This window comes from Odontesthes bonariensis, chromosome 16 (genome assembly GCF_027942865.1).
Source record: "Odontesthes bonariensis isolate fOdoBon6 chromosome 16, fOdoBon6.hap1, whole genome shotgun sequence".
Classification (NCBI taxonomy): domain Eukaryota; kingdom Metazoa; phylum Chordata; class Actinopteri; order Atheriniformes; family Atherinopsidae; genus Odontesthes; species Odontesthes bonariensis.
The window spans coordinates 2,655,530-2,706,336 of NC_134521.1; the positions used below are offsets into that span (position 1 = coordinate 2,655,530).

General features: G+C 36.1%; 1 protein-coding gene across 1 annotated transcript; it reads right to left on the reverse strand.

The window, feature by feature from the left end:
- Nucleotides 1–17,406: 17,406 nt before the first annotated feature.
- On the reverse strand, nucleotides 17,407–29,689 carry LOC142401623 (dual specificity protein kinase CLK1-like). Its single transcript, XM_075487092.1, has 12 exons — nucleotides 29,633–29,689; nucleotides 29,144–29,238; nucleotides 26,294–26,450; nucleotides 24,602–24,668; nucleotides 24,299–24,412; nucleotides 23,936–24,102; nucleotides 21,230–21,324; nucleotides 20,980–21,109; nucleotides 20,558–20,640; nucleotides 20,385–20,464; nucleotides 18,955–19,045; nucleotides 17,407–18,874 (listed from the first exon to the last, which is right to left on the reverse strand). Exons 1-12 carry the CDS (start codon nucleotides 29,667–29,669, stop codon nucleotides 18,719–18,721), a joined length of 1,272 nt encoding a protein of 423 aa, XP_075343207.1. The 5' UTR covers nucleotides 29,670–29,689; the 3' UTR covers nucleotides 17,407–18,718.
- Nucleotides 29,690–50,807: the final 21,118 nt, after the last annotated feature.

Here is a 50,807-nt window from a genome sequence, read left to right on the forward strand (position 1 = left end):
GTTATTAAACCTACTCTGGCATCGTGCTTCGGTAACTCTTTACCTAATGATGGGATCCAAAGGCTTTCCAACAGCAATATATTTACTGTAGGATCCAAAGGCTTTCCAGCAGCAATATATTTACTGTAGGATCCAAAGGCTTTCCAACAGCAATATATTTACTGTAGGATCCAAAGGCTTTCCAACAGCAATATATTTACTGTAGGATCCAAAGATAGTGGTGCATTGATAACGGTTAACCTAAAGTTAGAAATTCAAAGGCTGTGTTCGAAACCGCATACTTCTCCTAATACTCATACTAACTTTAACTTATTTTAAGTTCCCGGATGCATACTAGATTCTCTGAAATGTTGGGTATGCATCATGAGGTTACTACTCATACTCAAACTACCCAAGATGCAACGTAACGTGACGTTGCCGATCGTCATTTCCTGTCAAAACGGCAGTTTCAAGCTAGCTACAACGAGGGTAGGTTCACTTCCTGTTTTCAAAACAAAAGCACCAATTGTATGGTAATGGCTCTCCCTATGATAAAAGGCAACGGGTATTTTATTTTGTGAAAATAACCGGAAGTGCGTTGCTCACTGCGGCTAGCTTTAGTAGCGCCGAATTCGTGGGAACAAAATTGTAAACAGCCGGTATTTTGTCAGATTTTCAACACGTTGGGGATCTAAACGACTACTTTCTCGCCTGAAAATGTTTCAAATGTTGCTAAAGTTTACAGAGTTTAGAGCTTAAGAGAAATCAGCTTCAGGCCGGCTGATTTCGGCTCGGGCAGGAGCAAAATGCATCGTGGGTAAACGCTCTGCATACTGTCTGATCGATGAGTGTGCAGTTTGCAAGTATGTAGTATGCAGTATGTAGTATGTAGTATGCAGTATGTAGTATGTAGTATGCAGTATGTAGTATGGAAGTATGTAGTATGTAGTATGTAGTATGGAAGTATGTAGTATGTAGTATGGCAGTATGTAGTATGGTAGTATGCAGTATGTAGTATGGAAGTATGTAGTATGGTAGTATGCAGTATGTAGTATGGAAGTATGTAGTATGCAGTATGCAGTATGCAGTATGTAGTATGTAGTATGCAGTATGTAGTATGCAGTATGCAGTATGTAGTATGCAGTATGTAGTATGCAGTATTTAGTATGGTAGTATGCAGTATGTAGTATGGAAGTATGTAGTATGTAGTATGGAAGTATGTAGTATGGAAGTATGTAGTATGAAGTATGTAGTATGGAAGTATGGAAGTACGTAGTATGCAGTATGTAGTATGCAGTATGTAGTATGTAGTATGGAAGTATGGAAGTACATAGCATGCAGTATGTAGTACGCAGTATGTTGTATGTAGTATGTAAGTATGTAGTATGCAGTATGTAGTATGGAATTATGTAGTATGCAGTATGTAGTATGCAGTATTTAGTATGGTAGTATACAGTATGTAGTATGGAAGTATGTAGTATGCAGTATGTAGTATGGAAGTATGTAGTATGGAAGTACGTAGTATGCAGTATGTAGTATGTAAGTATGTAGTATATAGTATGCAGTATGTAGTATGGAATTATGTAGTATGGAAGTATGCAGTATGTAGTGTGTAAGTATGCAATATGTAGTATGCAGTATGTAGTATGGAAGTATGTAGTATGTAGTATGGAAGTATGTAGTATGGAGTATGCAGTATGGAAGTATGTAGTATGGAAGTATGTAGTATGTAAGTATGTAGTATGTAGTATGGAAGTATGTAGTATGCAGTATGGAAGTATGTAGTATGTAGTATGCAGTATGCAGTAAGTAGTATGGAAGTATGTAGTATGTAGTTTGTAAGTATGTAGTATGGAGTATGGAAGTATGTAGTATGTAGTATGTGGTATGGAAGTATGTAGTATGTAAGTATGTAGGATGCAGTATGGAAGTATGTAGTATGTAGTATGGAAGTATGTAGTATGGAAGTATGTAGTATGGAAGTATGCAGTATGGAAGTATGTAGTATGGAAGTATGTAGTATGTAAGTATGTAGTATGTAAGTATGTAGTATGTAGTATGGAAGTATGTAGTATGTAGTATGGAAGTATGTAGTATGGAAGTATGTAGTATGTAGTATGGAAGTATGTAGTATGGAAGTATGTAGTATGGAAGTATGCAGTATGTAAGTATGTAGTATGCAGTATGGAAGTATGTAGTATGCAGTATGGAAGTATGTAGTATGTAGTATGTAGTATGGAAGTATGTAGTATGGAGTATGCAGTATGGAAGTATGTAGTATGTAGTATGCAGTAAGTAGTATGGAAGTATGTAGTATGAAGTATGTAAGTATGTAGTATGTAGTATGGAAGTATGTAGTATGTAAGTATGTAGTATGCAGTATGGAAGTATGTAGTATGCAGTATGGAAGTATGTAGTATGTAGTATGGAAGTATGTAGTATGGAGTATGCAGTATGGAAGTATGTAGTATGTAGTATGCAGTAAGTAGTATGGAAGTATGTAGTATGTAGTATGTAAGTATGTAGTATGTAGTATGGAAGTATGCAGTATGTAAGTATGTGGTATGCAGTATGGAAGTATGCACTATGTAGTATGTAGTATGTAGTATGCAGTATTTAGTATGGTAGTATGCAGTATGTAGTATGGTAGTATGCAGTATGTAGTATGTAGTATGCAGTATGTAGTATGCAGTATGTAGTATGCAGTATGTAGTATGGAAGTATGTAGTATGTAGTATGGCAGTATGTAGTATGGTAGTATGCAGTATGTAGTATGGAAGTATGTAGTATGGTAGTATGCAGTATGTAGTATGGAAGTATGTAGTATGCAGTATGCAGTATGCAGTATGTAGTATGTAGTATGCAGTATGTAGTATGCAGTATGCAGTATGTAGTATGCAGTATGTAGTATGCAGTATTTAGTATGGTAGTATGCAGTATGTAGTATGGAAGTATGTAGTATGTAGTATGGAAGTATGTAGTATGTAGTATGTAGTATGGAAGTATGGAAGTACATAGTATGCAGTATGGTAGTACGCAGTATGTTGTATGTAGTATGTAAGTATGTAGTATGCAGTATGTAGTATGGAATTATGTAGTATGCAGTATGTAGTATGCAGTATTTAGTATGGTAGTATACAGTATGTAGTATGGAAGTATGTAGTATGCAGTATGTAGTATGGAAGTATGTAGTATGGAAGTGCGTAGTATGCAGTATGTAGTATGTAAGTATGTAGTATATAGTATGCAGTATGTAGTATGGAATTATGTAGTATGGAAGTATGCAGTATGTAGTGTGTAAGTATGCAATATGTAGTATGCAGTATGTAGTATGGAAGTATGTAGTATGTAGTATGGAAGTATGTAGTATGGAGTATGCAGTATGGAAGTATGTAGTATGGAAGTATGTAGTATGTAAGTATGTAGTATGTAGTATGGAAGTATGTAGTATGCAGTATGGAAGTATGTAGTATGTAGTATGCAGTATGCAGTAAGTAGTATGGAAGTATGTAGTATGTAGTTTGTAAGTATGTAGTATGGAGTATGGAAGTATGTAGTATGTAGTATGTGGTATGGAAGTATGTAGTATGTAAGTATGTAGGATGCAGTATGGAAGTATGTAGTATGTAGTATGGAAGTATGTAGTATGGAAGTATGTAGTATGGAAGTATGCAGTATGGAAGTATGTAGTATGGAAGTATGTAGTATGGAAGTATGTAGTATGTAAGTATGTAGTATGTAGTATGGAAGTATGTAGTATGTAGTATGGAAGTATGTAGTATGGAAGTATGTAGTATGTAGTATGGAAGTATGTAGTATGGAAGTATGTAGTATGGAAGTATGCAGTATGTAAGTATGTAGTATGCAGTATGGAAGTATGTAGTATGCAGTATGGAAGTATGTAGTATGTAGTATGGAAGTATGGAAGTATGTAGTATGGAGTATGCAGTATGGAAGTATGTAGTATGTAGTATGCAGTAAGTAGTATGGAAGTATGTAGTATGTAGTATGTAAGTATGTAGTATGCAGTATGGAAGTATGTAGTATGCAGTATGGAAGTATGTAGTATGTAGTATGGAAGTATGTAGTATGGAGTATGCAGTATGGAAGTATGTAGTATGTAGTATGCAGTAAGTAGTATGGAAGTATGTAGTATGTAGTATGTAAGTATGTAGTATGTAGTATGGAAGTATGCAGTATGTAAGTATGTGGTATGCAGTATGGAAGTATGCACTATGTAGTATGTAGTATGTAGTATGGTAGTATGTAGTATGTAGTATGGAAGTATGTAGTATGTAGTATGGAAGTATGTAGTATGGAAGTATGTAGTATGTAGTATGGAAGTATGTAGTATGGAAGTATGTAGTATGGAAGTATGCAGTATGTAAGTATGTAGTATGCAGTATGGAAGTATGTAGTATGCAGTATGGAAGTATGTAGTATGTAGTATGGAAGTATGTAGTATGGAGTATGCAGTATGGAAGTATGTAGTATGTAGTATGCAGTAAGTAGTATGGAAGTATGTAGTATGTAGTATGTAAGTATGTAGTATGTAGTATGGAAGTATGTAGTATGTAAGTATGTAGTATGCAGTATGGAAGTATGTAGTATGCAGTATGGAAGTATGTATTATGTAGTATGGAAGTATGTAGTATGGAGTATGCAGTATGGAAGTATGTAGTATGTAGTATGCAGTAAGTAGTATGGAAGTATGTAGTATGTAGTATGTAAGTATGTAGTATGTAGTATGGAAGTATGCAGTATGTAAGTATGTGGTATGCAGTATGGAAGTATGCACTATGTAGTATGTAGTATGTAGTATGCAGTATTTAGTATGGTAGTATGCAGTATGTAGTATGGTAGTATGCAGTATGTAGTATGTAGTATGCAGTATGTAGTATGCAGTATGTAGTATGGAAGTATGTAGTATGTAGTATGGCAGTATGTAGTATGGTAGTATGCAGTATGTAGTATGGAAGTATGTAGTATGGTAGTATGCAGTATGTAGTATGGAAGTATGTAGTATGCAGTATGCAGTATGCAGTATGTAGTATGTAGTATGCAGTATGTAGTATGCAGTATGCAGTATGTAGTATGCAGTATGTAGTATGGTAGTATGCAGTATGTAGTATGGAAGTATGTAGTATGTAGTATGGAAGTATGTAGTATGGAAGTATGTAGTATGAAGTATGTAGTATGGAAGTATGGAAGTACGTAGTATGCAGTATGTAGTATGTAGTATGGAAGTATGGAAGTACATAGTATGCAGTATGTAGTACGCAGTATGTTGTATGTAGTATGTAAGTATGTAGTATGCAGTATGTAGTATGGAATTATGTAGTATGCAGTATGTAGTATGGTAGTATACAGTATGTAGTATGGAAGTATGTAGTATGCAGTATGTAGTATGGAAGTATGTAGTATGGAAGTACGTAGTATGCAGTATGTAGTATGTAAGTATGTAGTATATAGTATGCAGTATGTAGTATGGAATTATGTAGTATGGAAGTATGCAGTATGTAGTGTGTAAGTATGCAATATGTAGTATGCAGTATGTAGTATGGAAGTATGTAGTATGTAGTATGGAAGTATGTAGTATGGAGTATGCAGTATGGAAGTATGTAGTATGGAAGTATATAGTATGTAAGTATGTAGTATGTAGTATGGAAGTATGTAGTATGCAGTATGGAAGTATGTAGTATGTAGTATGCAGTATGCAGTAAGTAGTATGGAAGTATGTAGTATGTAGTTTGTAAGTATGTAGTATGGAGTATGGAAGTATGTAGTATGTAGTATGTGGTATGGAAGTATGTAGTATGTAAGTATGTAGGATGCAGTATGGAAGTATGTAGTATGTAGTATGGAAGTATGTAGTATGGAAGTATGTAGTATGGAAGTATGCAGTATGGAAGTATGTAGTATGGAAGTATGTAGTATGTAAGTATGTAGTATGTAAGTATGTAGTATGTAGTATGGAAGTATGTAGTATGTAGTATGGAAGTATGTAGTATGGAAGTATGTAGTATGTAGTATGGAAGTATGTAGTATGGAAGTATGTAGTATGGAAGTATGCAGTATGTAAGTATGTAGTATGCAGTATGGAAGTATGTAGTATGCAGTATGGAAGTATGTAGTATGTAGTATGGAAGTATGGAGTATGGAGTATGCAGTATGGAAGTATGTAGTATGTAGTATGCAGTAAGTAGTATGGAAGTATGTAGTATGTAGTATGTAAGTATGTAGTATGTAGTATGGAAGTATGTAGTATGTAAGTATGTAGTATGCAGTATGGAAGTATGTAGTATGCAGTATGGAAGTATGTAGTATGTAGTATGGAAGTATGTAGTATGGAGTATGCAGTATGGAAGTATGTAGTATGTAGTATGCAGTAAGTAGTATGGAAGTATGTAGTATGTAGTATGTAAGTATGTAGTATGTAGTATGGAAGTATGCAGTATGTAAGTATGTGGTATGCAGTATGGAAGTATGCACTATGTAGTATGTAGTATGCAGTATTTAGTATGGTAGTATGCAGTATGTAGTATGGAAGTATGTAGTATGTAGTATGTAGTATGGAAGTACATAGTATGCAGTATGTAGTATGGAAGTATGTAGTTTGAAGTATGTAGTATGGAAGTATGGAAGTACGTAGTATGTAGTATGCAGTATGTAGTATGTAAGTATGTAGTATGTAGTATGCAGTATGTAGTATGGAAGTATGTAGTATGTAGTATGCAGTATGTAAGTATGTAGTATGTAGTATGGAAGTATGTAATATGGAAGTATGTAGTATGTAATATGGAAGTATGTAGTATGTAGTATGTAGTATGGAAGTATGCAGTATGGAAGTATGTAATATGGAAGTATGCAGTATGGAAGTATGTAGTATGTAAGTATGCAGTATGTAGTATGGAAGTATGGAAGTATGTAGTATAGAAGTATGTAGTATGTAGTATGCACTATGTAGTATGGACGTATGTAGTATCGAAGTATGCAGTATGTAAGTATGTAGTATGGAAGTATGTAAGTACGTAGTATACAGTACGTAGTATGTAGTATGTAGTATGTAGTATGCAGTATGTAGTATGGTAGTATGGAAGTATGTAGTATGTAGTATGTAGTATGTAGTATGTAGTATGGAAGTATGTAGTATGGAAGTATGTAATATGCAGTATGTACATATGTAGTATGTAAGTATGCAGTATTTAGTATGGTAGTATGGAAGTATGTAGTATGGAAGTATGCAGTATGGAAGTATGTAGTATGGAAGTATGTAGTATGGAAGTATGCAGTATGTAGTATGGAAGTATGGAAGTATGTAGTATAGAAGTATGTAGTATGTAGTATGCACTATGTAGTATGGACGTATGTAGAATGGAAGTATGCAGTATGGAAGTATGTAGTATGGAAGTATGTAGTATGGAAGTATGCAGTATGTAGTATGGAAGTATGGAAGTATGTAGTATAGAAGTATGTAGTATGTAGTATGCACTATGTAGTATGGACGTATGTAGAATGGAAGTATGCAGTATGTAAGTATGTAGTATGGAAGTATGGAAGTACGTAGTATACAGTACGTAGAATGTAGTATGTAGTATGCAGTATGTAGTATGGTAGTATGGAAGTATGTAGTATGTAGTATGGAAGTATGTAGTATGGAAGTATGTAATATGCAGTATGTACATATGTAGTATGCAGTATGTAAGTATGCAGTATTTAGTATGGTAGTATGGAAGTATGTAGTATGGAAGTATGCAGTATGCAGTACGTAGTATGTAGTATGCAGTATGTAGTATGTAAGTATGCAGTATTTAGTATGGTAGTATGGGAGTATGTAGTATGTAGTATGGAAGTATGTAGTATGGAAGTATGTAGTATGTAGTATGTAGTATGCAGTATGTAGTATGTAGTATGCAGTATGTAGTATGTAGTATGCAGTATGCAGTATGTAGTATGCAGTATGTAGTATGTCGTATGCAGTATGCAGTATGTAGTATGTAGTATGCAGTATGTAGTATGTAGTATGCAGTATGCAGTATGTAGTATGTAATATGTAGTATGTAGCATGTAGTATGTAGTATGCAGTATGCAGTATGTAGTATTTAGTATGCAGTATGTAGTATGTAATATGCAGTGTGCAGTATGTAGTATGCAGTATGCAGTATGTAGTATGTAATATGCAGTATGTAGTATGTAGTATGTAATATGCAGTATGCAGTATGTAGTATGGAAGTATGTAGTATGTAGTATGTAGTATGTAGTATGCAGTATGTAGTTTGCAGTATGTAGTATGTAGTATGGAAGTATGCAGTATGTAGTATGGAAGTATGTAGTATGTAGTATCTAATATGCAGTATGCAGTATGCAGTATGCAGTATGTAGTATGTAGTATGGATGTATGCAGTATGTAGTATGGAAGTATGTAGTATGTAGTATGCAGTATGCAGTATGCAGTATGTAGTATGCAGTATGTAGTATGGAAGTATGCAGTATGCAGTATGTAGTATGTAGTATGTAATATGTAGTATGCAGTATTACATTATGCAGTATGTAGTATGTAATATGCAGTATGCAGTATGTAGTATGTAGTATGTAGTATGTAGTATGCAGTATGCAGTATGCAGTATGTAGTATGTAATATGCAGTATGCAGTATGTAGTATGTAGTATGTAGTATGTAGTATGCAGTATGCAGTATGTAATATGTAGTATGCAGTATGCAGTATGTAGTATGTAATATGCAGTATGCAGTATGTAGTATGTAGTATGTAGTATGTAGTATGCAGTATGCAGTATGTAGTATGGAAGTATGTAGTATGGAAATATGTAGTATGCAGTATGCAGTATGCAGTGTGTAGTATGTAATATGCAGTATGCAGTATGTAGTATGCAGTATGTAATATGCAGTATGCAGTATGCAGTATGCAGTATGTAGTATGTAATATGCAGTATGCAGTATGTAGTATGCAGTATGTAGTATGTAATATGCAGTATGCAGTATGTAGTATGTAGTATGTAATATACAGTATGCAGTATGGAAGTATGTAGTATGTAGTATGTAGTATGCAGTATGCAGTATGCAGTATATAGTATGTAATATGCAGTATGCAGTATGTAGTATGCAGTATGTAATATGCAGTATGCAGTATGTAGTATGTAGTATGTAATATACAGTATGCAGTATGCAGTATGTAGTATGGAAGTATGTAGTATGGAAATATGTAGTATGCAGTATGCAGTATGCAGTATGTAGTATGTAATATGCAGTATGCAGTATGTAGTATGCAGTATGTAATATGCAGTATGCAGTATGCAGTATGTAGTATGTAATATGCAGTATGCAGTATGTAGTATGCAGTATGTAGTATGTAATATGCAGTATGCAGTATGTAGTATGTAGTATGTAATATACAGTATGCAGTATGGAAGTATGTAGTATGTAGTATGTAGTATGCAGTATGCAGTATGCAGTATGTAGTATGTAATATGCAGTATGCAGTATGTCGTATGTAATATGCAGTATGTAGTATGGAAGTATGCAGTATGTAGTATGGAAGTATGTAGTATGTAGTATGTAGTAGGCGGTTTCGAACACAGCCACAGTGTTAAACTTTTCTCTAAAACAGTAAAACAGCATGAGGTAAAGGTTGTGGAACAGTATGGAACCTATGACACTGAACCCAGATTATGTGCCCCGGGTCCCATTTATGTCATCTCGGTAATTTAAAGTGATGGCTCTCAGATAAGAGACGGTCTACCTGTTTATCTGAGTGGCCGTAATGGAGCACATAATATTTCATACCTGAATAACTATTTGGTCATGGAAACTTCCTTGGCTGCTCGAATCTTGTTGATCATCGTCCACTTTATGTGTCATCTGTCTGCATCAACAAAGCAGTTACACTAGATGATATCATAGATTTCTATGAGGAGTTGGCAAATATTTGCTTTGAACTGATAGGCTTTAAGTGTTGGCTCTTTGGTTCAGACATACAGTGTTTTAGCCATTACAGTTTCCACCTCCAAGGCCAACAATTTTCACAAAAATGAGCCTGATTCATATTAATATTAATATTAATTTAGTGCAGCAGTTTTTCTGCTGTTCTGTTCATGATCTTTACAATAAGCAACCATCGGTTCTCACCTTTGCCTTTCCTCTATGCAGTTTACATTTATGTTAGTGTACAGTTTTTTACAGTCAACCTACTACCAAGAAATAAAACAATAAACTTACTAATAAATAATGCAATAACCTGAAACTTTGCAAAAGAGCTGCCAATTAAACTCAACACAACTTTGCTTTATTTTTCTGATAAAGTCTTAAATATGTTGGAACATTTTTAAATTGAAATAAAAGCTCAACATTGTTATTATTATTACCATTCTTATTATTTCTTGCCTCACCACTAGATGTCACCTCATGTCTGCTTCTCTCTGGACACCTGCCATCATTACCATACATTACACGCCCGATTTCCTTTGTTGTTTTTACCACATACACCAAATTTTAGAATTTCCTGTTTTGGACTTCTTCTTCTTCTTCTTCTTTCGGCCTCTTGGTCGCCACAGAGCGTCAATTTCGCATCATCCATTTGGCACACGTTTTACGCTGGATGCCCTTCCTGACCAGAGGTGTCAAGGAACGAAGTACAAATACTTCGTGACTGTACTTAAAGCCATTATGTGTAATATTTCACGTTGTCTATTAACAAATTTGAGTCTTATCATTCACAAGTATTACCTCAATCGTTATTAATTACCTCCATCACAAAAGTGCAGTGTTCTTAAATTCTTTATATTCAGCAAACGAATGTACATAAGAGTGTTACACTCCAATGAATGTCTCCATGTTGCTCCGCTATTTTAAAACTACGGGATTTGTAGAAGGACATGTCCTGATGACATGTCCTTCTACAAATCCCGTAGTTTTAAAATGGCGGAGCAACATGGAGACATTCATTGTCCATGAAATATTACACATTATAGCTTTAAGTACACTTTTTAGGTATCTGTACTTTACTCCATTACTTATTCTTCTGCCTACTTCTGACTTCTACTCATTACATTTTCACACGAGTATCTGTACTTTCTATTCCTTACATTTTTTTTTTTGATGGGACGAACATGAATACCTCACGACCTACCACTTGAATACTACCTCACGTGTAATTGCAAACCAATAAAGTTTGAGAAAGAACATGCTCCTTGAGTGACTTTGTCTTTGACAGTAATGGTTTTATGATTGTTGTCTTGGGCCACATGTAGAACTAACCAGATTTCAAATTAAGCTTGCAATTCATATAGTGGCATCTACCTTTTTGTGTGTGTGTTTTTTTGTTTTTAATTTAAAGGTTACTTTATACTTTTAAACTTTAAGTAGGTTTTGGAGGACATACTTTTTCACTTTTACTTGAGTAAAGAGGTCAAGGTGATACTTCAACTTTTACCAGAGTGTTTTTAAACTGCAGTATCTATACTTCTACTTAAGTAACAAATGTGCGTACTTTTGACACCACTGTTCCTGACACAACCCTCACCATTTATCCGGGCTTGGGACCAGCACTAAAAAAAAAAAATACACTGGGCTCGTGCTTACCAGTGGCTGGGCGCTCACACTTACATTTTGTGTCACCAATTAACCTAACGTGTACATTTTTTTCTGGGGGTGGGAGGAAGCCGGAGAGAACCCACGCATACACAGGGAGAACATGCAGCCCTCACTGCTAACTGTGACTACTTGACTATAAATCTCCATTTTTGGTGTCTACAGCTACACAGTGCCTATTTTTTATTTTATTTTAATTTAATTTATTTATTTATTTTTATTATTTTATTTATTTTTTTATTTTTATTATTTTATTTATTTATTTATTTTTATTTGTTTAATTTTTAATGATTTTATTGCCTTCTTGTGATTTTATGCAGCTGTGAAGCACTTTGAATTACCTTGTGTACGAATTGTGATCTACAAATTGGGGCTGTGACTCGATTAAAATTTTTAATCGCGTTAACTACAGGCTTTGAAATTAATTAATCAAAATTAATCGCATTTTAATCGCATATACTTTATCCTTTAGAAAATTAACATTTAACAATATTTCAACAAACACAGAACATATCCCTATTTGAAATCTGAATGCAGCATGAAAACACAGTATATAGAATCTTGGATGTTAAGCTGCGTTGGGCCCCCGTTAGCTTCCACGCTAGCTGCTACATGTTTAGCGTTGAGGTGATATTTGAGGCTTGATACGCTGCGGTGATACGCGAATTCCTTGTTGCATAATCTGCACACAACCACGCTCTTGTCGACGCTTCCATCCGTCTGTATTTAAAAAAAAAAAGAAATTATAGTGTGCGATTAAAATGCGTTATTTTTTTTAACGCGCTAATATGTGTGTAGTTAATTAATCGAAATTAACGCGCTAAAGTCCCAGCCCTACTATAAATAAAATTGCCTTGCCTATTTATAGAGAAAAATCTTGTAGCTTTTATATAAATTGTAGCTTGCGAGGAAAACTAGACCAAAGTCAAACCTGAACAATGTGGGATAAACTGGGTAATGAATCACTTACATGTTGATTATGACTACTTGACTATAAATCTAGATTTGGTACCTCCATTTTTATTTTTATTTTTTTTAAACACATTTTATTGTTGTACAAAATACAAAAAACAACCCCCCCCCCCCCCATCCCAACCCCCCAGACAGCGCATACAATGCAGTTATATACTTATATATACAGAAAGAAAGGTCATAGTGACTAATACAGTGATAATGACTCCTATCAACAAAAGTCCAAAAAGAGATATACATATACATACATAAAATAATAATAGTAATAATAATAAAAAATAAATAAAGAATAAAATAAAAAGACACCAGTCATCCACAGCCCACTATCTCCATTTCTCACACTTTTAGGGTTACAGGGGGAAAACACTGTCTGCCCATCAATAACAGATTTTTCAGATCCACAGGTAAATAATCTAAGAAGGGAGTCCAAACTTTTAAAAATAATTCGTCCTTACCCTTCACAACAGCTTGTAACCTTTCATGAGGGAGGATATTAAAGATCTCCCTGTACCAAAGGGTAACACTAGGTGGAAGAGTTTTGATCCAGTTTTGCAGTGTACACTTTCCAGCAGCTAAAAGTAGTTTTCCAAGTAGCTTATAATGTAATGTAGAGAGATGTAAGTCTCTAGAGGGAAAACCCCAGGGTCTTTCTCAATTTTTGTTTTAAATATTGCACTAATCACTTTTGAAATAAGCGACCAAAATCTGGAAATATGTTTACATTTCCAAAAATAATGGAAATTTGTCCCTCTTTCTAAGTTGCATTTGGTACACTGAGGAGACATGGAGTGATCGATCTTATTTAAAATAACAGGCACCTCCATTTTTGGTGTCTACAGCTACACAGTGCCTATTTTTATTTTTATTTTATTTTATTTTTATTTATTTATTTATTTGATTTTTGATTTTTTTTTAATGATTTTATTGCCTTCTTGTGATTTTATGTAGCTGTGAAGCACTTTGAATTACCTTGTGTACGAATTGTGCTCTATAAATAAAATTGCCTTGCCTTGCCTATTTATAGAGAAAAATCTTGTAGCTTTTATATAAATTGTAGCTTGCAAGGAAAACTAGACCAAAGTCAAACCTGAACAATGTGGGATAAACTGGGTAATGAATCACTTACAAGGCTGCTTCACTCTGAAATACTCAACACTGAAGAAAAAGTCCAACACTCATTATTACGGCTCACCTTACAAAGTCTTTCTGATGTCATTCAAATCTCAATTAAATAACCTTTTTTGTTTTCTCCTATGCTAACCCTAACCTACACAGCAGTCTCTGTGACAACAATGACAAAAAAGTTTGATTGTATTCTAAAATGGCATTTGAGAGTTTTCCATTGATTGGAGTCAACCAGCCAGGGAAGCCTGGGCTTTTTGGGCCCTGTGTGTTGTGGGGAAGGTCTTCATGTATTGGCCTTGCTTCCCGTGGATGCTATCAGATCCCATCAAATTAGTATCTGGAGAGTTTAGAAGCCAGGGGAACACCTCGAGCTCTTTTTTTTTTTGGTTTGGTGCTGTCCCTCTGCAGAAAGCTGCTCGTTATTGTAATCACAGCTGTGGGGGGTGATTGGTTAGGACAGGGGTTCCCAAACTTTTCCATGCCACGGCCCCCCAAACAGTACACTGGAAAAAATCTAAATCTTACCAAGTATATTTGTCTCATTGAGTATCTCATTACACTTAATATAAGACACAACTGCCTAACAAGCACCATTTCAGCCAGATATAGGGACTTGTTTTAATACAATACATCTGGAATATCTTGTTAAGTGAAAAAGTCTTGAAAACAAATTGTTTTGAGTCATATTTCACATGAAACAAGCTTTTTTTTTTACATTTGAAGAGGTTTTTAAGCTAATTTCAAGATCACTTTTAACTCAAAAGTCCTAAATATCACATCTTATTTCAAGAAATCTTGAGAAGCCGATTTTCACTAGTTCCATTGGCAGATTTTTTTGCTTATTTCAAGCAAAAACGTCTTTTATTTGTTGTTTTTTTACCTATTTTTGGAGGGGCATTTTTTCCAGTGTATTAGCTTCTGGCTCCCTTTGCAAACCACAGACAATGCTACAAAATATGTAAAGAAACATCAACTTTTAGGACGTATTTTCTTTCTTTTCTTCACGGACAGCAGCTCGCTGTCTGAATGCAGCCTGACTAAATGCTCTTCTTTACGTCTGAAGAAGTCTGCCGGATGTTTTTGTATCAGGTGACGCTGAAGTTTCGAAGGTTTTGAACACTCATGTGAGAGGGTCTCCAGACAGAGGACGCATTTCGGGCAATCGTGGCCATTTTTCTGTACGGCTGTAAAGCCAAACTTAATGTATGCTGCCTCATACTTTCTGATTTTAGTCGGACAGTTCTTTCGGTCTCTTCCAAGTCAAAAATCCGTCCATTTTGGCTAAGCTAGCTACATGCTAGCTTGAGGAGCAGAGCAGCTTGAGAACAGGCGCAAACCGCCAGGTCTACGATGTTTTGACTGGCAGCCAATCAGAAAGACAAGCATGGCAAATAACATTTCCATATGATATATTATTATAAATTGTATTTTACAATACTGATTAAAAAAATGTGACAATTTTTTATAATGTTTAAAAAAAATTGAATTCTATTTTTGCATTTTTTTCTTATCTTCACTCCAATTTTCTGAGGCCCCCCTAGCGCCCCCTGGCGGCCCCCACTTTGAAAACCACTGGGTTAGGATACAGGTTTTTCCAGCAGAACATTGCAATGGATTAAGATGTGAAGTGTTGCTCCCTCTACCTGTCAGTGGTTATAATGTTGTGGCTGATTGCTGTAAATGACGGTTTATAATTTATCGTACGATTTCCAGGCTTTAAGTCAAACATTGACATCATTTCACGGGAGGGAAAAATTATTTTATCAAAGAACAAGTTGAATCGGCAACACAAACAGAAGTCGTGATTCATTATATAAAACACAATTAAGACACTCAAATATAATAAATGTACAAAGAAAAGTATTATCGATAAAAACCTTAAATTCTATAAAAGAGATGGATGTAGCAAACATGGTGTCACCCAATGCAAAGCATTTAAGCATTTTTACCGTCATCATAACGGTGTTTTTTAAGACAAAAGTAACCATGTGTCTGATCTAATTTAAAAAAAAAAAATACATCATATAATCATTACCTAAGTTCATTTTCTTTTCCTGGAGAAAGTCAAGCGACTTTATTATATTGCCATTACATGTGGGTGTTCAATTTTTAAAGCGTATGCATGTGATCAAACATGGCAACTTGCACCATAAAGGGTTATGGACAGGTGGTGGGAAATATTCTTAAAGGACTTAAGAAGGACTTATGGAGCACTGAAACCGCAGCTGTTCATTAAATATTCTGCAATTGCCTCAGATACTTTGTCTATTGCAATGTTATTACGCTGCTACTCCAAGGTTATGTCATAAATTATTCATTAGAGATAATATAGAATGTGACCGTATTCAAAGTTGAGTCCTGAAAAATGAAAAAAAAAAAAAGAAGAATTTGTCCACATGGATTACAGTTAATATGACTGGATGAAAATAATCAAATGTCGCAAAAAAAAGTTGCGGCCGCAAGGAAATGTGGGACAGAATTATCTTATTTCCCCTTGGAATAAAGAGTATTTTTTCATTTAATTCAATTTAATTTAATTTAATCTCCTTCCTTTCATTCTTCCTATGCTAAAGGAGAAAAATAAGGAGGCATTTAGGGAGCATTTAGTCCCAATAGCTCTTATCATGGCTGCCAATTAGGTGCTTCTGGGTCATTCCACTTACTTAGAATATTCGATTGACGCCATATCTGGATAAAAAGGTGGAGCAAGAGAGAGATACACAAAACCTGATTGGTCAAAGCATCTGTTTAGAGGCCTACTATCTATCTAATTTTGGAGTTACTGTGATGAAAGCAAATCTAACTAATTACTTTATGTCTTGAGGGAAAAATTCCCCGACTTAATATTTCAGAAGAGGCGTTGACATGTTTTGATTTCAGAGTCTGTTGGACACAGAGATGTTTTGGAGATAGTTCCTGGTGACCATCGTCCATACTTCAAGGCAGCGGCGTCAATTCAGCCAAAGCTAAGGTAGCTAAAAGCTAAAGCTAAGGTACGGCGAGGTCATTAATAGTCACATGACTACAGTATCAATCAATAAATATACAATAATCACCACAAAAGTCTGCTATGCAGCTTATCTGAGTGCAAATGCAGTCTCACTCACACCCCGCTAACATAACAATGGACTCGTCTCTGTCTCCCTGTTAGCATTAGCTTTAGCATTAGCCTCGTTAACAGCCTGAATCCCGCCTTCACTACCTGGTCCAACATTGGACCCTTTTTTTTTGGTGATAAATAAATCTAAAGTTTTCTGTTTCCTTTTCTTATTTTACATTAATTAGCAAACAACAAATCCCGCTAATAACATCAGCTTTGACCTCCAGGCTCCGTCATCTCGTGGGAGGAGGGGGGGGGGCTGGGAGATACCACATTTCAAAAGGGGAAACAAGTGTCGGGGAAGATGATACTTAGATAAATTGATTGTGTTGTTATGTGTATTAAATAATAGAATAATCAATACAAATTGACACAGAGTAATTCCATAACTTAATTTAAAAAAAAAGAAAAGAAAAAACATGGTGTGGCAGCTGCCATACCCAATTGACGCCCATGCTTCAAGGCACTTAAAGTGTCACATTTTGTGACTATGTCCTCTTTTCAGAGATGAGACCAAGTCACACATGTGCAAGTCCCAAGTAATTTTTTCTTGGGCAAGTCAAGTCAAGTCAAAGTCAAGTAATAATAATAATAATAATACATTTAATTTTAAAAAAAAAGCGCCTTTCTCAACACTCAAGGACACTTTACAACACATTAAAAACACAATAAATAAAAATAACACAAGTTAAAAAAGAGGCTAGAGGGAGACTGCAGCTTGAAACAGATGGGTTTTGGGTTTTGATTTGAAGAGGGGTAAAGAGTCAATGTTAAGGATGTCTGGTGGGAGTGAGTTCCAGAGTTGGGGAGTCACCCAACTCTGGAATAAGTCACTTTATTATTACAATTTTACCTGCAGAATCTGATCTTAATAAAGTGAAAACACAAAGATATAAGTAACTGTCAGTAAACATCATTGGCCAATGAGTCCAACCTGTCCACCCCGTATCATATCAAGCTAACGTTAGCTAACTACCGACTAGGCTAACAGGATAATATTAGCTAATTTGACGAGCACTCACTCGTCAGAATGGATCTTTAAATGACGAACAAAGTTGGAAGTTATGTTAGATCAGGGATGGGCAACTGGCGGCCCTCGTCCTCACTCAGTACGGCCCGCAAATAGATCAATAATAATTTAATAATTTTTAAAAAACAAAAAAAACCTTGTAATTATACGGTTGACCGATAGAGGGCGCGCCATACGCAAACAGTAGCGGGGCCCGGGCCGCTTTCTGCAACAGCGAATAGGAAAGTCAAGAGCCATGGCCACTAGCAGTGGCAAAAAGAGAAAACTTGACCGAGTAAATCGCATTTTTCAGCCAAAATGGGAAGAAGAGTACCTCTTCAGTTTTGTTCTTTGTTATGAAGGAGTTAAAATTCCTTTTTGGACTTTTTTTAAGCAAATGTTTTGTCTTAGTTGCTTATTAAGGACGTGTTAAAATGCATTTATATGCAGAAAATAGTTGTATGTTGGTGCAATAAACACACAGATATAAATTCATATAAAATGTGTTCTTATTGAGAATCATTTGTAGCGTCTTTCATATCCAATTATTCGAAGTGCGTGTTCATGTTGGCCCTCTTTATCATGGAAGTTGCCCATCCCTGTGCTAGATGCTTAACACTCAAGTCATTCAAGTCATCGTGTCTCAAGTCAAGTGCCGAGTCTTTAACTTCCAAGTCCGAGTCGAGTCACAAGTCATCAAAACAGTGACTCGAGTCCCCATCTCTGCCTTATATGGAGCCTTAGAATTCTTACTGTACGATTACCATGTGTCAGACATGATGAGACGTCTGCAAAATCATTTCAAACAAACAGGAATGTTCTCTGAAATTATTAGCCAAACAAAGCAATCCAACGCAGAACAAAAGGTCTGAACAGTTAAGCGATCATCAAGCTGAGGTAGATGCCACGAGTGCGTTTGTGTGCGTGTGCTAGCTGCACGGCGGCTGCTTCTGGGCCTTCAGCGGGCTGAAGAACGGGTGCCACAGCGCCTCCTCCAGAGTGATCCGTCTGCAGACATCGTACTCCAACATGCAGCTGAGCAGGTCGAACAGCTGCCGCTCCTCCTCGCTCTTCGTCTGCATGTGCTGCTGAAAGAGAAGCAGTTACTGTGGCTTCCTGCTGCTTTGGGATGCAGCTGGCCGCTTCATGTCAGCACTTTGCGTACCTTGAGAGGTTTGCAGTGTTTTCTGATGTAGTTGTCAGAGGAGCTCTGCTCGTCCCAGTTCAGGCGGTCATGGCGCACATAATCCTGCTTCCTACACACAGTAAGGCAAGGCAAGTTCATCTGTACGGCACAATTCAACTACAGGGCGATTCAAAGTGCTTTACAGAGACATTAAAACAGTAGAAATAAAAAGCACGATTTAATTTTTAAACAAAAAACAAAGAAATAAGCAAAAAAATCTGCCAATGGAATTAATGAAAATCGGTTTCTTGAAATAAAATTTGATATTTAGGACTTTTGAGTTAAAAGTGATCTTGAAATTAGCTTAAAAACCTCTTCAAATGTAAAAAAAAAAAAGCTTGTTTCATGTGAAATGTGACTCAAAACAAGATGTTTTCAAGACTTTTTCATTTAACAAGATATTCCAGATGTATTGTATTAAAACAAGTCCCTATATCTGGCTGAAATGGTGCTTGTTAGGCAGTTGTGTCTTATATTAAGTGTAATGAGATACTCAATGAGACAAATATACTTGGTAAGACTTTGATTTTTTCCAGTGTACTCTGGACCTCTCTGAGAGACAATACACAAATGTAGCGACAAAATATTCTAGAGCATCTGCAGCCTGTGTGCGAGTAAGTATTTAAGTATTTGTGAAAGACTTGCTCCTCCATTTTCCTCTGTTGACCTGTTTGCTGATTTCTGCCTCTGTACAGACTCATATCAGCACAACATGTAGCCTCAACTGCTATTCTCAGTGTGTTATCCCGTAAACGCAACAGCAGAAAATCTCCTGCTGCGAAGCATATGTTTTGAACAGAAACTGTGGAAAACGTCCACACCAAACTGTCCGCAGACTGTCCTGAAAATCTCCAGTGTTCATGTGTGAAAAAAACAACTCATAAGATTTACTTAAAAAACCCTTTGTAAGTATTTGCACTCAAATGATTTCAGTAATATTTAATGCTGCAATATCAAGTAAATTTTACTTACCATAAAACATAACAGTTTTGAAGATATTAAGTAACATTTACTTAATTACATCTAAGTTTAAGTTATATTTATTTAAACAAATTAAGTAAAGTCTACTTGTTTTTCATAGGCAGGAACATAATTTTACTCAAAATTTTAAGTAAATGTTATATATCTGTAGTATTTGCTGTTATGAAGTAACTTAGTAGATTTTAACGATACACTTTCAGAGTAAAGTTTATGTAGTATTTCTAGGTTTATGTACATACAACTATTAAACATTTAAATTGTATGAGGAAACCTAAGTAAAACTTACTCTTCCCCCATAATTCATGTATTACGTTAATAAAATGTTTAATTTTACTTAAGAAGCTCGAGTTCTTACTGAATCTTAAAAATACAAGGTAGAAATTATGTAATTTTTTATTATTTTATAATTATCACTTTTTTCAGTGTACCTGGTCTGCTTTAGCAGATGTAAAGGAATCGGTCCCAAGACTTTCTCCATCATGGCCAGGTGCTCTTTACAATCATGACTCTGAAATCACAACACAGATTATCGGGATATAATTAATTAACTACACTTTCTGTGTGTGTGCCTGAGAGAGTGAGAGTGTGTGTGTTTGTGTACCGGAAAGAGCATTCGTCCAAGGTAAAACTCTATGAGAACGCAGCCCAGACTCCAAACATCACACGCCTGGTTCCAGCCGAGATCTGAACACAAACACACATGATGGGCAAGGCAATTTTATTTATAGAGCACAATTCATACACAAGGCAATTCAAAGTGCTTCACAGCTACACAAAATCACAAGAAGGCAATAAAATCATTAAAAAGAAATAATTTTTTTTATTTATAATATAATAATAATAATAATAATAAGATATTCAATAATAATAATAATTAAAAAAAAAATAATAATAATAATACAATTTTAAAAATTAAAAAAAAACATTAAAAATAATCATTAATTAATTAATTAATTAATTAAAAAGTGAAGAATAGAAAAAAAATTGGGGATAATTTTCTGTGTGTGGGATATGTGAGCATACCTAAAATGATTTCTGGAGCTCTGTAGTGACGCGTCGACACTAAGGACTCATGGTGTTGGTGGTCAAATGTTGCAGTACCAAAATCCACCACTTTCACATCTGGACCCCTCGGCTTCCCCTTTTCACACATCTGACACACACACACACACACACACACACACACGCACACACACAACCAAAAACGTATCACACGCTTGGCAAACTTTAAAATGACACGACTGTTTTCTGTATTATCCGTGGACTCATTTACCGTCTCGTGGTTGTACTTCACGTCAGAGTCGGAGCAGACGAACAGGATGTTCTCCGGCTTAAGGTCCGTGTGCGTCAGCTTGTTACGATGCAGGACTGTAAAAACACAAACATTTCAAATGTTCTCCTTTCAGTGTTCAGTGGTTTTTTTGCCTTCCTCTTACCAAGTGAGCTAAGCAGGGTGGAGTTATCACACTGGAAAAAATCTAAATCTTACCAAGTATATTTGTCTCATTGAGTATCTCATTACACTTAATATGAGACACAACTGCCTAACAAGCACCATTTCAGCCAGATATAGGGACTTGTTTTAATACAATACATCTGGAATATCTTGTTAAATGAAAAAGTCTTCAAAACAAATTGTTTTGAGTCACATATCAAATGAAACAAACTTTTTTTTTCATTTGAAGAGGTTTTTAAGCTAATTTCAAGATCACTTTTAACTCAAAAGTCCTAAATATCACATCTTATTTCAAGAAATCTTGACAAGCCGATTTTCACTAGTTCCATTGGCAGATTTTTTTGCTCATTTCAAGCAAAAACGTCTTTTATTTGTTGTTTTTCTTACTTATTTTTGGAGGGACATTTTTTCCAGTGCAGTCTTCTTTCAATTGTCTTTCCTTTTTCAATCATGTCTTTACAGTTCTTAGCTGTCATTAGAGGCTAATGCTTGTAACTGTGGCTCATTAGGATGAGGATTTACCAGTATTTACATGTGTTGGGTTCTTCCACTGCACTTCTACATACCTATTGAAACCGCATTTAATAACAAATAGAAACACGGAACTCCAAATTTCATACTCTTGGCTTAAAACCAAAATGGAAGAAAACCCAGAGTCAAATTTTCTTCTTGGAACCTTAACTCATTGGCTGCCAGCCATTTTCATTTCAGAGCCACCCATACTGCCAAGTGTTTTACAGTATTTTGACTGATTTTCCAAGACCCACAGAAAAGTGTGTCTTATGACTATGTACACACTGAAATTACCAAAAGAAAGAGTAGACTCTCTTCTTTCATCAGGAAAAAAAGTTTGTTTCTACCATTTTCAGTCCTTTAGTAATAGACAGTAGAACATAGGTTGGTTTCACCAAAAACAGCTGTTTGACCAAAAAAACGAAAAAAACAAGCTCTTTTTTTTTTGTGCATAGTGGCACTGCTGCCACCTAGCGGGTAATTTTGCCAGTATATTCTCTGGTTAGTGTTTACAAGCCTAAGATTTAGTGACAAACTCCGCTAGATTGTCCCCCAGCCCGCTCCGTTAAAAACGCAATTGACGTCTATAGACGTCTTTGGCAGTGAACGTTTTTTTTAAATTGACGTCTATAGTCTTTGGCAGTCAGCGGTTTTTTTAAATTGACGTCTATAGACGTCAATGGCACCGAAAGAGTTAAGTAAGGATTATCAACCCACACTTCGGCCTTTTAAAGCAGGTAGAAAGGTGGCTTACCAAGTTAATTAAAATCTCCTGAAATTCTTGATCTTATGAAAAAAACTGTACAAGGTTCTGTTTCACAGATACAGCTTGAAACAAAAACTGAATCCAACGACAGACGAGTTCAGATTGTTGACTGACCAAAGGTCGATACAGAAATGATCTTTCAGACGTACATTTCGTCAGTGGGAACTCAATCCAGGATTCTTGTCTTTGTCTTTGGTCACAGTTGATATTGGTGAGGTAAAACACAATATCAATGTTCATCAAAGTAATAAATGTGTGAATTAATTCGCTGTTCATCTGTGGAGCCATTCAGATTTTTCAGGTCTTACTCTTTCTTGTGTTTCAGAGCCATCCTCTTTTCTTTCTGATTCCACCCCTTCAAGTCTCATAGTCTGTAAATTCCAATTGAAATAAAATGTATCTGCAGCCTGTAAAGCCTTAAATGGGTCAGCTGGAATGTTTCCCCGAGAAGATTATAATAATACAGGTGGGGAGAAAGATGGTTTATGTTGGAGTCAGCTGATGGAAAAGCAACATTTGGATGTGGACAGTTGTTCTACCACATTACATTGGTTGTGGTTCTGGGTTAAATAAATCTTTTTGAACATTGACTAAACCCAAAGAGGTTTTTTGAAAATGAGAATATAGCACCTTTTGTTTGAAAATATATATATATATATATGTTTATTTACTACATTCAAAGCACTCGCTTTCTTCCCCTGTACTTAGTTGTTTAGTTTGAATCTAAGGTTGACCATTGCCTGCATCTGTTGCACGATCCCTTTGCCTCCCTTATAAGTTCCCTCAGAAAAATTTGTCATGACAGTATTGACAGATGGTTTAATTCAATAAAACTATATTTTTTTCACTTGCTTATTTTTACATTTCTCCTGCAAAAGAGGGGGGTTAAATTAAATATATATATATTAATTAAATATTAAAATAAATATATATTATGAATATATATATATATATATATATACATATATATATATTTAATTAAATATTAAAATAAATATATATTATCAATATATATATAGCTAAATTTAAAGCTGTTAAATTAAATATATATATATATATTTAATTTATTTATTACATTTTATTTATTTTATTTTCATAGCATAGGGATTTTGTATGTTCTGTCTGCCAAAAGCACCTCTTTAAGATACAAAATAATCAAATAAAAAAATTGACCAACGGCTCCCACTACTGTCAGTGCTGGGGTCAGAGGTCACAGACTTCACAGAAGCACAGACGTAACTTACAGGAGACGGCTCTGAAAATCTCAAAGGCCATGTATCTGATCTGCTCCACGCTGAATGGGAGGAAGTTGTTCTGTCGGAGGAAATCGAAGGTACTGAGGCCCAGCAGCTCGAACACGATACAGATGTGCCCCTCGTGCTTGAACCAGTCCAGCATCCTCACGCAAGCACTGGCATGAGCGAGGAAAGGATCCATTATCGGAGAATGTAGGATTTTGATGATTGAAAGAGAAATCCTGCTATTATCACAGACTTTATCACAGACTAGTTTAAAAATAAATTACACCAGGCATGAAGTTGAATGCTTTCAGGGAACAATGTTATACTTCAGGATGTACTTCAGGAATCTGAAGCAGCTGCACTCACAATGTATTGTCATCATCCAGGCTGTTGATCTCCTCCAGCACGGCGATCTCAGATCTGGCTACTTCACAGAAACTCTCAAACTTCCTCACAATCTTCACAGCTACGTGCTCATCTCTGAACACACAAATGCACACAAACAGATGAAAGAAACAGATGAATATTGCCACAAATATGATTTCACCCACATTATTTTACACACAGATTAAAAGGTGGAAACTAAAGGTTTAGAAATGGGACAGTTTTAGAGAATTTCAGCACGCCTGATAATTAGAAACTGATTAGTAAGTAAGCATGCATGCTTACTTGTGTCTATCAATACACTCAACCACTCTTCCAAAGGCTCCTTCTCCTAGTGTAGAGACCACCTCATCTAGGAAACAGAGACACATTTATTTGCATTGGCCGATGGATATTAAATTGTGAAACTGTAGGTGTAAAAATATAACTGTTAAAGCCAGCTGTTTTTTTTAGATTTTTTCTTTGCATCCAGCCAAATTGTCTTGACAGCATGATTACATAATGTAGCAATTTAAGGTGGAAAAGGATAACAAATATTTCACTCCTCAAGCTCTAACTGGCGGCTCGCACTCGCATACTAGCTTATAACAATATGGTAACAATAACAATAAATTTTTTCAAATAACACACAGCGAATACTGCACAGTATTAAGTATTTGTATTAAATTTGCATTTTTGTAGTATTAAGTATTTTTATTAATTATTAATTAAGGCTTAATGGTGTTTCCTAAAGGGGGCACACTGTTAAACCTGGCAACGCAGCCCGCTTAAAGCACAGAGCACGCTAGCTCCTTTAGCCAGCGCGAGATGCAGGCACAATGGATCGGTTTTTAATTAAAAAGGGCAAAAACCAGCACAAAAACCATGCTCATCCTGAATGTCTCACTATGATTACAACAACAAACTACAAATACAACATGAGGAAAGTCGAGGACATGCACGCCAGCTTCCACTCATCCCAGTATTAAGGTACATGTGGTCTGAATTGAAAATGTATTGGCTGTGTTGTTTCTTTTTTTGTGGGATGTTTTATATGTAGAAATGCATATTTGCAAACTTAGTATGTTGTGGTAAAAGTGGCTCTAACCTTGATTTTGCTGCCAATGTGGCTCTTGTGAAATAAAAAGTGAGTATCACTGCTGTATCACATCATTGAAGAATTATCTTATGGAGAAAAGTGGAGGCTAAGTCTGTCATTAAGAGTCATACTCACAGTAGTACAGACTACTGGGACATCAGAGACAGTGGGATGAAACAATATCTACATATCTCATAAAAGAGCATACAGGACCTAAAAATACTCTCCAATTTATAGGCGAATATTTAACTGGACCCTAACCCTAACCCCAAGTGTATATTGTAATCAACCAGGATCTGTCGAGCGTTGTTAACAGAACGCAACGCATTTCAGGAAACATTAAAGAGGCACATCATCATCTTCAAATGCCACTTACAACTGAAAATGAGGAAAAAGAAGAAATTGTTTTCATGAACAAGCTTTCCTGCCATACTTTTGTACTCTACGACAAGTCTTTCTTCCGTTTTAACCAGCTTTGTTTCTGTCAGCTTGATTCAATTCAATTCAATTCATTTTTATTTATATAGCGCCAAATACAACAAATGTCATCTCAAGGCACTTAGATAATAAAGTCCAATACAAGCCAATTGGAATTCAATTAATTGTAATCATAATTATTAATAAAATAATCCAATTCGTTCATATAGAGCCAATTCAAAAACAATTTCCTAGCTAAGGAAACCAGGAGATTGCACTGAAACTGATGAAGGGCAGTTAGCTTTAACTATGATGAGACGCCTTCAGTCACTCCATTTGCATTGCAGGAACAATCAATCATCCACTAAACTCCTACTAAATGTTTCCTTTGTGATGCCGTTTCAGAAAGTCAACATTCAGTCGACAACAAGTTATGACACTGACAACAAAAAAGCCTGAAAATAAAGATTTGAGTTGAGTACATCTTTCTTTCATCAGGAGGCCAATGTGATAGTTCAGGTGTCCTTCCTCATCATCCTCACACGCCTCTCCCTCTTTAGTCTTGTTTACTCCCTCGTCAGCACTGACAGCTTCATCCAGGAGAAAAGGTGATTGAATCTGGAGTGAAGTATCACCAGGCTGTAAGAGGAATGCAACAAATAGTGGCGGTTCAGAAGGTTTGAACTCAGATCGCATAAATGATTATGAGTGACAAGAAAACACAACGATCATTGCACAGATTGGATAATGTAAGAAAGTTTTCCCAAGTGACAAGCAAATACAAAAAGTTCAATACTATTTTCAAAAGATTCCCTTCTAAATGTCACATATTACAAAGAAATGTTTCCATTTAAACTGTCTTCAAAATTCAAACAGTAAGAATTGCAACGTAATCATAATAACTAGAAAGAGCTGTTCCTGCGAAACAGCAGTGAGAATGCTTCAGAGCTGAATGGGGATAGCTGACCATGCTGAAAAAGCTGAAAATAGTTCAATTTTAGCAGTAAAAACTGTTGCTGAGGTATTGGTTGAAGGAATTTTGTGATTTTTGTGTACTACCAAACTTAACATTGGAGTTAGTCAGAGAATTTGAGAGGTTGATCTCGGTTCAAGGCTCATAGCTGAAATTCTGTAAATGTGAGCTCTTTAGTAGTTACATTGGCTGAAAGAGGACAAACTTTCCTACATTTTAAGGTATAATTTGTTTCTCTAAGTTAAACTATATGCACGTTAGAGGACTTTGTTTGAAAAACTGAAAAATTTGAAACTTATCAGCACGCACTCAACTGTGTGCTCATTCATAAAAATCAAGAAGGAGCAAAAATGTTCATGTGTTTGAAACTGTCAAATTTCAAAATTGGCTGAAGATTTGAAAAAGCTGAAACAAGTGGTAATAGCTGAATGTCTTGTGACCCATTTAAAGTTTGAATGGCGTCTCTAGCTGAAAGCATGCAGAAGTAGTTAGGTTGGAAAGAGGGAGATGAGTTGGAAGAGCTGAAAGCAGTTTCCCATTCATTTGAATGACGGAAAAATTTGAATATCTTAAAAAGTGTAAAAGTTAAAAACACCAAAAATCATAGTAGAAATCTGCTGAAAGAGCTGAACGTTTTCATACGAAAACTGTGGAAATAGCTGAAAGTATGCAGGAGTAGTTAGGTGCCAAAAACTGGCGGAATAATAATAACTAGAAAGAGCTGTTCCTGCGAAACAGCAGAGAATGCTTCTGAGCTGAATGGGGATAGCTGACCATGCTGAAAAAGCTGAAAATAGTTCAATTTTAGCAGTAAAAACTGTTGCTGAGGTATTGGTTGAAGGAATTTTGTGATTTTTGTGTACTACCAAACTTAACATTGGAGTTAGTCAGAGAATTTGAGAGGTTGATCTCGGTTCAAGGCTCATAGCTGAAACTCTGTAAATGTGAGCTCTTTAGTAGTTACACTGGCTGAAAGAGGACAATTATTCCTACATTTTAAGGTATAATTTGTTTCTCTAAGTTAAACTGTAAGAAAGTTAGAGGAATTTTTCTCATCCATAAAAATCAAGAAGGAGCAAAAATGTTCATGTGTTTGAAACTGTCATATTTCAAAATTGTCTGAAGGTTTGAAAAAGCTGAAACAATTGGTAATAGCTGAATGTGTTGTGACCCATTTAAAGTTTGAATGGTGTCTCTAGCTGAAAGCATGCAGAAGTAGTTAGGTTGGAAAGAGGGAGATGATTTGGAAGAGCTGAAAGCAGTTTCCATTCATTTGAATGACGGGAAAATTTGAATAAAAGTTGAATATCTTAAAAAGTGTAAAAGTTAAAAACACCAAAAATGATAGCAGGAATCTGCTGAAAGAGCTGAACGTTTTCATACCAAAACTGTAGAAATAGCTGAAAGTATGCAGGAGTAGTTAGGTGCCAAAAACTGGCGGAATAATAATAACTAGAAGGAGCAGTTCCTGCGAAACAGCAGAGAATGCTTCTGAGCTGAATGGGGATAGCTGACCATGCTGAAAAAGCTGAAAATAGTTCAATTTTAGCAGTAAAAACTGTTGCTAAGGTATTGGTTGAAGGAATTTTGTGATTTTTGTGTACTACCAAACTTAACATTGGAGTTAGTTAAAGAATTTGAGAGGTTGATCTCGGTTCAAGGCTCATAGCTGAAATTCTGTAAATGTGAGCTCTTTAGTAGTTACATTGGCTGAAAGAGGACAATTATTCCTACATTTTAAGGTATAATTTATTTCTTTAAGTTAAACTGTAAGAAAGTTAGAGGAATTTTGCTCATCCATAAAAATCAAGAAGGAGCAAAAATGTTCATGTGTTTGAAAGTGTCATATTTCAAAATTGGCTGAAGGTTTGAAAAAGCTGAAACAATTGGTAATAGCTGAATGTCTTGTGACCCATTTAAAGTTTGAATGGTGTCTCTAGCTGAAAGCATGCGGAAAGAGGAAGATGATTTGGAAGAGCTGAAAGCAGTTTCCATTCATTTGAATGACGGGAAAATTTGAATAAAAGTTGAATATCTTAAAAAGTGTAAAAGTTTAAAACACCAACAATCATAGTAGAAATCTGCTGAAAGAGCTGAACGTTTTCATACGAAAACTGTGGAAATAGCTGAAAGTATGCAGGAGTAGTTAGGTGCCGAAAACTGGCGGAATAATAATAATAGAGAGAAACAGGAACTTAATAGTGAGAATGCCTTAAAGCATTCTCACAATAATCATCAGTGAATAACTAAAAAACTGTGAATGTCCCTTCCTGTGAGATCTTATATCATCCCGGCTCACAGCCTCACAGACTGACACAGAAGGCTACTGGGAACAGGAAGAGGAAGTAAACCATCATACCGAGTTATACATTTCCAGGGTGGGTTGTTGTGTTCGCTGCTTGAAGCTCCCTGACTTTATATGAGACCGACAGTTGGATTTGGAAACATCATCGCCTGCCAGGATGCATTCACAACAAATTACTGCATATTTCAGGAAACACTCATCACAAGCATCAAGTCACATGTATGAGGGTCCCAGAAACAAACTCAACAAAAATGTGTGTGTAAGACTGTCCCAATTCAATTCAATTCATTTTTATTTATATAGCGCCAAATACAACAAATGTCATCTCAAGGCACTTAGATAATAAAGTCCAATTCAAGCCAATTGGAATTCAATTAATTGTAATCATAATTATTCATAAAATAATCCTATTTGTTCATATAGAGCCAATTCAAAAACAATTTCCTAGCTAAGGAAACCAACAGATTGCACTGAAACTTTGTTTTCGGTCCAATCTCCCACCAACCAGTTATTTACATATGTTGTAAGTAGGAGTATCGTTACCTCTCCAGGAATCGCAGTCATCGTCCTTCCTACCCATGGTACCGTTGACCACGATGAACTCTGTGACCCCCACTTTGTCCACTTAGTCTCCAGTCCCTGGAGGTATGATGCTAACTGGGCAGAGGGTAAAATATACTTTGAAATTAGGCAGAAAACTAGGTTAGGACATCTCAGACAGTCCAAACAATCCAAACCAGAGGTTATGCAAATCAAACCTTTTTCATTTCAGTGTGTAGGTTTATGCTGTTGCTATTGTTCGAGGGTAAAGAGATTTTAAAAACAGTAACTTAAAGACAGAATTCAGCTCAGAATAAGCAACCAGTCATCATCTGATGAGTCAAATTAGACTATTCGACTAAATATTTTAGATATGGCCTATACTTGAATTGATCCAGCCTTATTTTAGTTGACTTTGTTCACAGCAGTTCGTTGTTTACCTTCCATCCTGTTTTTTTTTTGTTTAAACCAGAGGTCTTCAACAGGGGGTCCGCGACCCCCAGAGGGTCCGCGGAGGTACTGCAGGGGGGTCGCGAAATATTTGGTTGTTTAGACGATTTAAAAAAAAAAAAAATTATTTAAAAAAAAAAAATTAAATTTTTTTTTTTTTTTTTAAACAGTTTTTTCTCACAAATTGTGTGCAAACGTGTGCCATCCACACAGGGCCGGCCCAAGCCTTTATGGGGCCTTAAGCAGAATTTCATTTGGGCCCCCCTACCATCACCTCAGCTCCAGATGCCTCATTATTCCACAGGCTCCACTGTTATGTGTGTAACGGACCCACAATCATTAGCATTATTTGTAATCATCTTACACTATACAGGTGTCAGCAAACTCATAAATATGGTTTAATTAACTTCTACATAAAGAGTGATGTATAAGTATGGCTCATTAATTTAACTATTTGAAAGTAACATCAGCAGGCTGGAGACTGCATTTATAGTAAACACGTTAAATAGTTTAATTTCTTTCAGATGTGCAATGGTGCGCAAAATGTTCAAAATCCAAATACAAAATAGAATCAAATGACATTCACATTATCTTACAGAAAAATAAAGTTGTAATCAAAATTAAATTCAAAATTGTTCTCGGGGCCCCCTGGTGGCGTGGGGGCCCTAAGCGACCGCATAGTTGGCATATGCATCCACAGATGGTTTGAGGATTCATTGTCCCATCTACATGCATGTTTAAAGTTAAAATCTGTGGATTATTTGAATAGCTTAGTATTGAATGTACAATAACAGAGTAGCTATGTTTATACACGGCACTAGGCCCCGTTAAATAGAAAACACAATTGTATGCCATATAAATAGTAGGGGGGTCCCTGCTCCAAATCTCCATCAGTTTGGGGGTCCCTGACCTGAAAAACGTTGAAGACCCCTGGTCTAAACCACAAGGACGCCAATTGTTGTGTACTGTTGGTGACATAAGACCATAAGACAATCTTTGTACCCTAGTAGGGTTGCCAACCGTCCCGTATTGAGCTGAAAAGGGACGCACTTTGTCCCGCATTACTGTGAGAGTCTAAAAATAGTCAGTATCATGCCAATGGAAATTAATAACAGGGCGCTTTATGTGCAAATGTACGGTAAACTTGTTCCCAGGCCCTGTCCTGCTCTGCGACCAATGAGCTGACAACATACACTCATCCCATTGGTCGAGGAGGCATTTCTGCTCGCGAAGAAGATAGCGGAAGACACAAAGCAAACAGAAAGTTTTCTACAGATTTTCTGTTTGCACTAAAAATGTGCACTATTACAGGATTAATGTTCTGCTTTCTATCTATTGTTTTATATTAATGTGTACACTTTTAATTTAAGCAGGACAGGTTTCTGTTTAAGAAAGATACTGATTTTATTCAATTAGTAAACAGTTATTTTTTTTATTAAAGTGAATTGCTGGATAATAATTTGTTTTCCTTGTGTTAATGTCACTCAAAAATATGCATCTAATTCCATTCAGGTTAGGTTACTTTCCCTTGTTTTCTTTATCAAACGGCTCCCTTGATGTAGTGAGTAAAGTGCGGTATCTAGGTCACATCATCACTGATGACCTGTGTGATGATGAAGATATCCAGCGTCAGTGTCGTAAATTGTATGCACAAGCTAATATGTTGGCACGCAGGTTCCATATGTGCACAGATGAAGTTAAGGTCAATCTCTTCAGAGCCTACTGCACTCCTTTTTATACAGCAAACCTATGGTGTAAATACCATGCAGGTAAGCTGAAGAAGCTGCAGGTGGCATATAATGATGCCTTTAGGATTTTTCTGAAGCTACCAAGATGGACAAGTGCTAGCACTTTATTTGTAAATTTTAACGTCCCCACTGTTCATGCTCTGCTGAGGAACTTTATGTATGCATTTATGGGTAGACTTGTTGGGTCCAGCAATGCCATTTTATCTTTACTCTGTGATACCAGGCAGAGTGATACGAGATACTTCTCTGAAATGTGGAAGCACTGGTATAGATGTTTGTATGTGTTTGTGTCCTAATTACCTGGTGTTTGTGTTGTACTGTCTGTTTTATGTGTTGTATGTGTTTTTTATGGAACATTGAGTCCGCAATAAAAGTTTACATTCATTCATTCATAGTTCAAAAAATAATTTCACTCACAAAAAAAAGGGGCTGAAAAATTCACCAGGAAGAGTGAAGGCATCTGGGTCGGCCGGCCCTGCCAATGAGGGGTCCTTTATTTATTTTTCAGGGAGTTGGCAACCCTATACCCTAGTGGTATACAGCCCACATGGAAACATAAACAAAAATAAAGTCTGACTTTTTCTAATGATGGGGTCCCTTTAGGAAAAGTCATAACATTTCAAGTTGGAAAAAGATAGTTTAAGGTATTTTTTCTACAGCTAAACATGGTAGTGGCTCACTTTTGACCTGCAAGACAACAGGAGGGTTAAAGTAACGCTTTCAATCCCTTTCAAAGTAACCAAGTTATCATTTGACACTGTCAACATCAAAAGATATCAAATGTTTTCCGTTAGATTTGATTGAAACTTCATAAGGGAGCCCAACTAGTCCTTTGAATTGCCTTGTGTACGAATTGTGCTCTACGAATAAACTCGCCTTGCTAAGTCAGTTTCCATGTGAGCACAACAGCAGCATTCAAGTGTTATTACCAGTTTAATTCATACTTAATAAGTTTACTGTAAAATGTTTATCCCAGAATTAAAATTTAATCAAATCAAAATCAAATCAAATTTATTTATACAGCACATTTCATGTACAAACAGTTCAAAGTGCTTTACATAAAATAAAAGCATTGCAGCAGGGAGTGGAAGAAGCATTAAAAATACATAAAAGAATATAAAGAGAAACAAATCATATCATTTAAATGAATTTAAAAACAAGCAACAGTCCAGATAAGTTCAAAGATATTTCAGACACATGAGAACAGAAATGTTTTTAACCTGGATTTAAAAATGTCTCCATTTGGTGAAAGTTTAATCACTAAATCTAATTTAGCTGAAGAATAAAACATTTTGTCCATTTGACACAGAAATTGCAATATAGAAATATTTCCATGTAGAAGACACAGTTAGCTCATGTGTCTATGCATGAAATCTGCACGATATCTTTGAACTTATCTGGACTGTTTCTGGTTTTTAAATTCATTTAAATGCTTTTATTTGTTTCTCTTTATATTCTTTTATGTATTTTAATGCTTCTTCCACTCCCTGCTGCAATGCTTTTATTTTATGTAAAGCACTTTGAACTGTTTTTACATGAAATGTGCAATATAAATTAATTTGATTTGATTTGATTATGAAAAACTAAATTTGAATATAGCTGAAATAAAGTTTAAGTGTAAAATCTTTATTTAATTCCAGCCTGGCGAGGATGTACCCTGCCTTCGTCCTATGGCAGCTAAGATAGGATCCAGAAAATGGATTGACGGATGAATATTGTACTAATAAGACTCATTATGTGCTCTAAAAATAAAAATAATTCACATTTGTATTAAACAGTCAAATACATCTGCTGTTATACGGTCATGTGACACATTAAATGAGGGCCAGGTGTCCCCAGAACCTTCATATTCCTGCACAGGTGTAAACTAGGTATGAAGGGAGTAGCTCTAAAAATAGTTAGGGGGAGTCTTATGAATTATAAGATCCGTTTCTGCATCTGAATGAAAGATTTTGTTGAGCTCTTTGCTTTTCCGTCACATCTTTTTGCCACACTATTTTGCCCCTCCTGCCTAGCCGTTGTGCTTTTAAAAGCTAATGTTACACCCAATCCAGCCTGAAAGCTGATCCGTGCTGTTTCCAGGGATTTCCCTGGCCTTTGCAGACTCATAGCTTCGACCTCAGCGGGACACCCTCTCTAAGGGATGAGAGAAATACCATGAAACCGTTATGGTTCCCGTGGGGAAATTAGGCTTAAAGTAAAATAAACACTAAATTTGATATTGATTTCTTATTTTATCTCTAATATCTAAGTCTTGCAGGTCAAAAGTGAGCCACTACCATGTTTAGCTGTAGAAAAAATACCTTAAACTATCTTTTTCCAACTTGAAATGTTATGACTTTTCCTAAAGGGACCCCATCATTAGAAAAAGTCAGACTTTATTTTTGTTTATGTCTCCATGTGGGCTGTACACCACTAGGGTACAAAGATTGTCTTATGGGTCATTTTTGACCCGTGAATTATAAAAACATTTAAACAGCAGAAAAAAGTTCACTGTTTTTTTCCCTTTCAATATAATTAATTCAGAAGTAATTACTTCATATTTATATAATAGCAATAATAAACCTTTATTATGTCCAAGGACTCAGGTCAGCTGGTCCAGTCCAGAGTCCAGACTAAACATGGAGAAGCAGCATTTAGCTGTTATGCTGCCAACAAGTGGAACAAACTGCCAGTGGAGATTAAACTTTCACCAAATGGAGACATTTTTAAATCCAGGTTAAAAACATTTCTGTTCTCATGTGTCTATGCATGAAATCTGCACGATATCTTTGAATTTATCTGGACTGTTGCTTGTTTTTAAATTCATTTAAATGATTTTATTTGTTTCTCTTTATATTCTTTAATGTATTTTTAATGCTTCTTCCACTCCCTGCTGCAAAGCTTTAATTTTATGTAAAGCACTTTGAATTGTTTGTACATGAAATGTGCTATATAAATAAATTTGATTTGATTTGATAAAGGAAAACTGAGAAAACAAGAAAACTGTTGGTCCAACTGACAGTTGGTTTGTGGTAAAAAAAAAAAAGTGTAATCCTGAAAACTGGTGATTGTCTTTTTGTATTGTGTAACAAAAAATACATGATAAAAAATGTATTGAATTGAGTTGCATAGATCAATAACAGGTGGTTTCATCATACAGAATAGATTCAATTAAGTTGCTTTATTTTGGGGCTTTGGTAGGGCGGGGCATTTTTGACCCGTAGGACAAGGGGAGTAAACACAATGTTAAGACCACACAAAGGGTTAAATATTCAATATATAGAGAGTGGTTTATAGTTTTGGTGGGACCAAAGGAAAATGGATCGACAGTTTTACACTAAATGAATTGCACCATCTGCATGACACCTGTCATTGCTTCTACTGTATCCTGAGGCAATGAAAGCCCCCCCCTTCCTTCTCTCTTCCACAAATAGCAGGCATGCCCGCAGAGTGGGGGTTTCTCTCTCCATGTTGTTTCTCTTTTAGCTTTTCATCGCCCCCTTCTCCACTCGGCAGCAACTCACATATGGATCCGGCTTTTGTGATAGGCTGTAAAAGTCTCTAAAATTACATGGAAATATTTCTATATTTTTGGTTGGTTCGTCCAAGAACACTGCAAAAAATTAGGGGTCTTCAAATGATAAAAAACACTAAAACTAAGGGAAAAGGTACTCAAAACAAGTGAAAAAATCTGTCCATGCAGCAAGATAATTTGACTTGGCAAGATTTCTTAAATTAAGATTGTAGGAGTCTCATTTCTAGATTTAACAAAGGCAGTTTTGTGAACAAACATTTGTCTTATATGCTTAAAATCCAAGGAATAAAGTGTGTTTTCAGATATTTTCTGTGTGACTCTTGAATCGAGCATGTTGAGTTTGTTATTGAATCTTAAAACAAGATTTATTTTGATGAGACTTTGGAGGAGAAACGTAATTACATCTTATTTTAAGTGTTAATCGTCTCATTTTATGATTCCTCCCTGCCTGTTTCAGACAAAAAAAGTAAAGTTTTGCTTGATATAAGATTATACTGTTAAGCTGAAGACTTAAAATAAGAAATTAATTCTTAAAACAAGAACAAAATATCTAGCAATTCTAAATGTAAGGTTTTTTTCTTGGTAAGAACATAATAATTTGCAGTGAAGGGTTATGCTTTTTATAGCTAACAATGCACACAGGCGTTAGCCATTCCCTTGAAAGGGTTACCCTCCTCTCTCTGAGAAATAGATCTGTCTCTCCACACCAGCCCTGTCAGCTGATCAGCTGTAAATCAGCATTAAGGAAGACTCACACCCTGACAACATGTAGGGACCTTTGTCACCCACTCCAGATCCCCCGACACTCACTGGACACCAGCGGCCTGTGCCAGGAGGGCAGAGGGTGTCACTCTGCTTACAGCTCGCTGCACAAAACAGGACCAGGCCTGTCACCACCAAAGCTAAATGTATTTAAAACATGCCGCTTTACACGCGATGATTCTTCGGTCTGATCGGAGACCTTTTCCAAAAGGATTGATTTATGTCCTTTCAACAATTTTAAACATTAAAGATGATCTGATTGAAAATTATTCAAATGATGTACTCTTACATGAAAACCTGACTGACAGCTTGGTGACAAGGTCTTTCTGCTCATCCGATAGATAGATAGATAGATAGATAGATAGATAGATAGATAGATAGATAGATAGATAGATAGATAGATAGATAGATAGATAGATACTTTATTCATCCCAATTTGGGAAATTGTTGTGTTGCAGCAGCATACAGTAAAAGATATGTAAACAATTAAAGTAAAAACAAGCAAATAGAATAAAATTAAAATAAAATAAAATCATTTTAAATCCAAAATCTATTTTGTATGATGAAACCACCTGTTATTTATCTATTCAACTCAATTCAATACATTTTTTATCATGTATTTTTTGTTACACAATACAAAAAGACAATCACCAGTTTTCAGGATTACACTTTTTTTATTTTTTTTTACCACAAACCAACTGTCAGTTGGACCAACAGTTTTCTTGTTTTCTCAGTTTTCTTTTACATAATAAAGGTTTATTATTGCTATTGTATTAATGTGAAGTAATTACTTCTGAATTAATTATATTGAAAGGGAAAAAAACAGTGAACTTTTTTCTGCTGTTTAAATGTTTTTATAATTCACGGGTCAAAAATGACCCATAAGACAATCTTTGTACCCTAGTGGTGTACAGCCCACATGGAAATAAAGTTCGACTTTTTGTAATTTTATTTTATTTTATTTATTTATTTGAATAGGGACAATGCACACTAATGAACATCTAAACAAACATATAAAAACAAATTTAAATATGCCGGATTATAGCTACAAAGCTAGTTTACATCTGTAGTCCCTAGGATGAAAACTAATGATGGGGTCCCTTTAGGAAAAGTCATAACATTTCAAGTTGGAAAAAGATAGTTTAAGGTATTTTTTCTACAGCTAAACATGGTAGTGGCTCACTTTTGACCCATAAGACAACAGGAGGGTTAAATACTGAGACATCAGTTACAGGTTTTGAAACCATGACCACATGAAATAGACCTCATCGTGTTTTCTATCAGCAGACTTTTACAACACAAAAGTTCACACTAATAGCAATTTTTTCATCATCAGGGTTTCAGCACTTGAATTAAAATGTAAATGTACCTTTTTTTTGTAGCGTCACATTAGCACAGTTTAGCCAGTAAGTCAAGTTAAAGTTAGTCTATCCGTGCTCGTAGAAAATACTGGAATAAAAGTCCATAATGTGAGGAAAATTGATTCTGTCGGATTGTAAAACTGTAGCCTTGCTTCAGATATCTGCTGTGGAGAAGCTACACGTTCTAAAGTTTAGAAGCCTCACCCACATCATCAGCAAACTAAAGGTAGTCCCACAAATTTAGCGTTTAGAAGATACATAAAATATGGTCATGACTTTGACTTATTCAGTATAGGTTTCAGAAAGTAATAGAAATAGAAAAATACTTTATTCATCCCCCAATAGGGGAAATTCAACAGTTTTTTTTAAATATTTACAATGATTGTATTGACAACAACAATAATAATACCAATTCTAGCAAAAAATACTACTACTAACTAATAATAATAATAATAATAATAATAATAATAATAATAAATGACTAAATAAACAAATAAAAAAAAATAATAATAATTTCATGCAAATTTATTTTGCTTGAATTTTTTTTCAGTTTGTTTATGAATTGTTGTATCTTGATTGAATGAATAATGAATAATTTTGCTTTGTGAGGTCACAAAGATGTGACCTCACATCAGAAGATTTAGTGTTTAGAAGATACATAAAATATGGTCATGACTTTGACTTACTCAGTATAGGTTTCAGAAAGTAATAGAAATAGAAAAATACTTTATTCATCCCCCAATGGGGGAAATTCAACATTTTTTTTTAAATATTTACAATGATTGTATTAACAACAATAATAATACCAATTCTAGTAAAAATTCTACTACTAAATAATAATAATAATAAATGACTAAATAAACAAATACATTTAAAAAAAATTTAAAATTAAATTTTTCATGCAAATTTAATTTTCATGAAATTTAATGAAATTTAAATTTGAAATTTAATGAAATTTAATTTTTTTGCAGTTTGTTCATGAATTGTTGTATCTTGATTGAATGAATAATGAATTATTGTACTTTGTGAGCTCACAAAGATGTAAGCGAATCATGAATTTTAAAGCAAGTCATGTCATGCGTTTCAGTGTTACGTACCACACTACAACGCGATACTTTTCATTAAGTGGCCGGTTAAATGGAATTACACTGCAAAGAAGTTCATTCAAAGTTAAAGGATCATCACAAATCTATCATCTTATGAGGGATAGATTTGATTGTATGTCACAGAATTTTTCTAACTTGACAAGAGCAAATGACATGACATCTCTTTTTTTTTTAGTTTTCAAGACTTCAAACTGTTGTTATCAGGGATTTTTCTTGCCTACCTGTGTCAGTTCTTGGTGTTGTGGTGTCTTCTGCTTCTCCTCTCTTGCACGTCTATTTGAAAAACTTTCCCTCCTCTTGTTTAGTGCACTCCTACCAGTCCGCTCCTCCCACCAGCAACGACCAACACTTGTTGTCATGCTGCCTGGCTGCCAAACAAGGAGACAGAAATGGCGGCAGGGTGCAATAAAATTTTACGCCCCCTCCAGAAAACCAAGCCTTGGACATTCCTGTGTCCTTGAAGGCAGTAAAATCCTCAGCCAAGCGCAGTGAAAAGAGACACGGGGAGCTGCTCTGGCCTCGACCCTTAGCCTGGGGCGACGTGGGCTCCTTTTTCATGGAGCAGGAGAAAACATCGTGTCCTGTGTCTGATCTGCGAGTGCACATGCACAATGATGCTGCAGAGGATCTGACGTGTTTCAGGGATGGACACTGGACACCAAATGGGTTTAAGCCACACTTTTTATATCACAAATGTGTGGTAAAAAAAAATGATGTTGTGACATTTTACTCGTTTCAAAAGCAATGAAAAATTGTTCCAGGAAGATTGTTTTTACTTTAAAACATACAGTTACTTAACTTAAGTGTGACAGTGGAAACTGTTGACTATAAATAAATAAACTCAGGACAATTTTATGGGAAAAGAATAGAAATGTTGCCAGATAGGTTTAACCCTCCTGTTGTCCTGCAGGTCAAAAGTGAGCCACTACCATGTTTAGCTGTAGAAAAAATACCTTAAACTATCTTTTTCCAACTTGAAATGTTATGACTTTTCCTAAAGGGACCCCATCATTAGAAAAAGTCACACTTTATTTTTGTTTATGTCTCCATGTGGGCTGTACACCACTAGGGTACAAAGATTGTCTTATGGGTCATTTTTGAGCCGTGAATTATAAAAACATTTAAACACCAGAAAAAAGTTCAGTTTTTTTTTCCCTTTCAATATAATTAATTCAGAAGTAATCACTTCACATTTATATAATAGCGATAGTAAACCTTTATTATGTAAAAGAAAACAAGAAAACTGTTGGTCCAACTGACAGTTGGTTTGTGGTTAAAAAAAAAAAAGTGTAATCCTGAAAACTTTTTTTTTATGAAATCAGGCATAACAAAAAAATTAAAAATCCCTAAAAATCAATGTTGTTGCTAATCATTGACATATCCCAGACCATAATTATCCCTACTCAATAATTCCACTTTGCATTCCATATTTTGAAAATACTGGCACCTAAAGGCTTAAAATTTGGGCTAAAAAGTTCAAATTGGCATCTAAAGGGTTAATTTTTTTTAAAATAATTGAAAACTTGGTAGTTATGATTAGAACTGAAGTGGAATAAAAGATTTATGAAAAAAAGTGGAAAAAAATATTAATATATGATGTTTTTAGGTCGTTTTAACACTCTGGGGTCTAATGCCCACCGGTGGGCATTTTTGACACTTCTCCAAAAACACATCTATAACTCTGTGAGTTTTTGTCATTCAAACATATAGGTGACACCATTAAAAACCTTGAAACTTCTAGTTTTCAAATATATATATTTTAAAAATAAATTATATATCTGGCCCTTTTTAAAGAGTGTGAACAGAAATCTTTGGATTTTCTGTAGTCTCAGACTGCAGCAGCTTCCTAGGCCACACCTATCGCTATTCACATGTAAAGTACCAGGTGATTGAGTGGCTATTCACAGGTGAGAACACGCCCCATTCAGCCAGCATGTGGGGAGAGGCAGCAATGTCCTGCCAGTGACAGACAATTATCACATGGAGAGTGACAGGGGGGTGGGGGCAATCAGGGGTGTTACACACCCATCTAATTAGTATTCAACTAACAGAGACACTGACTGGAGTTACAATTACTTTTTTACAGTTTGTGTGAAAACAACAAAACATTTCTGACTGCACTTTATACTTTTATGCAGCCAACACTTTTGTTTACAAGGTTCAACCTTCAAAAGTCTTGGCTAGATATATTTATAGTGTGTTTTCTTGCACTGTTTGAAGACCTCTAAAACTTGTTTTTTTGTACAGTTGTGTTTACCCTCAAATTTAAATAAAACTTGTTTGTATTACATTCACTTCACTCTCATATTGTTTTTTGTTAGGCTTTTCAGAATACAACCATATGTGTCACTTTTGCATAGATGTTTACAGTTAGTTGAAAATACTTGAGAATGTCAAGGTGGTGACAGCTGCCTCAAAGTCTCTGAAAGGCCTTAGACCCCAGAGGGTTAAAAGGGGACAAAAATGTCCCTTTTCAGAAATTAAGGAGGTTTTTTTTTACACAATGAAAAATTGCACTGTATATGATGTGTATTTGAAATTTTAAAAAAAATAGTAAAAAATGCACAACTGGACCAAATATGATGAGTATCACTATCTACAGTGTGAAATTAGAGGAGAAAGTACACCCCAAGTGGACAAAAATGTCCCCTATCAGGGATTAGGGTTAAGTTTCGAGTTCCTGTTTAGTTTTTGCCATGTTTCTTTTTCCCTGCCATCACCGTCATTCATGCGCCTTTGCCACAGTTTTTCCATGCCAAGTCAAGTTTGTTCAAAGTCAGGTTTTTGTTTTTGCCAAGTTTTTCATAGTTTAGTTTTTGTAATCCGGCTCAGCCGCACTTTTTGCGCAGACCAACCCACCAAACGTGACAAAAACATGGCTGTCAGACAAACCTTTAATTTAATAGACTTTATTAGCAGCGAACAATTAATACAGTGAAATACTGCAAGTATTTGGTAAGTACATTTCTCAGATTATTCAACCCTATTTCTTAACCCTTTCTTACTAAACCCTAGCGCAAATTAAGCAGGGCTAAGACCTGTCCCCTTATAACAATTTCCCCGTAATGGATAAAACCTGGCTATAAATCAGTGTGACATAACAACAAAGAACTTAACTTCCAGGATAATGTTGGTTAAGTTGCATCAGAACTACTATATTTTTTGTGTTATTCCCAAAGTTAAGAAGTTTTTAAGCTCTTGGGATAATAAATATACAGATATTATTTGATTGTTACTGTCCACCAAAAATGTTCCTGATTCTGTTTACATCTGTATATAGCCAAACAGTAACACGGTGAGGAAAGGTGGGGGAGAAGCTGCCTTATTTAAAGATACATTCCAGGGTAAATTATTTACAGATCTCCAGGATACTGTGCAAGTTTTATTGATGAATTTTCTGAAATATTGTCTGTTATTTTGACTGATCTTAACCATTTTATCTTTTTAATTATTTTTTGGGGATTTTGTGCCTTTAATGGATTAAGACAGGAAGCAGGGGGCAGAGAGAGGGGGAACGACATGCAGCAAAGGGCCGTCTGATGCAGGACTTGAACTGGTGTAGCTGCAGCGAGGACTACAGCCTCTTGTACATGGGGTGCCTGCTCAGCCCACTACGCCACGGATCACCCCTTAATTGTGATTGGGGATTTTAACATTCACACAGATAATATGACGGAAGGTAATCCCAAAGAATTTTCTTCTGTGCTGGACGTGTTTGGTTTGTGGAAACATGTAACGGAACCTACCCACCTTCTGGTCATTTCTAAAGGTTTTGATATTTCTTCTTTTGTGGTTTATTGATTTGGCCTTGTCTGACCATTTTTGTATTTCATTTGATTTATTGATCACTCAGAATGTTCAAATAACCATCTTCTCAGTTAAGAAGACGTACATTAATGAGAAAACAAGTGCTCAGTTTAGGGAGGCCATTGCTACCAACTACCAACAACTACAATTTTGAATGTAATGTCTCCACTGAGGGAACTGAATGCAGCTCTACTCCTGGGACTTCCTGGTTGAGGCCTACTCCTGCTCTGATTGGTTCTTCATCTTGGTGACTCCATCAATCACTGAAGAGGCCTTCCCTGTTTAAACCTCCATTAAATTTCACATACACAAATGCAAATTTTTGAAAAGAAAACCAAATTTCTATGTTTTTTTTTTATTGAATTAAAGCAAAACAATTAGACAAAACATTCATGCAACAGAAACTTACCAGACAACAAATCTGTGTCTAAAACCTAGAAATAACTCTGACGTTATGTCACAATTTAATATTGTTGATTTAAAAATCTTAGAGGAAACAGTTTGGTATCTGAAATCAACCACTTGCACTCTGGACATAATACCATCCGACTTTTTAAAAACTGTTTTTACCTCAGTAGAAAGTGATCTCCTACGAATAGTTAACAGCTCACTGGCATCAGGCATTTGTCCCAAGTCACTAAAGACAGCTGCCATTAAGCCACTCCTAAAGAAGAGAACTCTAGATGCCTCTATGATGAACAACTACAGACCTGTCTCTAATCTCTCTTTTATATCCAAGATGATTGAGAAAGTTGTATTTAACCAGCTCAACGACTTTCTGAATGAAAGTGGAAGTCTTGATAACTTTCAATCAGGCTTCAGACGTCATCACAGCACTGAAACAGCTCTGGTCAAAGTGTTAAACGACATCAGGTTGAATACTGATTCTGGTAATGTTTCAGTCCTGGTTCTGTTGGACCTCAGCGCTGCGTTTGATACTGTAGATCATAGAATCCTGTTGCACAGGCTGGAAAACTGGGTTGGACTTTCTGGAGCGGTCCTTAACTGGTTCAGGTCCTACTTAGAAGGCCGGAGTTATTTTGTTACAATTGGCAGCTATGAATCTGAGCGAGTGGCCATGACTTGTGGAGTCCCCCAGGGGTCAATTCTTGGACCTCTTCTGTTTAACTTGTATATGCTCCCTTTGGGTCAGATATTGCAGAATTTTAACATCAATTATCACAGTTATGCAGACGATACACAACTTTATGTGTCTCTGTCACCATGACGACTGCAGCCCAGCAGACGTACTGTGTCAGTGTCTGGAGGAAGTAAACACCTGGATGAGAGAGAAGTTTCTACAATTAAATGAAGACAAAACTGAGATCATTCTGTTTGGGAGCAAAGAGAAGAGGGTCAGCGTTGGTAAATATCTTGAGACTCGGGACCTTACAATCACTGACCGAGTTGGTAACCTCGGAGTGTTGATAGACTCAGATCTGACTTTCAGCAGCCACATCAAAGCTGTCACCAAGGCAGCTTTTTACCACCTCAGAAACATCAACAGAATTAAAGGTTTCCTCTCCCAAACAGACCAGGAGAAACTCATCCATGCATCCATCTCCAGTAGACTCCATCACTGTAACGCTCTTTTAACTGGACTTCCCAAAAAGAGCATTAAACATCTGCAGCTCATCCAGAACGCTGCTGCTGGAGTTTTAACCCGGACTAAGAGATCTGAACACATCACAGCAGCTTTAAAATCTTTACTCTGGCTTCCAGTCAGTCACAGAATAGATTTTAAAAGCCTGCTGATGGTTTAAAATCTGTGATGTGTTCAGAGAATATAAAGCCAGCAGAGCTCTTAGATCCAAGGACTCAGGTCAGCTGGTCCAGTCCAGAGTCCAGACTAAACATGGAGAAGCAGCATTTAGCTGTTATGCTGCAAACAAGTGGAACAAACTGCCAGTGGAGATTAAACTTTCACCAAATGGAGACATTTTTAAATCCAGGTTAAAGTGATACTCCGGAGTAGATTCAACCTGGGGTCATTTGAACCGTGACATCCAGCCAAGTAGCCCACCCGCAGTTTTTTCGATATTGACTGAACATCAGCTGAGTTACTGAGTTATCCCGAATAGCTTAGTACAAGGGTTAATGGATCCTGGCAGTATCTCCAAAATGACCACACTAAAATCACATGCCATGACACCAAACTTCTACAGTAGTACAAATATGGTCTGTACTCACAAAACGATGCATTTGGAAGTTTGTACATAGTCCAGGAGTTTATTATTATCAACACAAGCCTGATAGCTTCTCTGCTGCTAAAGCTGCGTCAACGTCACTTCCTTGATCTGGGAGCTTCAAAGTAAGATGAGGGTTGATCTAGGGCAGCCGTGGCCTAGTGGTTAGGGAGGTGGACTTAAGATCAGAGGGTTGCAAGTTCAAGTCCTGCCATTACCTCTCCCTACACCTCCATTCATGGCTGAAGTGCCCTTGAGCAAGGCACCTAACCCCACATTGCTCCAGGGCCTCTAACCAATACCCTGTATCTAAATAGATGTAAGTCGCTTTGGATAAAAAGCGTCAGCTAAGTGTAATGTAATGTAATCTACTACTGTAGACAACAAAGCAAGGCTGCTCAATTTCTCCATTGATAAAATAAATTCACAACTCTACAACATAAAATTTCATAAAAAAACATGTAGAATATAGCATATACTTTGTTGTCTACAGTAGTAGATCAACCCTCATCTTACTTTGAAGCTCCCTGAAGTGACGTCGACGCAGCTTTAGCAGCAGAGAAGCTATCAGGCTTGTGTTGATAATAATAAACTCCTGGACTATGTACAAACTTCCAAATGCATCGCTTTGTGAGTACAGACCATATTTGTACTACTGTAGAAGTTTGGTGTCATGGCATGTTATTTTAGTGTGGTAATTTTGGAGATACGGACCAGGATCCATTAACCCTTGTACTAAGCTATTCGGGATAACTCAGTAACTCAGCTGATGTTCAGTCAACATCGAAAAAACTGCGGGTGGGCTACTTGGCTGGATGTCACGGTTCAAATGACCCCAGGGTGAATCTACTCCGGAGTATCACTTTAAGACATTTATTTACTCATGTGTCTAGGCATGAAATCTGCACGATATCTTTGAACTTATCTAGACTGTTGCTTGTTTTTAATAATCTCATTTCATTTGAACTATTTGATTTCTTTCTTTTCATATTCTTTTATGTATTTTAATGCTTCTTCCACTCCCTGCTGCAATGCTTTTATTCTATGTAAAGCACTTTGAATTGTTTTGAATATGAAATGTGCTACACAAATAAATTTGAGTCAACATTAGGGTGATTCGGCAAGCACAAGTTCAAATTGAAGTGCAATCTCAAACCAGTCATTCTTTACTGTTTTACTGTTCGCTATGTACTTATAATAAATAATAAAATACATCTTGACTGTAAAGCATCATAGTAAAACCATATACCAAAACCCGGCGTGTAGTGTGCTTCAGCTTGCCACCAGTTCTGTAGATGCAAAACAATTATCTATGAAACCAACTTGTTAGGTTACCTTGAAACAGAAAAATTGCTGCAACTGTCTACTGCTTGTCAGAATAGACAGTTGCAGTAATAATCACTTAACATCAGTTAACTAATATTTACTGTTGCTTAAGAAAAAAAAAAAGAGTTATCCACCCGGAGGTATAAACAATGTGTTTGTTTACAACAATCTGATTTGTTGTACGGCAATTACACAAAACAAGCCGTTTAAGAACAATTTAAGATGATGCTGTGGACACAGCAACATTTTTACTTTTGGTCCGGAGCTCTGTGATCTTGGCATTGATTGTGCTTCCGATACTGGAAAACTAGGTCCCAGGCCACGTCTCGAGAGTTGCACCTACATATGAACACACACACACACACACACACACACACACACACACACACACACACACACACACACAAATAAGAACTTAGTGCAATTGGTTGTCTGAAAGAAACCAATAAAAGGAATGATCATTATATTTTATTATTATTAATGTCAAATGCTGCCAGACTCTCTTGATACCAGTTCTATAGCAGCAAATGGAAGATAAAGTTCACTAAAATCAATGATATCACACTGAAGAAATGCCTCTATCACATGAAAGAATATACTTCAGACTAGAAAATGCTTGTTGATTCATCTAAATGTGTTAATGATTGTCATGATTAGAACAATATTACACCTATATAGTACAAAATAAAAGGAAGATCAGACAATATTCTATGAATTATGTTCATCCGTTTGGTAGAGGCATTTCTTCATTAACAGTTATACAACATATGTGTTTGGTAGATATGAATCACCCATAGAATTCAACACAACTGGCACTAAAGTCTGGCACCGTAAATGTTGGTATGATGCGATGACTCTTCTTTTAGGTTCCTTGTCTGAAATCAGGAGATACAAAACAGCATGGACTATTGGCAAAACACATAACATAAAAGGCTGAAAGCATACTGTAAATGGCATCCAATTTATTTTTGTCCAGTCGTAGACGAGCATCGTTTGCCCCCTCGAAGATTGCTCACCAGCAGCATCTCCAGTGGGAAGACTGAATGCCTCACAAATACTGGAGCCAAGGGTCCATGCCAGTTTCTCAACTTTGACTCCAGTCCCTGGATGGATCTCCACCAGTTTAAACAAGGAGACAAGGTGAGCATTTAAGGTTCAAATGTGTTTGTTTTGGTCAGCCCAAGACACTTTAGACATAAAAGTAAATTAGATCATACTCATTAAAAGACATTCTGACAAGCAATAGATCCAATTTATGCAGTGTGTTTATTTATTCTTTAAAAAAAAATGACCTTAGAAGACTGGGAGACAGACTCAGACATGGAACTGGGCGATGTAGATCTGGGGAGAGACGGCCGAATCAATTATATTCTTAATGGCCCGTAAGAGTTCTGGCACATCTGTACACAGCACATCAGAAACAAAAAACAAAACAAACAAAAAGGCTATCATTATTATTCTTTAATACAAAGTAAAGTACCCTATAACACATCTGAAGTCGGCTGAACCCCAGTACATCTTAAGGAAATCTTCTGCAGGGTCTTTCCTTGTATGAACTTTTGACTTCCGGGTGTCCAGAGAAAGGAAAATAGAATCATTTACACTGAAAATAAAAACACAGCTGATGGTGGAGTTTAGCAGCTTAACTGTACAAACAACAGATTTAGTACCAAGAATTATTAATCCTGATGTATTTTTTTTAAAGCCAGATAGTAATGGCTATTATCTAGTGGTGCAAACCACTTACACAATATGTTGACATGATTTCGCTGAGAAATGTGGTCTTCATAAAAGAGCTAAAAGTAAATTGATATCACCTTGATGTGCAATGACTGAGTCAGAATCTGAGTCTCAGTGTCAGTTGAGTTATCTGAATCATCCTGATATTTTTTTTTGGGGGGGGGACTGATACCCTGTTGGTCAGCTCTAGAGGTTCATCTTCCTTCAGCAGTGAGTTAAGTTTACGGGTTGCTTCAAAAGCTCAGGAACAAAGGAGGAATACAAAAAAAACAGATTTATACTCAAACATCTGATTACTCCTCATCACTTTTTTGTAAATTGATTCCCATGCTGGTCCATCTTTGAATCATATCCCCATATTGTATCCGTTTTTTTTTCACTGAGCTTGCCGGAACCCCCCCCCCCTTCCCTCTACCGCACCACAGCTGTCTGACTTGCCGCGCTTCTTCATTTAAAAGATAAGAAACGTTACCGTTGTGTTACCTTTCAAGATTTCGCGTTGATCATATTTTCCCAGAAGAGCTGAGGCATGACCCGCCCTACTTTCCCTCTGATTGGCTTATCTTAATATTTTCACCCTAATTAATAGGGATGGGAATCAAAAACCGGTTCTTGTTGAGAACCGGTTTTCAGTGTTTCAATTCCTTGGACTCGTTTGGCGATTTTGCAAACGATTCCCTTATCGATTCCAGTGGGCGCGAATGACGTCACCACGCAACGTTGCGTGGCGAGTCCAGCGCAGCCAGCAGCCAACAGTAAACATGGCGCCCAAGCGGTACAAACGCTCGAAAGTTTGGTTACACATCCCTAAAAAAGACGACAACAGGGCAACTTGCAAAGTGAATATTTCACCAAAGGGAGGAAATACTACCAACATGCAATAACTATGAATGAATGATTAACGTTGGTGAATCTGAACCCAGCAGCAGCAACGTTAGCAACGTTAGCATGTCCTCAGCTAACACTGCAGGTCACTAACTAACTAACTAACTAACTAACTAACTAACTAACAAACACTGCCTATCATGTTAGTAACGGTTAAGGTTAAATGAATGCCTTCTCATGCATTATTTAGATTCGGTTTTTGGATCGAGCGGTTTGTTGTCCTTTTTCTCCAAATGTGAATCGATAAGGGAACCGATAAAGAACCGAATCGTTAAGCAGAATCAAAAATGGAATTGGAATCGTAAAAATCTTATCAATTCCCATCCCTACTAATTAACCAATCATCGCTCTCATGGCTAAAAAAAGCCCTTTAAACCAAAGACGCCTCATGGCGTGCTGGAACGTAACAGTGTCGCCGCCATATTGGATGGGTCTCCTCACTCTGGGCCAACACCAGAATCAATTGGAGTCGACAGAGAGTAAGCAACTATGCCCGTATTTAGTGCAGTTTGCGGTTGCAATAACTGGCGCAGTATTGATACCAGATAGTGTGGGATTACCTTTAGTAAGATTAAACAATAACTTTGGTTATTTTACCATATATAATATTATGTTATCCTAACTAACGTTACTAACGTGTAACGCTATTACAGCGGGGACTGGTACTCTCTCTCTTTGTCTCTTGCTGTTTTTTGTTTCTTCTTCATATTTTGAAGGTTTCCCAGTGATACAGGCTTCAGGAGGCAATGGGAAGTTGCTATAAGACGGGAGGGTTTTGTTGCTTCAAAGCCTGGTGATTTTGTCAGGACGGGTGAGATTGTCAGGCTTAGAGATGATGCTTGTGTCATTTGTGGTGTCTGTATTTCACAAAGTAAGGCTGCACCACATCGCAAAATGAACTACCCTGGAGTTACAGAATGCCATTGTAAAGTTATTTTTCAAGGGTTTTAGCTCCCCAGCCCCAGGTGCAAGCCTCAGGGTTATGCTGGAATGACCTGGAATTATACGCTTGTTTTTCTAGGCATTTAAATTTTTTTTTTACTGAGCTGGTACAGTATATGTGCAATATTATATTACATATACTGCATCAATAAATGAGTAATAAGTCATGTAGATGAATAATGAATAAAGTATTTTTCTATTCTATTCTATAATATTCGATGTTTACTTCCACCATATTTATAATTCCACCATTTTTATAACTGTACATATCTTTTTCTAATATATTTATAACTGTTTTTATTACTCAACACTTTTCTTTTTCATTCATGACACTTTATTTTCTTCATTGTTGTTGTTTTGTCTGTTGTTCTTGAGTGCCAACAAAATTTTGCTGCAGGAATACAAATAAAAAATTCCTTGAATCCTATATGGGAGCTTGTATGTATGTGTCTTACAGAAGGGTTGTGTGAGAGAGAGAAATAAATTCAAATGAACAATCAAACTTGTGTCTTTATTAAAATATCAAATTTACATTTAAATTCATTTATATACTTATCAATAAGCCATAGCCTACCATAAGTCTTTGTTAAAGAGCGTAATACAAAGTCTTTCAGCATGAAAGCACGTATTATTAATGTGTGACAGCATCCTGTATCATAACTAAATCTCTGTCGTTTGTAACATAGCAAACCGTGTGAAAATCCGGTAAATATTCGGGGAGTTATGATCATTGTAGTTGGGGATAAACACCTTCCTCAGTGGAAATAAATGCTATGTGGGGGCATTGGAGACCCATCCAAGATGGCGGCCGCACTGATACGTCAGCTCCAACAGGCAGCGTCAGTCAATGAGGCGTCTACGTATATTACGTCTATGCCAGAGGTCTTCAACAGGGGGTCCGCGGAGGTACTGCAGGGGGGTCGCGAAATCTTTGGTTGATTAGATGAAAACAAAAAACATTTAAAAATTTTTTTTTTTTTTTCCCAAACAGTTTTTTCTCACAAATTGTGTGCAAACATGTGCCATCCACAGATGGTTGGGGGACGGCAGCAATGTCCTGCCAGTGACAGACAATTATCACATGGAGAGTGACAGGGGGGTGGGGGCAATCAGGGGTGTTACACACCCATCTAATTAGTATTCAACTAACAGTGACACTGCCTTGAGTTACAATTACTTTTTTACAGTTTGTGTGAAAACAAAAAAACATTTCTGACTGCACTTTTTACTTTTATGCAGCCAACACTTTTGTTTACAAGGTTCAACCTTCAAAAGTCTTGGCTAGATACATTTATTGTGTGTTTTCTTGCACTGTTTGAAGACCTCTAAAACTTGATTTTTTGTACAG

Excerpts from the sequence above, each read along its gene's own strand:
- LOC142401623 (XM_075487092.1), bottom strand. The coding sequence starts at position 29,669 with ATGGGTAGGAAGGACGATGACTGCGATTCCTGGAGAG. Across the intron at positions 24,413-24,601 it reads GAGTGTATTGATAGACACAA|AGATGAGCACGTAGCTGTGA; the intron begins GTAAGCATGCAT and ends TTGTGTGTTCAG. Across the intron at positions 19,046-20,384 it reads CATCTGCTAAAGCAGACCAG|GAAGCAGGATTATGTGCGCC; the intron begins GTACACTGAAAA and ends TACTGTGTGTAG.